The 72,089-nt window shown below is 38.8% G+C and overlaps 2 protein-coding genes and 1 pseudogene across 3 annotated transcripts; 2 read left to right on the top strand and 1 right to left on the bottom strand.

Annotated features, from left to right (window-relative positions):
* Positions 1-11,285: 11,285 nt before the first annotated feature.
* LOC307187822 (mitotic-spindle organizing protein 1-like) lies at positions 11,286-14,139 on the bottom strand (annotated as a pseudogene). Its single transcript has 2 exons — positions 14,068-14,139; positions 11,286-12,195 (listed from the first exon to the last, which is right to left on the bottom strand). The product of its transcript is annotated as a mitotic-spindle organizing protein 1-like (transcript).
* A 2,044-nt stretch (positions 14,140-16,183) lies between these two features.
* LOC307188099 (non-histone chromosomal protein HMG-14-like) lies at positions 16,184-17,086 on the top strand. Its single transcript, XM_079924824.1, has one exon. The coding sequence runs from the start codon at positions 16,254-16,256 to the stop codon at positions 16,557-16,559; it is 306 nt and encodes a 101-aa protein (XP_079780950.1). The 5' UTR covers positions 16,184-16,253; the 3' UTR covers positions 16,560-17,086.
* A 22,399-nt stretch (positions 17,087-39,485) lies between these two features.
* SLC40A1 (solute carrier family 40 member 1) lies at positions 39,486-67,846 on the top strand. The gene is made up of 10 exons (XM_079925359.1): positions 39,486-39,549; positions 40,564-40,982; positions 42,271-42,452; positions 42,943-43,010; positions 48,656-48,815; positions 51,049-51,164; positions 56,585-56,711; positions 62,957-63,199; positions 64,010-64,663; positions 65,809-67,846. The coding sequence occupies exons 3-10, from the start codon at positions 42,410-42,412 to the stop codon at positions 66,120-66,122; spliced, it is 1,725 nt and encodes a 574-aa protein (XP_079781485.1). The 5' UTR covers positions 39,486-39,549; positions 40,564-40,982; positions 42,271-42,409; the 3' UTR covers positions 66,123-67,846.
* The last annotated feature ends 4,243 nt before the right edge of the window (positions 67,847-72,089 follow it).

Raw genomic sequence — 72,089 nt, 5'->3', positions numbered from 1 at the left:
GGGGGAAACGAGGTCCAAAAGTAATGGCCTTATACAGCATGAGGGTGACTTTGATCTTCTGAGGCTGACTCATTTTGACAAAGCTTTGCAAAGTTGCAAGTATACATTGTAGAAATGTGTATGCAAATTAGAAATCAGGAATATGGATTTTTATGTCTAGTGGCCAACTGTAAGCTTAAAAATTAGTTCTAACGATCGAACATTCTACTTATTATGATATAGAGCACTGTCCAATCCTTTTATTGATACCTGAAATGAGAGTATGGTAGAAGAGTAATGTTTCTCAAGAATCTGTGGATACCTAGGGGTCTGAAGAAATTATTTTCAGGTCCTTGTATTTTGAAGCTTGTGTTTTCAGTTCAATGGTGATATTTTAAATTATTGTTTACTCCTACATGAGTAAAAGGTTTTTTCTTTTTTTGTTACAATTTATAACCAAAAGATCCTTTTAAAAACATATTTTGGATCAATACGTTTTAAACCAGGGACTTGGCATATTCTTGATGATTCTTATAAAAGGGGTCTATTCTTTACTCAAGCATGAGAAACACAGTAATCTCGGGTAGGTGAGTTAACCATGAACCCTAATTTCTTGATCTATAAAATAGGATTTATAAGGACTCCTTCAGAAGGTTGCTATGGATTAAATGAGGACAGTGTTTGTAAAGTACTTGGGACTTAGGTGCTCAGTAAATGTTACTGAGTAACATTTACTGACAGTAAATGTTAGTTCTCATCTCTCTCTGAGCTCCTTTCCCTCATTCCCTGAGGTTACACAGAGGTACAAAAGATGTAAGGACTCCAATTACAAATAGTTACCTTCTCTTCCTCAATTAAAGAAAGTAGACCGGTTTTAGCAAGTTGTTGCCACTTGTCAGGCTTTTAGAAAGTTATACTTAGTCATGATGTAACTCCAGAGTCGTTGAGAAGGAATCTAGTTGTGAGTAGAATGTTCTAGATAATCCAAGGGTAACTGGAGTGCCTTATATTTTCTGGCCTTCTGCGATTGTCCTTTCTATTAATATCCAAATAAAAATTATGCAAACGCCCGTTTGCTTGCTCACGTGAAACTCATTTCCCTTACGGGTATTTTTGAGAGTTCCCTGGAGTCTTGCCTGTTGTGTTGTCATTTGTCACTTTTTATTTAACTACTTTCTCAGTTCTTGATTGTCACTGGTCATCTGGTCACCATACTCCATGTCGAGCCTTCTCCCTCTTCTTCATAGGAGAGTACCACTCCCTTCATGTTCTAAGCAACTGTTAGGCAGATACTACGTAAAAAAAGAATGAAAATTTGCCATTTGCAACAACATGGTTGGACTTGGAGGGTATTATGCTGAGTGAAATAAGTCAGAGAAAGACAAATACAGTATGTTATCACTTATATGTGGAATCTACAAAATTTTAAAAAACCTAGTGAACTTAACAAAACAGAAACACACTCACAGATATAGAGAACAAACTGGTGGTTACCAGTGGTGTGAGGAAAGGGGGAGGGGCAAGATAGAGTAAGGGATTAAGAGGTAAAAACTACTGTATATAAAATAAATAAGCTACAAAGATATACTGTAGAGCACAGAGAATATAGCCAATATTTTATAACTATAAATGGAGTACAGTCTATAAAAATTTTGAATCCCTATGTTGTACACCTGAAACTAATATAATATTGTAAATCAACTATACTTCAGTTTAAAAAAGGGCAGATGTTAGATTACAGTTGTTAATAAGAAGAGTTAAAGGACTTGAAAGCTGTCTGTCAAAAATCCCTGCCCCTAGGTTCCCTGCCCATGTTCCATCAGGAGGTCTTCCAGTTGGCTCTCTCTTCTTGGGTCCCAGCTGCTGGGCTCAGCTTCCCTTCAAATTTGATACATTTTCCCCTGCTTTCTTTCCCCCAAGTCCCTGGGCCTCAATCCCCCACTACTTTACCCAAAAATCTCAAACAAAATAGTTAGATCTCTATAGAGTTGTAATAAAGCAAAACAAAAAATAAATAAACCCCCCAAAGAATGTTATAGTGTTCTTCTCACACCTTTAAAGCTGAAACATCCCCAAACTAAATATCAGTGACACAAATCTGGGTCCCAATTCTGTTAATGCCAATTAGTTGACAAATTTTAGTCACTGCTTATTTCTATACTGTAATTTCATTGAATTGGGGCTTGATTGGCAGGAATAGAGGTGAGGGTTGTAGGAGATGCAGGTATGTGTGGGGGAATATAAAATGATCTCCACTTATATAAGGAATCTAAAATAGTCAAAATCCTAGAAGCAGAGGGTAGAATGGTAGATGCCAGGGGCTGGGGGGAGGGGAAAACAGGGAGGTATTAGTCAAAAGGTACAAAGTTTCAGTTATAAAAGATCCACCTAGAGATTTACTGCACAACGCGTTGCCTGTAGTTAACAATACCGTACTGAATACTTAAATTTTTGCTGAAAGGGTAGAGTTGAGAGCCAGGAGGTAGTTAAGTGTTTTTTTTAATCATAATAAAGAAATAAATAGGGCAGTAGGAAACTTTTGGTAGTGCTGGATATGTTTATGGCATAGGTTATAATGATGGTTTCGTGGGTATACACTTAACTCCAAACTCATCGAATTGTATACATTAAATAGGTACAACGTTTTGCATGCTGACCATACCTCAGTAAAGTGGTTTTAAAAAATATACAAAATGATCTCCATGATTCCTGCAAATTCAGGTTCTATTTTATTCTAAAAGCACCTTTTTGGTATTAAAAATCACATACATTACAATGAAATTATCTTCATGTACTTTTTATGTAAGCTTAATAATGAAATTACTAAAAATTACAAAAATTTAAGTATAGCTACTGTAATTTCATCTCTAATTTTACATGGAAAGTTTGGCACATACCAATAAAATTAATTGTACTGTTTTCCCAGTGTAGGAGATATTTTACTTCTGAAAAAAATTATTTTGGAAGGGGCAAGGAAGGGAGGTATATATGTTACTATAGTAAGTATATAAATTTCAGTAGCATATTTGATGTAAAAATAACTGATTTTATTTCTAATACATTTGTAATGAGTTGATTTTAAATTAAATTTCCATGATATCCCCCCCATCAAAAAAAAAAAGAAAAAGATCAGGTTGTCTTTGTTTGGGTATGTGGATAATCATACTTTACCCAGAATTGATATTATGTAAGGTTTGAAGTTATAAGAAAGAATTTGAATAAAATACCTGGATCATAACCCAAGTCACCCTGTTGACACACCTGATGGGCCTTTTCACATTTAAGTTATAAAGGAGAATTTAGTGGAGCACCAGGTCTCACCTCACACTCCAGGTGGGTCAGGGAGGTGCCTCAAACACAGATATTTCCCTCTAGCTCCAAGCTGTAGCTTCTCCGAGCCAACAGGCACACTCTCTGGGTTTGGGGTGGTGGGGTACATCCCACCCCAGTACTGTGTAGAGTGCATAAAGTATTGGGGAGAACGGTGGGGCAGAGGAAAGGCTGCATTGCCCCAAATATAGTAATGAGTGATTTTACTCTGATTCATTTATAAGTTTGATTATTGATTATGCAGATTGTGTTTATATGAGCAATTTTATTTGAAAAACCTCAGTTATTACTGGTCATAGGTAATGACTAAAATATCAGTATTTTATATATGTGTTTATACACACACACACACACACACACACATTTTAAACATAACAGGCTTTAAAAACAAAGACACATCAAATCATCTCTTTAAATCCTGCATATTGTCCCCTCATCTTCCTCCAAGTATTGGTGATTCTCATCTCTTTTAAACCCCATCATTTAGAAAGAATTGTAAAGTTAATATTAATGTGTCCTATATATTTCTTGTTTACAGTGGTGGGGACAGCAATCATGTCAGCCACAGAGGAGGAACAAATACATATATTCAAGACAAACCCTGTAGTAACATCACTCTCACCCTCTCGCAAGCCTTTCTGTGTCCTTGAGTGGGAGGAGGGGTGGAGATGCTGCCTGCCACTCTGGGCACGTTCAGGGGACTGTGAGGTGCATGGCAATGCCATCTTTCTTGTGCTTTAAGGTGAAAAAGTGCTTAAGAACCACTGCTTTAAAATAGAGGATTTTGAACTTTTAAAGCAACAGAATCTTTTTTTCAAAAGAAATTTTACAGGGCCCTGAAATAGGTAAAATAGGTAAAGCACAGGTGCTCTGGGCGAAAGGGTGAGGGGTGGGAATGGGAAAGTTACAGAACCCCAATGACTGGGTTTCCTTACCCTGGAGAGCCCTGCAGCAGCAGGAAGAACACAGTCTGTATTGCTCTGTAGTTGTCTCTGTTGCAACATTATAATTGCATCACCAAAGAGGGTGCAAGTGCACATCAAATATTAGAGATTTCCTGGAGGAATAGCTGAGAGGTCACAATTATCCTCAAACTCTGTGATGGCAGAAGGACGAGGGGATCGGTGGAAGAGGTTCTGCTCCCTTTCACCCCAACATCCCTACACATATGCAGGTACTCCTGTATCAGTTTACCCAGATGGATTTCACACATAAGATTTTTTTTTTTTTGAAGAAAAGATTCAATTTCTGAAAAATAAAAAAGTTTTGTTTAATTTTCTTATTTTTTTTAAATTTTTTATTGTTTTTTATTTTTTTGCAGTACACAGGCCTCTCACTGTTGTGGCCTCTCCCGTTGCGGAGCACAGGCTCCGGACGCGCAGGCTCAGCAGCTATGGCTCACGGGCCCAGCCACTCTGCGGCATGTGGGATCTTCCCAGACCGGGGCACGAACCCGTGTCCCCTGCTTCGGCAGGCGGACTCTCAACCACTGCGCCACCAGGGAAGCCCTAATTTTCTTATTTTATAGGTGAGGAATCTGAGTACTGGAGAAGTTGTGATTCTTGTCTAGGTTGATTCAATTAGTAAATAGTAGAGTCAAGACCACAGCCAGGATCAACTGAGCAACTCACCCCACATTGGATGAGTGTGTGCTCTGTGGCCAGCACTGTCCCAGCCAGGAGTGACCTCATAAGTCCAGTCTTTCTTTAATACCAATGTTCTCCCTTTCCTATTTTGGCTCTACTTAGGTGACTACTAAGTTTCTTCCAGAATGACAATGGCAGGGAGATGATTCTCCCACTCAGTATAAACACAGTGAGGAATTTCCACTAGAAGCCCTTGATCCACATCCTTTTTTTTTTTTTTTTTTGGCTGTGTTGGGTCTTTGTTGCCGCGTGCAGGCTTTTTCTAGTTGTGGCGAGTGGGGGCTACTGTTCACTGTGATGCGCGGGCTTCTCATTGCGGTGGCTTCTCTTGTTGCGGAGCACAGGGTGTAGGCACGTGGGCTCAGTAGTTGTGGCTCACAGGCTCTAGAGCACAGGCTCAGTAGTTGTGGCGCACGGGCTTAGTTGCTCTGCGGCATGTGGGATCTTCCCGGACCAGGGCTCAAACCCGAGTCCCCTGCATTGGCAGGCGGATTCTTAACCACTACACCACAAGGGAAGTCCCCACATCCATTTTTGACCAACACTTTGGAGAATTAGACCAGTTCGGTGCCGGATAATGCATGGTGTGGTTTTCTGTATATTATGACATAGGGGAAATACATATGGTTGTAGTTTAATAGAATTTAGATATCTGGGTGTTTTTGAGAAGAGGTGGGCAGGGTAGTGTAGTGAGGAGAGAGACTGGAAGCCAGCATTTCTAACTGAATGTATGACAGGAGATCACGGGGGTGGAGCAGGGCCAGGGCAGACCCTGTGTCACATCAGCCTTGCTCAACCCTGCTGTTATAGGTAGGATCAGGACACCACCTTTCCACAGAACACTCAGAGGAATGGCAGTGGACACGAGGAAGGTAGTCTGTTTTTGCCTTGCTATGTACGTGAGCCTGAGCCACCATCTTGTCTCCCACTAGCTGCCTCCTCGGGGCTGTGTCAAAGGCTGGAAACACAGGCATGCCCCAGTGAGAGGCCCAGGAAGGCCTTGTGATCTGGGGTGACCTGCCGCTGCTCCTGTTGCACGGCTCCGTCAGTCACGTACTATTTGTGGATGTAGGAACTAAAGTGTTAAGTGTCAACAACTAAAATAGGGGGTGGATTTATGTGTGTCACATGGAGTTGTTTTATTTACTTGGGTACTTTCTGTACTATTTCTCTGATAACATTCCCCTGCATATTCAGGGATTCTTGTTGTTCTCTAGACACATCAGGGGAATATTTGCTTGTTCATGCAGTCATTCTTTCTTCTTCTGTCCCTCCATTCCTCTTTCTTTTTTTTTTTTTTTTTTGCTGTATGCGGGCCTCTTACTGTTGTGGCCTCTCCCGTTGCGGAGCACAGGTTCTGGACGCGCAGGCTCAGCGGCTATGGCTCACGGGCCCAGCTGCTCCGTGGCATGCGGGATTTTCCCGGACCGGGGCACGAACCCGCGTCCCCTGCATTGGCAGGAGGACTCTCAACCACTGCGCCACCAGGAAGCCCCATCCCTCTCTTTTCTTTCTCTTTTTCTTTCTCTCTCCCTCCCTCCCTTTCTTCCTTCTCTCCTGGGGAGTAAATATATAAATTTGTACACTATTACTTATTTCTTGATCTCTTATGGCCAGATACTTAATGATTTTTATATCTGTGTAATTTAATTTCTTATAGAAGTATCTTATATAATATAAATTTTATATAAATATATAATAAACACAGTAATATATAAATATAACAAATTTATATGATACAAATATAAAACTATATTTGTATAAATTATACATGAATTTAATCCTCAAACCCAGCTTTTACCCATATTTGTAAATAAACTAAGCCACAGAGACCTCTGCCCTCAAGGAGCTTATATAGATGTTGGAGTGTATGTCCCTGGTCTCTGTAGCCTATGACTAAAATAAGGTCACAATTCCCCCTTTATATCCAAATTATTATGACACAAACTTCCAGCCTATGTGACTGCCCCAAGTCCAACCTTCACCTGGTTTCTTTCTGCAAATACCACTGGGAGAGTCTCAAAGCCCCACATCAAATGTGCCTGAGAGCAAGAACTCAGGTTCTCCCACATCAGCCTTTTGGTATCACAGTCTGTTGCTGCCTTGCCACCAGTGGCTTTTGTGAAGGTCACTGCTCCAGCAGCCTCAGGTGTCCTTTGGAATCACTGCTCACACCATTGCTGTGGCCTTGGAAAGGAACACTACTGTCCCTTCCCTCAGCTCTTCTCTCAGAAACACAGTCAAGCTGCCAGGTCACTGGTGTAAGCATGAGCCCAAAGTTGATTAAATGACTGGATCTCAGGTATGCTTCACCCTTGCCCCTTGGCATCTCCATGCCTTGGAATCCAGGCCCCAGAGAAAGATGAAGGAAATTTCTTCAGCTGTGTGAGTAAAAGACTCTTGGGAGTGGTTCTTTTTGGCCAAAAACAATTGTAGGACTTCAATCTAGAAGGCAGAAATTGAGAGTTTTACAATAGCACGTTCTAGAGCTTTCAAAATAATCTTAACATCCAGACACTTTGGGGCACATGATCACAGTGAATTCCTACAGCCTTAAATTAACCACATCATCACAGTGGGGTTCCCCCACCTCCAGCATTAGCATTGTTGCCATAGCAACAGTGCTTGATGCCCTTATGAGAGAGTTGAGGCATTTTAATTTGATGAACACCTTTTAGAGTGTTCTAGAATCATTCCATGTGATGAATAAGCTGTGATTTGAAAATGATCCTCTGGAAGAGAACATCTGTCTTGCACTCTCAGTTACCAATCTGTGAACATGCAGGTAAAATGAACAAGAAGATGGAGGCTGTTATCTACTCACCTGATAGTGATTAAAGCACACACACACTTCACATCACTTCTCACTGCCAACACAGGTCTTTCTGACCTGGTCAGTTCACATTTATGCCTTCTCGCCACATCAGTCCCCTTCTCTTTCTTTCTCTGTTGTCTGAATTACATGGGAAAGTGTTATATTTGTAACTTTTCTTGCATTTTTCTCTCAGGCCTCATATACTTTGTTTTAGTTATTCATTAGCATGTGGATGGCAGACTGAAGCGGCCTGCAGGGAAGTGTGGTCTTCCCAACTTCAACATCAACTCTGCCTGGGTGGTCTGTACACATTTTGAAGCCTTTCAAAGTGAGGGCAAAGGCAGAGGAAGATGGTCATTGGAATGAATCAGAAACTCCAATGGCGCAGTCATGAAATATTTGAAGATTGTGAAATAAAATATTTGCCTTTTTGTTTCTTATTTTAGAATTGATTTCAAGGGCTTTTTAAAAAGCAAGTTTATTTTTCCAAGAAGCATTATTTTTGCATTGTCTGCCAGATTTTGTAAGTCTTTTTGTGTCAGTTGCTCCTGTGTGTTTTTCTCAGGTCCATTATTTATGTCAAACCACAGTGCTATCTAAAGTAGAAGGCCAAATTTGATAGTTTTATCTTTGAGGAACCTACCCTAGGCTGTCTTTATAACTGGTCTAACCTCAAGCAAATTAAGCATAATCAAATTGAACGTTAATTTCTTTAGGAGAGCATTTGTTTAATTCACATGGATACTACGCAACCCATAAAAACTAAAAAACGGGGCTTCCCTGGTGGCACAGTGGTTAACAATCTGCCTGCCAGTGCAGGGGACATGGCTCCGAGCCCTGGCCCGGGAAGATCCCACATGCCGTGGAGCAACTAAGCGCATGCACCACAACTACTGAGCCTGAGCTGTAGAGCCCACAAGCCACAACTACTGAAGCCTGCGCACCTAGAGCCCATGCTCCGCAACGAAGAGTAGCCCCAGCTCACCGCAACTAGAGAAAGCCCGTGCACAGCAACGAAAACCCAACACAGCCAAAAAAAAATAAAAGATGAATTTCCTCTTAAGTAACTTTAACCTTTTACTATTGCTTTTATTAGAGTATCATGCAATGTGTTAGTATGGACTGCAAATGAGCTTAAATAGTACAATTTTATGAAAGGAAAGACAAATGACATGGCATGTGGAATCACTTTGAAGTGTTATGTATATAGGCCACATATCATTACTAGAAAATTAAGATTCCCAAAGCTTTCTAGAAAGCCATGTCTACGTCATCCAACTAGTTTGTTGGCCCTCAAATTGGTAAATCTGTTTTCTGTCTTAATACATTATTTCTGTGGACTAGATAAAAGAAGGTTTTCCTCTGTGCTGCCAGAATTCCAAACTGGGTAGCTGGAGTATAAGGAGCTTTTAGAATATGATGTGGATAACTGAAGCAACTACTAGTCCTTTGGCTCAGGTGTTTATTGTTGAGATGGTAACATATGACTAGGCTGGAAGACGAGTGTCAGCAGCTATAACAGGACTGTTAATGGAAAGACAGTGTGACAAATTTCTGAGGAACAGGATGAACCATCTTTGCTGTTGCTGTTACTGTTGTCATTGTTGGTCATTTTTCTTCCTTTCTACAGGTGCTGTAATTAGTTGGTCAGACTTTTGCTCAGTAACTCAACTCAGCAGCTGCCCTTTTATAGAATCTTATAGATTGGTGGAACTCATAGATTTCAAAAAATATTTTAATATTCGAGAGGATCTTAGAAGTCATCTAGCTGAACTCTGTCTTTTTATAGATGAGGAATATGAGGCTCGGGGCAAATACGTGACATGCTAAATTGCTTTTTGTTGCTACAGAATCAGGTCTAGAATTCAGGTCTCCTGGCTCCTGGACCAGTGTTCTTTCCACCATAGCATCCTACCTCCTTTGCATATCAGTTGTTCACTAAAGATAGAAATGACTGATTTTAGGAGTTTCTCCTAAATGAGGAAGAGGTGTCTCTTCCTAATGCCTGGGTCATTGCCTCCTGTACGTCTTTTTTTTTTTTTACCACCAAAATGGTTTTATTTTTGACACTGCCAACATGCACAACAATGCATTACTTTGGTTTCCTTAAACATTACTTAAGTACGCATTAGAAATATATGTTTACATTTAAGAAATGTAACACATTAAAAAAGTCCTCTATAAACATAACTCCTTTTCAGTATTTTTTCCTGCTTTGTTTCACACATAAATAACATAATCCACAAAGTCATAAATAAAACTATTAACTCTTATGACCTAAAAGTATATACAAATTTTGGAACTTGACAAGAATGTCCTTTTTCTGATTTTATATAAATAACAACATGCAGTATTTGCAATGTTTTTTAATTAAACGAATGACTTACAATCAAAACTTTTATTGTCTCCCAACCAGTTCTCCCTATAATAGACCTTCAGTGCATTTGGTTAAGATGTCATGTATTTAAAAAGTCAAAGTGGTCAAAAGACTAGATATTTTAAATAGAACAGAAGGTTGCCATTAAATATTACTAAGCCTTATTAAAATCACTTTGGTTTGTCTGAAGAACAAAAAATGCTACCAAAGAGTATATGCTTGTGCTATCATTTTTTTTTTTTTTTAAATTTTTGGCTGCATCCCACGACACGTGGGATCTTAGTTCCTGACCAGGGATCAAACCCGCACCCCCTACATTGGAAGGTGGAGTCACTGGACTGGACTGGATTTCTGGGGAAGTCCCTATACTATCATTTAAATCCACTGGACTGGATTTCCGGGGAAGTCCCTATACTATCATTTAAATCCACTGGACTGGATTTCCGGGAAAGTCTCTATGCTGTCATTTAAATGGAAGCTAACAAAGTCTTAAAAAATCAGATTAAATTTGTATTAGTCTTGGGAAAAATATTCCACTGAGATTCTGTTATAGGAACAGAATCCATGCTAAGTTTTCTAAAATTTACTTTGACCCATCACTTCGATTTGTTAAAACTTTAAGGGTAAAAATAATGACACATAAAAATGATCTTAGAAAGGCACATTTAGAATCCCTGATACAGAACACTTGATTATTTAGTTTATGTTTAATTACTGGAAATCTTTATTCCTTCAGAAAATAATAACATTCTTCGTTGAGTGACACCATCTATTTAGTGATTTACTAGATAACCACTCAAGGTATATTAAGTTAGCACTCAAATTATTTTTATGTATCGAAAGTAAAAAAGACTTTTCATGTTGGAATTGTTTCATTATGCATTATTATTTTTAAGGCCGTTATTTACAGAGTATAAAAATTAGAAAGAAAAACATTCTCAATTAATATTCTCACTAAATTTAAATGATTCAAATGATAATGGTAAGCTAAGCACTGTTATTACTTTTAAAATCTAAGTTTCTAAGTTTCATTTTCCAATTAATACAAATATGATCTGCTTCACACTATTAACTGCCAGTCAAACTTTATGTTTAAAAAAACTAAATATTCTTTGTTAAAGTGCAGTTTACAAATGTTTTTCCATACTCTTATAAAAAACAAGATTCTGATATGCATACTGAATCTAAGTCAAAATCCACAACGGTAGCTGAAATTGTCAACTTTCAGCCTAATACAACATAAATCCAGTTATTTTGCATAAACAATTCAAAATTAAAGTTTATAATGGAAATGTCAACAAGTCATAACTACAACATTACTACGGATGGGTTTCACTATACTTCAACCAGGCACAGCTGATGTGCACATCTGATAGACTGCTTAGAAAATTAAAGCTATCAGAGCTATAAATAAGGAACACATGAATATGAACACAGCAGTGCCAAAGCATTAGAACTGCTAAAAGAAAGTAAGATGTGGTGTAAACACAACTGATAGTTTTCTCCGTAAGCCACTTTCCACTGATTTATAAAGCTATGGTTTTATCATTCTTTTAAAAAGGACAATGTTTCCACATTGCTACATGCAGTGATTTCATTGTACATTCTTAACTACAATGCAATCTTCAGTCCTCCTGCAGAGCTTGACATATCTCATCAGGATTTCTTCAGAAAGTCAGCTCGTCGTATTTTCAGCAGCCTTTAATGCTGCAGCGGCCTTGAGAAATTCCTTAATAACTGATGATAAAGCTTCTGGGTTAATTCCTTGTTCACAGAGCCGTACACATATAGACAAGAGTTTCCATATCTAATCCAGTATTCAAAATTCTTGAAATCTCAAGTAGAGATTTCTCCATGGTGTCCCTCACCGCATTCAGATTCGCCGCCGCCGCCCCGGCGCCGCTGTTACTCGCCCTGCCGGAGGCCAGAGGGCGAGGGAGGAGGGCGAAGGGCCTGACCCGGAACTGGAGCGCCTTCCTTTCTCCTGGGCGCTCACACCGCGCGTTCTCCGCGCTCGCCGGGCAGGCTCCGCCCCTCGCGCTCGCCTGCTGTACGTCTTGATTGAAAGCTTGTGAGTCCGTCACTCAAGATATCTATTTCCCAAGCACTCACCAGCTATTGAGACTCAGTACAGGGGCTTCCTCATGGAAACGATTGCTATGGAGTTGATAAAATAAGGTAATGGTCTTCAAAAAGCTGGGCAGAAATAGGTGGCAGTTACTGATAAACCTGTCATTGGTCCATGGCAAACTGAAAAAATTAAGGACAATATAGTAAACTTCCAGATAACCAATATTATTCAATTTTAAAAATTTGAGTTTGGTTTTTCTATGTTTTCTTCATTCAGTATTTGTGATACTGGGCACTGTTGGAGATACAGTGACTTGTCCTCATGGACATTACATTCTAAGTGGAGGACACAAATTTTGAACAATAAAACACATATTTCACATACCAGTAAGTTCTATGCAGAAAATAAATCAGAGTATCAGGACAGAGAATGCCTGGAATAGGGCAAGGGTTGGTTAACTCACATAGAGTGGTTAGGAAGGTCTGTGAGGAAGCGGCATTTGAGTGAGGAATGGATGAAGAGAAGGAACCACCAAGTAAAGATCTAAAGGAAGAATATTTCTGTCAGGAGAAAGCATGTGCAAAGGTCCTGAGGTGGGAATGGGCTTGGTGGTAGCAGATGTGGAGTGAGAAAAGGTGGAGAACAGAAGCAGATGAGGTCACAGAAGTGGTCAGGGGCCAGGTCATGCGAGTAAGGCATTTGGATTTTATTCCACATATAACAGGAAGTCCACTGGAAGGTTTTAAGCTAATAGGGCAAGAGAGAGGGAAACAATTTAAGAGATTTTAGCAGTAATGTTAATGACAGAAAATGATGACATAGACTAGGGAGGCTGGGTTGGAAATGGAGGCGATGAAAAGTGGCACATTTGGAGTATGTCTTGAATGTTGAACTGACAGGATCTGCTGAAGGACAGAGTGTGGGAAAAATACAGAAGTGTGGCTGACAGACTTTAAGGTGGTCCCCCTGACCACTGCGTTCTGGTGTTCATGTGCTTGCTTAATCCCCTCCCTTTGAGTGTGGCTGGGACCTGTGACTAACTTTTAACCAACAGAACATGCAAAGGTGATGGGATGTTACTTCTGTGATTACATCATATAAGACTCCATCTGGCTAGTAGGCTCTCTCTCTTTCTCCCTTGCTAGCTTTGAAAAAGCAAGCTGCCATGCTATCAGAGGGCCTCTGGAGAAAGCCCTTTGGCAAAGAACTGTAGCTGGCTTCTAGATACTGACAGTGGCCTCCAGCTGACATCCAGCTAGAAGTCAGGACCCTCAGTCCTACAACCACAGGAACTGAATGTTGCCAACAACCTCATGAGCTTGGAAGCAGATCACCAGCTGAGCTTCCATATGAGAACTAAGCTTCTAGATGAGAATTGAGCCCCAGTCCATACCTAAACTGCAGCCCTGTAGAGCCTTGCTGAGTCCTGACTCCTGACCCGTGGAAACTAGGAGATATTAAATGTATGTTGTGTTAAGCTGCTAAATTTGTGGTAATTTGTTACGCAGCAATAGAAATGTAATACACATAGGATGTTTAAATCAACTTTTCTAGTCTTAGTATCATAAAGTGTTTAAACAATAAAAAAGCCATGATCCCTGAACACAGCTCACTTGATTTGCAGTTGGCGAAACAGGGCCACAGAGTAAGCAACACATCTGAGGCTATACAGCTCACTAGCAATTAGAATCCCACCTCCTGTTTCCGCAGCAACTGCTTTTCCTGCGGCACTATGCTGCTTTCTATTAAACGTTGTTTTTGTTTGTTTCTGTTAGTCTGTGTGAAGGACATCCTACAACTTTATTCTGGTTTATTGAGGCTTGTCAGAAAAAAAGATGTCTTTCTTTACCTCATCCAGGAGGTCTGCCCATGTGTGGTTCATCTGAATTCTTAACCTGCAACCTGTGGTAGCCTCCGTCATGGAAATGAAGTGGCATTGGGTTAGGGAGAACCCTTCAGACTCTCCCAGACACAGCTTATTTTAAAACTTCCTACCCATTCAAGGCAATGCTCCTCTTTCCCCATAAATTCTTGGGAGCTCTTGCCCTGTTTATATGGCCTTTCCTGGAAAACAGAACCACAGTAGGGGTCACTGAACGGCCACTGGGTTGAAGTGATAGAAAACAAGAAAATAGAAAATATTTTTAAAATAGAAGGAAAGAAGGAAGGAAGGGAAGGAAGGGAGGGAGGAAGGGAGGGAGGGAGGAAGGAAACTACATGGGAGGAATGCAGCCTAAAATGCCAGTGATCCTTGGTGCTCACAATTGAACATATATGATTAAACATAGTGAACATCTCTCATTAGCTGTACAGCTGCTGTCAGACCTGGTGGATGCATCTTACACTGTTTTCTGGGTCCATTGCCAGAGACAAGAGACAGGAACTGGAATTTTGGCTAATGCTGCTCTGGAAGTTGCTCTTTCTTTATATAGTTCATGAAGCATTGGAAGGATTTAGCAAACAGCCTCATCATATCAGGAGACTTCAGTACTTTCTTGGCAATTCTCTTAATTCTCACATATTTTCCGGCCCTTTGTCTCTCGACCTGTTCCTTGCTTAGCCTAGTACAAAGTTACTATTTTCGTTCTTTTAATGCTAGGATGAGAAAATGGAATTCTTCTCTTTCGTGTATGAGCCAAGGCATCGGGTTGACAGGGTAAAATAGGCAACAGGGATAGAGTGAAAGATGACAGATGAACATCGACATGCAGTGGACAACCAAATATTTATCTCTAGATTGCCGTAATTTGGGGGGTGGTGTGACTCAGGATAAAATGAGGCTGGTAAATAATTATGGTTTAAGTTATCAAGCTGTAGGTCAGACTCTTGTTCAGCTATTTGATATAAGCAAATACCAGCAGTCACATTTTATGGGGAAATGTTTCACCTGACCTAAGTACATAGGAATATTTACTGCAATTCTGAAAATAATTTGAGATTACTAAGCTTCCCCTATCCTTTTCGCTGAGAAGACACCCACCCCTCGCCCGCCCTGTTCCCACACCATCCTGCAAAAATCCTTTTTTCACTTGCCAGGACCCTGAAATTTAAGAATTAAATATGCTTATTTGCTTATCTTTGCAAATATGCTCATTGCTTATTTGTTGTTTACCTAAAATTTATATAACTCAGGAATGATAACAAGTGAAGCTTTGTCAGCTATTTATACATGAAAGTGAGTCTATGCCATCATTTCCTGGAGCAGGTTTAGGTGAGGGGTGGGAGGCTGCTTTGATAGTGAGAGAAGTTGTATGGTGGGAGGCACTAGGGAGGCACATATGGGGAATACACCTAGGGAAGGTCAGGCAAAGGGAAGGGGGCTCTGAAAACCAACACAAGGTACTTGACCATCTGCCGGGACAAGCATCAGCCTAACATGATCTCCGTCTGGCTTCTTTCCTGATCCTTGTAAGAAATCGTATCTGAACAAGCTAAAAACCTAAATAACAATTGATGTGGCACTCAAGAGCCACGCATCGTTACACACTGTTTAGTAACATAAATATTATTCTGTATAGTTCCATGTATTCAAAGCTTTTAAAAGCGCACTGTATTGTCAGGTTACTTAAACGGCCCGCATGGCATTACCTTCTTGTCTGATGAGGGTATATTAATGATATGCAAATTTTGCTGTATACAGGTAATGCATATAATTACATTTTCCATATTTCGAGCTCGAAAATTTCCATATTTCGAGCAAGTTTAATTTTCAGTCAGGGCACTTTACACTGTATTTAATAACACTGTCATGATTAAAATTGGTCAATTAATTCAACCAAACAAATGATTAATTTAGTAGAATATTATTTCAATTCGGCTATTTTATTCTGTTGCTTAAAAAAATGTAAACAAAATAAGCCAAAACAAAACCAAAATCCCAAATAAATACTAAGCCTTCCAGTTAACTCTGTCAAAAAAATTTGAGGCATTAGAAAACATTATTGGGGCGGCAGCGGCCAAGCCCCCCAGCTTTGCGAAGGCTCTCGGCGCGCCGCGGCCCCCAGGCACCGGGCACGCGCCCGCCCCGCCGCCACGATGCCCCAGAGGAAGGTCAGCTGCGCCGAGGGGACGGCGAAGGAGGAGCCCAAGAGGAGGTCGGCGAGGTTGTCATTTACACCGGCTCCTGCAAAAGTGAAAACGAAGCCAAAAAAGGCGGCAGGAAAGGATAAATCTTCCGACAAAAAAGTGCAAACAAAAGGGAAAAGGGGAGCAAAGGGAAAACAGGCTGAAGTGGTTAACCAAGAGACTAAAAACGACTTACCTGCAGAAAATGGAGAGACTAAAAATGAGGAGAGCCCAGCTTCTGACGAAGCAGGAGAGAAAGAAGCCAAGTCTGATTAATATCACACACCTGGTCCTATCAGGGGCCCCTGTCTCCCTTCTTGTACAGTCCAGAGGAATATTTTTATCAACTCTTTTGTAAATGCAGGTTTTTTAGTAGCTCTAGAAACATTTTTTTAAAAGGAGGGAATCCCACCTCATTCCATTTTTTTAAGTGTAAATGCTTTTTTTTAAGAGGTGAAATCATTTGCTGGTTGTTTATTTTTTGGTACAACCAGAAAATAGTGGGATATTGAATATGGGAGGCTTTGATTGTCTTGGGTGTCAGCTTAACATTCCACAGATGGAGGGTAGCTTTTCTATCCTATAATACAAAGCATACTAAATGGCAGTTTGGAGTCAGTGGTGCACTTAATGTCTTAAACACTTTAAATTACTTCTCTTCCGATGTGGTTTTTGGTAGAATTGTTTCCTAAAGCAAACCACTCACCCCTTGATCTTGGCTCTGGGCAGAATTTTGTGCACTCTGTAACATCTTTGGTCGTAGTAGTCCTGTTCTTCTAGTAACTGTTAATGTGCTGTGAACGATTGACAATTTGAGTATGTAGTGTATATGATATTAAATGTGAATTAGTGGAACTTACGATGTAACAGCATATCAATATTTGAAGATATTGGTACTTGATATCCTGTGAAGGAAAATTTGCCCCTAAATTTTAAGCTGGAAAGTCACTGGAATAACTGTTCAGAAAAGAATCACAACTGCATGATTTTTTAGATTTTTGGTACGTATGTTGAGAATTGTGTACAAATTGAAATGTCTGTGTACTGATCCTCAAAACAACCAATAAAATCTCAATTATGAAAGAAAAAAAGAAAGAAAACAGGTTATTGGCAACAGCAATGTGAAGTTTTGTGAATCCACCAAGAGGTGAAGCAATTTGATGATGATAACTTGGCTTTAAGAATTAGTTCTTAAAAATATATATATATATTTATAAAAATTTCCCTCTGTAATGGAGAATAACTTGTACAGTTTCTGAGGATTAAAATGTCATTATACATTTGTCCAAATCCATAGAATGTACAACACCGAGAGTGAACCCTAATATAAACTATGGACTTTAGGTGATAATGTATTAATGTAGGTTCATCAGTTATAACAAATGTACCACTGTGGTGGGGAATGTAGATAATGGGGACCACTATGCATGTGTGAGGGCAGGAGGTATATGGGAAATCTTTATACCTTCTGCTTAATTTTGCTGTGAACCTAAAACTGCTCTAAAAAATAAAGTCTACTGAAAAGAAAGGAAAGAAGAAGGCTGGACTTCAGAGTGTGGACTTCTCGCCAAGGAGGCAGTGATAATGGAAATCTCCCTATCCCCGCCAAAAGTGATGGTATGTGAAAGATTAGCATCCTTAGGTTGAGAGAAATAAAACAGAAAAGTAATGTTTGCAGTTGATGAGGAAAGCTTAGAAATGTCTGGGTAAACTCTTTAGGTATCAAAATAGAATTCATTAATTTACTAGGTTTTCCCTCATGTATACTGAAATCAGTTTTACCTCATGGTCCAGATTACTAAAGATAGATGGCCACTTAGAAAAGAAAGAGTGGGAGAAAGGGAGAGAGAGAGAGAGAGAGAGAGATGGGCATGCATAGATTTTGGATCTGCTCTGTCTGGCTCTGCCTGGCCTTCCCCATACCTGTCAGCCTGGGGTGGACAGAAAACCCCCTGCTTCTTTCATGGGGACAGGATACTCTCTTGCTGCTGGCTGCCTTGTTGGGAGGTTTGCCAGCTTCTCTTCAGAACATGGACCATTTGTTTTTGTTGGTAAAGAAATTTTGAAAGACACAAACTATGATTCCTTGGTTTTGTTAAAAATAGGGTGCTTCTGGTGGTAGTTAAGTTTGGCAGTCAGGGAGGTTTGAGAACGATATGTATGTCCTGTATGTCTGGGCTAGAACCTTTTTCTCAGCTGTGCAGTGTTTGCTGAATAAGATTCAATATGTAACTGACACAAGCAAATACAGATAATCTTCAGAAGCTTAAACATGTTTTAAAAGTAAAATAAGTTAGTCTTTGACCCTAGGATACTATTGAGAGTCAGATCCCAAGACCAATGTGTTTTAGCTGCAAATAGATCAGGTCTCTGACGCTATGAATGGACACTAAAACCAATACATGCATACACACATACATATGTGCATACACACATATATACACATCTGTATATGTTCCAGGATTAAGGATTTTAAAATAAATATGAATTAAAATGACAAATACGTAGTTATTTTCTTGTTTAAATTATTTTATATTCCCATTAGTTAACATAGTAAAATTGAGCATCTTTCCAGCAGGTACCCTTTTAGTACTTCAGTATAAAAATAGTTTGATTTATTAAAAATAATTTCACATAACATTTTGCACCTTTACTCCGCACAAGGAGTTTATGTTAGCATGTTTAATGTCATCTCTGTTTTGAACTCTTCAGAATTTAAAAAATACATATCTTAGAGGCCATTATGCATCAGTTTGTCTTATATAACTCATCTTAATATTTAACTTGTACTAAAATAACTTATTAAGATTATTTAATTTGCTTGGGAAGACTGATACACAACAGACTTTTTGGTCTTGATGTCTTCTCACAAAGCATCCATAGTTATTACTATTGTATAATTAAGCAGACTTCCAGAAATATGACAATGTACAAATTGGAGTAATGCCAAAATTATGTATATAGAGATTGTTTCAGAGAATAAAAACCAATCTTTCCCTCTAACACCAATTATCTAGTGTTCTTACACACTGAACAAATAACCAAATCGATCATCCTCAACCTTGAACTAAATTTGGAGAGCTCTCATTTTTACAAGCTCATCGGGCTTTCATTTCCATCTTTTAATGAACTTGCCCATGCTGAGCAAAGACATTTGAATCTAATAAACAATTTGTCAAGTGCATTCCCTTGCACCGGGATAGGATTTTTGTTGTTATTTAATTTTTTCTTTTAATCAGCAGCTTTGTCCTGGGTTGGTTAGGATCAGAGCTTTGACCTACTGCTTTGACCTGAAACCTGCACAGTTTTATAATTATGAGGCCCATATCTATGCAGAGGCAAGGAGCTCATTATTGTATTTATTTTTAGAATGTATATGTAATAATCAGGTTTATGAAGAATGCAGTGATTCATTGGCTACTGATAGTTTCTTTTTGTAATAAATAATAATTTATCATGATTAAATGGGATTAGGATGTTGTTTCCCTAGTTTATAAAAACACAGTAAAGAAAGAAAAACAAAATAAATGTAAAATAAACTCTAATAAGTATAAGTTACTCAAAAAGCATTTAAAATAGTTCATGTGGAGTTTAAAATTGCAAAATGCTTCATTATTTATACTTTTGGGGACATTTTTTCACCAAATTGCCAAAATAAATCAGTTATTTTTGTGATATTGCAAGTATTATTGAGAATGTGTTAATATTTGGCAGCATTAAATATATAAATCAATCTTTAGCCTTAAATAAAACTAAGCAAAATGACCTTGTGAACGGATGGCTTAATAAAAGAAGAATAATTTTTACATTTTCCTCAAATCTTTTGCCCATAGCATAATTTTTACCTGAAATTCACCCTACTTTCATATCCCAGCCTCTTATGCTTTTAACAAATGCCAAGTCTTTTTCAAGGCCTTTCCTATATTTTTCTACTTTATGTAATTTCCTTCTTTGAACCTCTAGTCGTTATTTGTGTACTTAAAAAATACTTTTATTAATGCTTTATCAGTTACAAAGGCTTTCAATTTTAAGCAACAGAGACTCTGATAGTGGCTTAAAAAGATAGGGTTTTATCTCTCTCACATGACACAAAATCTGGGAGGAGGTGGCTGAGGGCAATATGTCAGCATCTCAGTGATGTCAGCACCAGCATCACTGTGATTCTCTTATTCTTTCCCATTTGATTCCAAGATGGCTGCCACAGCTCCAGCCATTACTTCAGCTTTCAGTGCAGGAAGGAGGGGAAGGGCAGCTGCTAGCCATATCTGGCTTTCCTTATATTAGAAAAGGAATAATTTCCTAAACACACCCTACAGACTCCTTACATTTCATTGGCCAGAACTGTGTCACATGGCTACATCTCCTTGTAAGGGACTTTGGGAAAGTGAGTCTTTAGCTTTTTTTGTCTTTGTGGTAAAGAATAAGGGGGTTGGGAACCAAGAATAACTGTCATGGATGGTAATCTGTGTTTAGTCACTCTTGTTATCTCTGTATTGCTGATATATATCCTACCTATAGACGTCACTCCACTGTTATTTATTGAGGTAAATTATTTTTGTATAAGAACCATGTACTTTTCAAAAACACTTTAAAGTTTATTAATTTATTTGGGGTAAGTTAATCGAAGTTTAGGAAAAATTCATATTATGTTGATTGAAGGTGTTTAATCAATATTAATTGAATATCTATAAAACAAAAAATAGTTCTGGCAATGTTCTAAGGAATCACAAGGAAGACATAGCTTCCTATGAACATTCACATAAATATTCATAAATGTGGTATTCATAAGCGATTTTGATGAAGTACAGGCTATTTTTGCATTTGATCTTGTTAAGTTTCATCCTTTATGTTTCCCTCCTTTGGAAGGCAAAGAAAGAAGAAGCAATAATTAGAGGAGGTAAAGCATTCATCTCTTTTTTCCCTAAATTAATGTATGTGTAACAAAATAAAATTTTAATCCAGCAAAGTGCATTTTAATCAATAAACAATGAACAACATAACAAAACATGTATTCAGTATTTTATTTGTAAATACAAATTTACAAATAGTCTGTATTTTGAAATAATTTATACTTTGGGGGGAATTTATTAATTTTGATGTATGAGACAGAGAGAAGGCAAAGAGAGGTTGATTTTTGTTTTTGTCAGTCATACAATTTTAAATATTTTTACAACAGTTATGAAGATCTATATTTAGTCCTTTTCAAATTTCCAACAAAAGTTCCTGTCAACTTTTTTCTTTTCCAGCTAATGTCCTCATGTTATATCCTTTAAATATAGGTGTTTCATTTTCAAAATGATCATTGTTTTATGTTAAATACAGAGCTGGGAAGACAATACTAATATATTTACATGTAAAGGGCCTGTTAGACATAACCATTTTTTGAATCTGTTGTTGGTTCCTGCTTTCTGCTTTTTTTGATTTTCTCTTAACATTTTTCCTCTTTTCAGCACTGAAGACAGGTAGATTTGCACCAGTTGTGAAACTGGACCTCAGTGTGCTATCGTAACAAATGACCCTCAGCGGGATGCCTGGAAATGGCTGAAGTACCAGTAGCCAAGACTGGCCTGTATTTGAGCAGCAGAAGTACAAGGGGTCCTTGAGTGTGTCCTGTTGATGGACCCCCCCTGACTTCTCAGGTGCTAGAAGAACTGAATGAGTTCAGTGATTCCCGAGGACTCAGGTTTCTTTCATTGAGTGTGGATGTCCCCTGGTGATTCTGAGCCACCTAAGTACTAGAATTGACCTATGTCCCCAGGGCTAGTAATGGTCCAGAGATTGAGAATCTCTGGATAATGGCAAAAGGTTTCTTCAGATTTATCTGAATCTGGATACAATGAACAGAGTTAAAGTCTTATTGACCTTGAACTTAATAGTGAGTGTAAGGGCCTCTACATTATTCCTTTTTATCTAGAAGTCCTTTTGATGAAAATATTTTATTAATTCTGAAAAAGGTAAGAGACCAGAGAAAGGCTTTAAAAATTATTACAGTGAAGCCATCTGGAACTGGGTAAAGTAATAATTCCAAATGAGAGCTACAGATATATTTTTAGTCCTTAAAATGTGTCAAGGTTTTAGAAAAATATTAGGAGTAATTTGCCATTACTGGAAGTGCTTTCAAGATTAAAAGCACTTTGGTAAATACAAAGAATGAGTTCTTTAGTTAATAAAGAGTAATTTGGTACTTTTATATGAAGACTTCAATGCATATTCGATACATTAAACATTCCAACAGGCAGCCTCTTTCCTAGATAACTGAATGGAGAGAAGCTGACTCATGAAAGTTCACAGAACAAGTTGCCAACATAATTTGAATTTCAGTCGGTGACTTATTCCCAATCCAGGTATCTGCCTATGATTGTTCACCTATAAGGTATGCATTTATTAATTAATCAGCCAACATTGATCCAGTAGTGACTGTGTATCAAGCACTGTAGTAGGCGCTGAGTTTCTAAAGATGAGTAGTATCTAGTTCTGCCTACAGGAAGTTCATAGACGTTCTGTGTTCACCTGATCATCTTGCAGCCACTCACATGATTATCATGGAAGGGGCAGTGGCCTCCTCAGTTTCACCCTGGCCTTCAGCCTGGGAATTTGTCATGAAATATACCTGAGAAATATGTTTTAGAGCTAGACTTGCTTAGACTATTTGTGTATTGTACATAAAAATACAATTGTGCATGGATATTTGGGTGAGACCATGACTTTTTTTGATGTGAATATATAGAAATGCCCTTTTGGAAGTTTTCAAATATTAAATTATTGGCAGATCAAATATACTATCACCTTTCTTTTAAACTTTCTTTTCTTCTTTTCATTGAAATACAAATGTTCCTCTGCTCTTGAGCCAGTTAGTTCTAAGCCAGTTTGTACTTGCCACTGGTGTGCTCCCCCGGTTGGCTTCCTCTCATAAATTTATTTTATGTTTGCTTCTGACTTTGAAGATCAAAGGTTCTTAGAAAACTTCTTTTCGCTTTTCTGTGTAATAAGTAATCCAGTGATCACCTGTTAACTTCTTTGTCTTCCAGACACAGATTCCTAAATGTTGAGAGTGAAAGAGACCCTAGAAATGGAAACTTCTCAACTTTCATATTCCCTCAGACCCAAATTTATTCCTAAGGATGCATTATGTCCCTTTAGTTTCCATTCACACTGGGCATAAACTTCTCAAAAGAATGAGAGAAACAGCAACAAGGAACAATCCCAAGGTAGTAATTCTTATTGCTCATCAACTTTTCATATTATATGTTGATACTATACTATATTCATAGCCCAATTAATATGGCTTTTAAAGAGATATTTGGAATAGATTGGTAGCTGCTACAGGCAGGGGTGAAGGGAATCAAAATATACAAACTTCCAGTTATAAAATAAGTAAGTCATAATATACAGCATGGTGGCTGTAGTTAATAATACTCTACTGCATATTTAAAAGTTCTGAAGAGAGTAGATCTTAAAAGTTATCACCTCAAGAAAAAAATTCTGTAAGTATATATGGTGATGGATGTTAAATAGATTTATTGTGGTGGTCATTTCACAATATATACAAATATCAAATCATTATGTTGTACACCTGAAACTAGTAAAATGTATGTCAGTTATACCTCAAACCCCATTAAATCCACAGAAAAGTAGTGTTCAAACAAAGATATTTGGGGTGATCTTTACCACTTTGTTTCCTATGAGCAGGGATAATTAAGAGAGATGATTATATAGTTACACATGTCTCTGGAATGTGTTTTGAACTTATATTTTATTGTGAATATTTCTTGCTGAAAATCTGCAACAATTCAGATAAAATAATAAAGCTTTACCATGAAGCTATGACTCCTAACATACAGAAATTGCCCACTTTTCATGACATGGGCTTTTGCTTATTTCCTTGCTTTCTACCTCATGTTCAGGATGACCAGCATCTTCACTTGGTCTAAAGAAACATCAGCCTAAGCAGAGATGATTTCCTCCGCTCCCATCCAGATGACTTGCTGTTGGTTCCCCCTTCCATGTTTGTTAGGAAGGTTAATTAAAATTTTTACTTTAAATAGTGGTAATTAAAATTTTTTCCCTTAGTTTTTGGTAGGCTGTAAAGAAGACTACTGAGGAAGCAATTAAGCAGCAATATAGTATCATGAAGCTGTGGAAAGAAAAAGTGTGTACTACTATCAAAAATAGGAACAGTTAACATTTATTCATATTCTTTAATCACAAATTTATGCTATATTTGAGTATTCTTCATGTTTGAACAGAGGATTTTGCAACTATATTTCTTTTCCTCAGTATTTATTTATTTTTTTTGCGGTACGCAGACGTCTCACTGTTGTGCCCTCTCCCGTTGTGGAGCACAGGCTCCGGACGCACAGGCTGAGCGGCCATGGCTCACGGGCCCAGACGCTCCGCAGCATGTGGGATCCTCCCAGATCGGGGCACGAACCCGTGTCCCCTGCATCGGCAGGCGGACTCCCAACAACTGAGCCACCAGGGAAGCCCTTTTCCTCAGTATTAAATTTCTTCCATTGAAATTATCTAACCAGTCAACAAACTTTTCTCTATACTGTGCCTGTCTAGACATGGCTCACTTATTCCCGTGAGAAGGCAAATAAATACACTGGACAATTTCATTTGTTTTCACTAAGCAAATGAAATTCTTCCCCTTTATGTCTCTTCAAAGTGTATATCCTTTGAGTTCAGAAAGGAGAACAATCCCCATTGTTTATTTCTTAGATTCTCAACATCATTCGTTTTGAAGATAAGGGGCAGCTAGCCACCCCTGGAATCTATGCTGTGATAACTGATGCTGCTCAGGTGAAGGACCTCTTGTGACTTCATGTTGTTTGTTTATAAGGAATTCTCATGAATGTAAGAAACTGAAGTGTTTGCTTAAAATAGCCCCTTGGACTACTTTAAATTCTCTAAGTGTTTTCTTTATTTAGGCAATATCTAGGTATTGTTCCCTTTAAGAGGGAAAGACAAACAGTGTCTTTTATACAGTTTCAGATCACTTCATGTCATACAATAAATATCAATAGTAATAACGAAGCTGAGTATTTGACAGTTTTAAAAATTATGATTAATCATGCATTCATTCTAAAAGTATTTATTGAGGGCTTCCCTGGTGGCGCAGTGGTTGAGAGTCTGCCTGCCAATGCAGGGGACGCGGGTTCGTGCCCTGGTCTGGGAGGATCCCACATGCCGCGGAGCGGCTGGGCCTGCGAGCCATGGCCGCTGGGCCTGTGCGTCCGGAGCCTGTGCTCCGCAACGGGAGAGGCCACAACAGTGAGAGGCCCGCGTACCGCAAAAAAAAAAAAAAAAAAAAAAGTATTGAATGTCTTCCATGTGCCCAGACTGCCTCAGTTTGAAGATTCTAAGTATTTCTATGATTGTTAATTAAATAGACTACTGATTATAGTCCATAGTGTAGTCTTTTCTATTTAGGATCCAAAGTAGGCAGGAGATCGGGATTTTTCTGACTGAGTGTACAGTCCAGAGCCTCATACGTAGTGTGCTCAGTAGATGTTAGTTCTCTATCTGTATCCACCCCTCCACACTTTTCTTCTCCGGAAGTATAAGGGATCAACATCCCAAACCCTGAGTTTGTCATAGTGGATGTAAGCTTCATGGGGGTATAGAGCTTGTCTACTCTATTCACTTCTGTATTTCAGAACCTGGAGAATGCCTGCCATCAAGTAGGAGCTGCCTGAGTGTCCACAGGCAGCAAGGACGGCCCTCCGCAGCGCTGCTCAGGACCTGTGGAAGCAGCTCTCCGCTCCCCTCCGCCCCACCTCAGTGTGAGCACCAGGTCCTCTTCTTTCTTCTCCTAGGTTCTTTGGTTGCCTCAAGGTTTACGGGGTAAAAACTACTCTTTATAGTGAGATTGGCAAGCCATGCCTCACGTTTTTCCTCAGTTTACCTCTTGTTTCATTGCTCTCTGTTTTGATTAATTTATGTTTATTTCTTTAACATTGGTAATATAATGGAATACTCGAGGCCCCATTCCATAGTCTTAGCTCCTAAAAAATCTTCTTCTGACTGGAGTAACAAAATTTAAATGTCTTGTTGGTCAAAGATAAAAGTTAACTATAGGGAATTGTTCTGTGCTTACACTTTGTTGGTGTTTATTTTCAGTTCATCTATTAAAGATCAGGAGGATTATAAAAGAGAAGCAGGCACCTCTAATTTAACTTTCAGTCATACATTCTGTGGAATTACAGTGGTTCCAAGGGATGCATGAAAACTCTTATTACACTGTGTGGTGACTTTTAATTACTTGCAATCCAAATATGTAGTACTTGCAAAAGAAATTCACCCTTACAAAGCTGATATCTTGGGTATACAACACTGCTTCTAACCCAGTAATATAATAGTGTGAGCACAAAATCTGTGCACCCTGAATAGTTAAGCTATTTCATACTATCTGTACTCTGTGGATGCTAGGTAGATGACAGCTTGGAGAATCACTCACCCATAGGTGATCTGAGAAGATATAATAGATTCTGTTTGCATTTCTTTTTTTTTTTTTTTTGCGGTACACGGGCCTCTCACTGTTGTGGCCTCTCCCATTGCAGAGCACGGGCTCCGGACGCGCAGGCTCAGCGGCCATGGCTCGCGGGCCCAGCTGCTCTGCGGCATGTGGGATTCTCCCGGACCGGGGCACAAACCCGTGTCCCCTGCATCGGCAGGCGGACTCTCAACCACTGCGCCACCAGGGAAGCCCTGCATTTCTTTTTTGCTATCTTAATTCTCAAGAGAGAACTGAACTGTGTACAGAGTTGCTGAGATTGTGCAGGTACTACCTGTGTGGTGATATGATTGGTGAGAATGTCTATTTCAAGCCAGGTATAAGAAGGTAGAGCATATTAGGGGATCATTACTGGTCAAGCATTTAGTTTCTTAGCGCTCAGGTCTAGAAATTTAGTAAAATGCTCCCCAAGAGATCTAAACCTCAATTTCCTAGTCTGTAAGATGGGTATAATAATCATGCTTACTTCACGGTTTACTGTGAGAATTAAATGAATTAGTATATGTAAAGTGTTTAGAGGAGTGTCAGGTACATAGCAAGTGCTCAGTGTTACCTATTATTATTGTTTATTATTATAAGTAGGTTATATTTGCTAAACTCAAGAGATGCTGGTTTCTACCACTGCTTTAATTTGCAGAGAGGCATATCGTTTCTAGGGAAAAGAATACTCCCTATTACTCCCTCTGTCCAGCACTATGTGATCTGTGATATTAAATTAGTAAATTCTAGATTATGTGGTGAGAATTAAGTGAAAGGAAAGTGAATTGGATGGCTTTAAAGGATTTTTTGAGTAAATGTGGCAAAGGCAAATGATTCTCATATCTACTATTGTGATCTTTCTTGGGCTACCAGTCAGGTAGTTCTCTTTTCCTTAGATGGTGCTGACAATCAATCTCTCTTTTCCTTCCTTCCTTCCTTCCTTCCTTCCTTCCCTCCCTCCCTCCTTCCTTCCTTCCTTCCTTCCTTCCCTCCTTCCCGCCTTCCTTCCCTTCTTCCCTCCCTCCCTCCCTCCCTTCCTCCCTTCCTTCCTTCCTTCCTCCCCTGAGCAGGGGCAACTCCTTTCCAAGGAGGGTGTAATCTCCCTCAACAGCCTTTCCACCCCTAAGACAGCCTCAGATGTTTCTAATTAATTATGATTACGTATTGTATTCGCTTGCTAGGATTGCTGCAGCAAAATACCACAAACTGGGTAGCTTAGAACAGCAGAAATTTGTTTGTCTCAGAGTTCTGGAGGTTAGAAGTCTGAAATCAAAATGTCAACAGGGTTGCGGCCTTCTGAAGGCTGTGAAGGAGACTCTGTTCCATGCCTCTGTCCCAGCTTCTGGTGGTTTGCTAGCAATCTTTGGTGTTCCTTGGTTTGTAGATCTCTGCCTTCATCTTCAGGTGGCATTCTTCTTCTTGTGTGTCTATGTCCAAATTTACCCTTTTTATAAGGATACCAGTTATATTGGATTAAGGGCCTACTCTACTCCAGTATGACCTCATCTTAATTACATTTGCAATAACCCTATTCCAAAAAAGGTCACATTTTGAGGTACTGGGGATTAGCACTTCAACATAGGAATTTTGCAGGGGGGGGGGTGGTGCGGGGCAGGACGACAGTTCAACCCATAGCAATCATGATCCTCAGATCCCATTTATAAATGCTCACATGCAATGGGACCTGTTCCTTGGGTTTGTGCCTTACTTAAAAACTATATAAAGAAAAATTCACCAACCAAAAATAAACAAATGAACCCACCCGCTGCCAGCCAGGGATTTTAAAGCTCAGTTGACAAGTTGATTGAGATAGATGTCATTTTATAAGCACAGGTTCAGAAATGACATTCTCTTACGTTCTTACAAGGATCTAACACCCAGTACGTTGTAGTGTGAAAAATAAGTTCTAAAAAAAGAATGAGTAAACAGATAAAAGAGAAAAGAACCAAATTTGAAATTTTTCAGATTTTATATAATCTACTTGCTAGGAAACTATAGGAGTGCCACCCATCCTGTATTCTGTGGAATTGTTCCAGTCTTACCATGAAAATCTTTTTTTTTTTTTTTTTTTTTTGTGGTACGCGGGCCTCTCACTGCTGTGGCCTCTCCCGTTGCGGAGCACAGGCTCCGGACACGCAGGCTCAGCGGCCATGGCTCACGGGCCTAGCCGCTCTGCGGCATGTGGGATCCTCCCGGACCGGGGCACGAACCCGTGTCCCCTGCATCGGCAGGCAGACTCCCAACCACTGCGCCACCAGGGAAGCCCATCCACGAAAATCTTATATTTTGTAAACTTAACTTTCATATCTGAAAAGTTTCTGATAACTTTCATATCTTAACGTTCATATCTAGTGCATGCTTAGTATGTACTGGAGTGGTAAAACAAGTCAATGGTTGATGATGACTTATATTACTACCTCCTTTTTGCCTGGCACATAGTGTAAAAAGTGTGGAAGGTCTACTGATGAATAACTGAAGATATTTTTAGTAGTTGCCTTTTACAGCATATAACATTTAAAAGTAAATAACCTTGAATTGGCTATTTTTTTTAAAAGGTAGAGATGAGATGAGTGTTTTGGTTCGATAGCCAGGCTTACTCTGATATATGTCTGTTTTTAAATAAAATTTAAATACAGATACATTTGGAAGCACAGTTATAATGGGAAATTAACAAATTAAGTTTTTTTATCCTTTTATCCAATTTATAATCTTTAACACTCATTAAAAATTACTGGAAACAGGTGGGTTTTTTTTTTTTTCCTGAGGAGACATCTTACTCTGAGACATCTTACTATAACACAGGCAATTTTTAGTATTTTTGATGTTTGATACCTATCACCTAAAACAGTATATCTGAAAACTATGCAACATTTTTCTCACTAGTAATAATAGTCTGGAGAATCTCACAAAGCAGTAAAACCCTATTAAGTCATAGCTACCACATGGACTACTAATTTCTAAAACTCTGTACTTTTTGGTTTAAACTGAAAACAATATTTTGAGACCAAGCTTGTATTTTCATAAACAGTTTAACTAAATTAAATTTCAAAAGGTTGGATTCCACTTTTTTGAGGGCTTCTATGATACTGTATACTAGATATAGTATCTAAAGCTTCTACGATACTAGAAAACTGTTTGAAATTTTCACCTTTTGATTCATGATTTTATTCTCGTGGTCACTGATTAGTAGGGCAAACACAAACTCAAGATATTCTTATGCTCACAATAAAAGACAAGTTTTCAGAATCAGTTCAGATCTTAATTTATTTCTATTTGTTGGAATAGATTTCATTCCCTTTATGAAGGCAAAAAGCCATTGAAATAACACTTCTTCAGAAATGCTAGCAATATCACAGGTACTGATGAAAAATCTGAAGGATTATTAGTTCCTTTTCTTTGAATTATACACAGCATTTTAATTAAATTATGTAATTAACATTAACAAATTAATTAAAATTGCCTTAATTTTCCATTCAGCTCTATCAGTGGTAACTAAAAGCACCAATTTTATGTCTACTTATAGCCAAGGAATAGCAACAAAACACTGAGTTTTAACAAGCCCTGAAAATGGTTCTGATACTACAGTAATTTTGAGGATAGCAAAAGCCATTTTCATCCTATTTCTTTTTCCTTGCTCACAGAATCCCTATTTAGATATTAGTTGGAGATCCAATGATCTCAGGGAAAGTGGTTCTAGTTTCTGGCCTAGGAGTGAGCAGGAAACCCAGTTCTGACCAATGGAGTATAAGGGGCAATTCCCTAGGGGTCTCCTGTGGAATATTTTCCTCTCTGATAGGCGACAGGGTACTCAGAGAAGCTCTCTGCCCTGTACCATTGGCTACATCTGTTCTTGAACATGGTCATGCGAGGACATGATGCTTGGGACTCCTCCAACAATCTTGCCAGCCAGAAAAGTCCAAGAGACTCTCAGAGACTCTAAACCTGACATCATAGGGCCGCTGAGCCAACATACCTGCAACAACTTTTCTCCAAACTGTAGGGGGGAAAATGCCTCATTTATTTAAGCCAATATTGGGTAGTATTCTGAGTATTTTGACTTGGCAGCTGAAAGCATTACTAACTGATATAACCAGGCATTTGTAACATATAGTACATTACCAAAGCATACACATGGGATTCTTAATGGCATCCATTTGCCCATTCATTCATTCATTCCATCAACAAACATTTCTTAAGCAGCTGCCATGTGATAATCACTGTGCTAGACACCAGAAACACAATGTTAAGCAAGACAGACACGTCTTCCTGCAGTTTGGGTGAAATGGCATGAGTTATTCAACTCAGTGGCTAACGTATAAACCGCCCTTCTCACCCCTGCTTTTAGGACAGGTTGTGTGTATGTGTTTTACACCCCAGTTCCTGTTTGTGAAGTTATCCAGGAAGTTTGGCCAGTCAGCACTACCCAGTTCCTTAAAAGATCAGGAGGAAGCTTGGTCCAAAATTTTTCAACAATTTCTAACCCCTAAATTAGGACTTTAATATGTAAACATGAAGATTTAAAGGAGGAATGATTGAAGACAATGAAATTATAGAGGATGGAGATCAAGTGAGCATGAACTTAAGAACTTTTGGGGACTCTAATCAGGGTTCTTTTCTGAAAGTTTGAAAATGAACTTTTAAAGCAAATAAAATACTGAGTGTAAACAAATGGAGTATTTTTTCAGATAGGGAGTGATGATAAATTCATGTTACAAAATCAAAACACAGATTGAGGAAATGTGGAGACCAGTGAAGAGATGGATCTAACAGGTTTCTAAGGTGTCTGTCTCTAAGTTCTGATGAAGTAATTGAGGCTCACCATGTACCAGGCAGTATGTCTGTTGCATCTCATTTATGCCCTACGTTGACTATGGAAAGAGACATTACTGTCTCCATTTTACCAAAAAGGAAGCTGAGGGTCCAGAGAGTTAGGTAACCTCATCACATAGTTAATAAGAAGTAGAGTTGACTGAACTCAGGTTTGTCTAGTGTGGAACAGCGTGTCCTCCTGCTATGCCTTACTACTTCCTTAAAGACAAAGAGGCAAGCCACTATCATCTTCTACAAATTATCCTTTTGTCCCAAAGTTGGAGACTGAATCTTGGATCCATGGACCATTAGGTTAATTCCATCTGGCATTTAGAGTCTTGTTCTTGGGAATAGTTTAAAAAACAGTGTCTAACTTCTTAACAGCAGAGCCAGCATAAAATTTAAGTTCAAAGATCTGGACTAAATATCAGAAGGATCTTCTTTCCTCTTTTAATTTCAAAATAAATGGATTTCAGTAGAGATGTTTCCTTTCCCTTGAGGAGGTGATAGTTATACAGGGATAAGTTGAACAGTATTTATACCCAGAGTTGACCTGGACATATATAGACAAAGGGAAATTTATCAGAGAAATGTTTTGACCGGTAATCCTTATAAACACCCCAGAAATGGTTACCCACTCTTTTGTTTGTTGAGCCATCAGTTTATATATAAGGCTAGACTTTCAGGTTTAGTTGTGTAAGCCTAACTGTCTTTTTACAGACATGAAAGTATTTTGAACTGGAAGTATCAAAACAACTATTATGATCTTTTTCTACATGAAGATAATAGCTACTTAATTTGACCAAAAGGCATAGTTAGGGAACTTCTGGGACTTTTGTCCCATGGGGTCTTTATATACTATTATGGTTTGCAAAGCAGTTTGGAACAAATGGCATTGATGAGCCAAGCAGTCTCTGAAATAGTGAACAGGAGAAATCAGGAGAGTTGTCATATATTGGGTTGGCCAAAAAGTGTCTTCGGTTTTTTTAAGTAAAAATAAAAGACACATTTTTCATTTTCACCAAGAACTTTATTTAACAACGTATTCACCCTTTTGTTCCACTACCTTCTGCCATTTTTCAGGCAACTTCATTATTCCATCTTCCCGAAACTTTTTATCGTTTTGAGCAAAGAACTGTTCCAGGTGCCTTTTGCAGTCTTCCAGAGAATTGAAATTTTTTTCATTAAAAGAATTTTGTAAAGACCGAAATAAATGGAAATGCAAAGGTGCAATGTCTGGTGAATGCGGCGGATGAATCAGAACTTCCCACCCAAGCAGTGACGGTTTTTGCCTGGTCATCAAAGAAACATGCGGTGTTGTGTTATCCTGATAGAAGATTATGTGTTTTCTGTTGAGTAATTCTGGTTGCTTTTCATCGAGTGCCACTTTCAGTTGGTCTAATTGGGAGCAGTACTTGTTGGAATTAAACGTTTCATTTTCCGGAAGGAGCTCATAATAAAGGACTCCCGTCCACTCCCACCATATACACAACATCACCTTCTTTGGATGAAAACCGGCCTTTGGTGTGGTTGGTGGTGGTTCATTTTGCTTGCCCCATGATCTCTTCCGTTCCACATTATTGTACAGTATCCACTTTTCATCTCCCATCACAATTTGTTTTTAAAATGGAATGTTTTTATTACGTTTAAGTAGAGAATCACATGCGGAAATACGGTCAAGAAGTTTTCTCTTGCTTAACTTATGTGGAACCCAAACATCAAAGCGATTCACATAACCAGGCTGGGGCAAATGACTTTCAAAGCTTGATTTGGATGTTCTGAGTATGTCAGCTATCTCCCGTTGGTATAACGTTGATTGTTCTCAATTAATGTCTCGATTTGATCGCTATCAACTTCAGCTTGTCTACCCGACTGTGGAGCATTGTCCAGCGAGAAATCTCTAGCACGAAACTTCACAGACCACTTTTGACACATTCCGTCAGTCACAGCACCTTCTCCATACACTGCACAAATCTTTTTTTGCATTTCAGTTGTGTTTTTATCTTTCTTGAAACAATAAAGCATAATATGCCGAAAACGTTGCTTTTTTCTTCCATCTTCAGTATTAAAATGGCTACACAAAAATTCACCAATTTTGATAAGTCTTTTTTTAAAATGCACACTGATATGACAGCTGTCACATACAATCTAACAAAATTGTTTCGAATGAAGTTAACGACAATTAAGTGCTACTTTATCCATCTTACAGAAAAAAAACAAATGAACCTTTTGGCCCACCCAATACTTTTACTTTAAAAAGTGTCAACAGTTTGAAAGAGAAAATATGCCAGATTTTCCCTGGGGCCATATAGCACAATCAAATAAAGATAAATACCAATGTAATATAATTCATGAGATTTCAGTGAGGAATTATTTCCTAAGTATTTATTCATCAGCTTAGTATAAGCTCACAATAGGTAAATGAATACACTTAATTTGCTATGATTACAGTCTTGTTTGAGCTGGTCAACTACTTAATGAGACTTTTTTTTTCAGTAGACTGAAGAGATTCCTATGACACAAATTTGAACCTTTCCTAAACCATTTTATCCTTATTGTTCGACTTTAGTGTAGATGGTCCACCCTATGAAGAGGTGACACAATTAATCATTCTACATCAGTCCACTTTACCTTAAAGGGCAATCGATTGCTCATACAAAGAAAAACAAATTAGGCATGTCTAAGTAATCGATACTAAGAAGAAACAACTAAACTCATTTAATGATACCTAGATTCTCATAAACTGATAATTGTGGCCTAGGTGTTTTTCATTTGCAGTTTCAAATTAGTCAAAACATTAATGTCTTCTAATGTGACTTCTTAGGGATGCATCTTAATGCTAAGAACACAAAGTAAATTACTAAAAGTACATACCTTGTGACCACAAGAAATGGGATGCTGAGCTTGCCACAGCACAGTAATTGGCCATTAATGTCTATCAGAAGGAAAGGGTGGGGATGGAAAAGGGAAGATTCACAGTCAGTGTTGACGGAGGGTCAGGTGAAACTAAGAAAACAATCCTTGAAGAAGCTGAAGTCAGCCTAAGCCGGACTTCCAAAATCAAATGAAAACTAAAAGTTCAAGGACCCGTTCTTTGAGAGTGATAGCCTTGAAAATATTTTTGTCCACCAGTTCTAGCAGCATATTTTATATATTTTTGAAAACCAATCTTCACATGTAAATGCAATGTTCCTCAGGAAGCAAAACTTCAAATACCCATTGTTACATTTCAGATAGCTGATGGACTAAACAATTCAAAAAAAAAATTAATTAAGTGAAGAGCACCAAAAGAGTTACCAAACTAAGGTCTCTTACTTGGTGATATTATTTCTAGCTTATGAATATTTGGACCTAGTAGATAAATAAAGTAGTCTACAAATAAACATGGATCATATGTTCCTTTAATGAATACCTCAAAATTCCCCAGAGGTATGATAATGAAATCAATTCAAGTGAAATATCAAAGATAGAAAACTAGGGCTTCCCTGGTGGCGCAGTGGTTGAGAGTCCGCCTGCCGATGCAGGGGACGCGGATTCGTGCCGGGTCCGGGAAGACCCCACGTGCCGCGGAGCGGCTGGGCCCGTGAGCCATGGCCGCTGAGCCTGCGCGTCCGGAGCCTGTGCTCCACAACGGGAGAGGCCACAACAGTGAAAGGCCCGCGTACCGCAAAAAAAAAAAAAAAAGAAAACTATCATCCATTTTCCTCTTAAAAAATAATACCATATATGTGGCAGAAAAATTTATTGAGATTTATTTTAAACGCACTATTGCAACTCAAGAGTTTTTAAAAGCTTTATTAATTAGTATTTTATGGATCATTGTCCTTGAAGGTAATTTACAGTTAGTCCTGTTCAAAGGTTGAAGAGGCATAAACTGATAAAAGGAAACGTTCCTGTGGTTGAAGGAATTAAACCACAGAAAGTTTAATCTTTTTGTTTCTGAATATATAGGAAATACATGCTCATTATAAAAGTATGTAAGTAATTACATGCTCATTATATGGAAAATTATTGAGAGGAAAATAAAAATCACTAAAGCTAACTGCTGTTATTGAATCACAGACAATTTTGATGAATTTGATCTCAGAGATCAATTAAAGCACTCATTTACAAATAAGAAAACAGACCTTAGATAGAGGTAAAGTAAGTTGCCCGAGGACACAAAGCTGCTATTAGCAACTTTGTCTTCTGATGTCTAATCGGAACCTTGTTTCTGACGTACCATGCTGCCTACTCTCTTCCTCCCTTTGTTCACTTTTATCTTCAGCCCCTTAAGTTCTCCTTAACCCAGTCCCCTTTCCAAACCCATGATATCCTTCATTACAAGCCCCCATCACTCAAAACTTTTCCTACTTCCAGAGGGACATGTACAGTGTGTGTGTGTGTGTGTGTGTGTGTGTGTGTGTACATAGGCAATGGACTTCTGGGATTGACTTGATGTATGACGTCCATGATCACTGGGATCAAAAACCTTCTGCAGTTATTAGAGGATTAAGTAAGAAAACATCAAAGCACATTGTAGACTAAAGAGACCTATGCAAATATTATTATTCCCCTAGGTAGAACATTTTCTAAATATGAAAAATTATTCTCAAAAATGCATTTCTTCTGACACTATAGAAAAACCCCAATCTCCTATACCTGATACTGAATCTGTATCTATGTTGCTTTCCAAGTAGCTTAAAAATAACCTCTTTAATCATGTAAAATCTATACTGATTAAGCCCCCTTTTAAAATTCTATTTCCCTTCACAGTTCCAAGAAACTCCTTTAGACTATTTTTGAAATAACAAAACATTTTTATAAAGCCCTGACTTTCAATACTGATTACAAAATTCAGCAGTACGCAGTCTAAAAATAAAAACGGAACCCCCCCAAATATTTTATTTTTATTTTAGTCTCCCCTTTTCATGCCTAAAAGTATAAAACTGAGCTTTTCACCACCTATTTAATGTTATTTTATTCATCTTATAGCCACACAGTGCTCTGAAAGGGGGGCTGTGCTATCAGCTGGACTTGGGCAGTGGGCACCATGCGAAAGGAATCCAACAGCTCCTGGTATTAGGCGGTTCACACCCCACCAAAGAGATGGAATTACCCCCAATTCACACCCCCCCCCCACACACACACAGTTTTACAGTGGCCTCCACCATCAATGCTTAGTTCTAAGTCTCTACTGGTGCCTGAGTCCCCATCATCTCTAAGGGAGCCAAAAAGAAGAAAAAGGCCTATTTATGCTTATTGGCATCACCTGTGTTGTCCCAAGCTTATTAGGGGGTGACAGGAAGAATAACAAAGTGGAAAGAGCAAGGGCTGTGCAATCAGTCAAGTCTAGGCTTGAACCCTAGCTCTACCCCTCTCTAACTGAGTGACCTTAGGTGAGTTATTTAACCTCTCCGAGTCTCCAGTTTCTTTATGTGTACGATGGGAATAACAATAGTATTACTTCATAGGGGTGTTGTGAAGATGAGACAAGATAATATCTCATAAGCCCCTTGTTTAATATCTGCCACAGTGCTCCACATACATGGCGCCTTTTGTTATACATGCAGCTCAATGCAGATAACAACGCAGTGAAACTTTTCTGGCAGACATCCTTGGGAGGACCTTCTTATTGTATTTTATTTTATTTTTATTTATTTATTTTTAAAAATAAATTTATTTTATTTATTTTTGGCTGTGTTGGGTCTTTGCGGCTGTGCGTGGGCTTTCTCTAGTTGTGGCAAGCAGAGGCTACTCTTTGTTGCGGTGCGCGGGCTTCTCATTGCGGTGGCTTCTCTTGTTGCGGAGCACGGGCTCTAGGCACACGGGCTTCAGTAGTTGTGGCACGTGGGCTCAGTAGTTGTGGCTCGCGGGCTCTAGAGCGCAGGCTCAGTAGTTGTGGCACATGGGCTTAGTTGCTCCACGGCATGTGGGATCTTCCCGGACCAGGGCTCGAACCTGTGTCCCCTGCATCGGCAGGCGGACTCTCAACCACTGCGCCACCGGGGAAGCCCCTGTATTTTAAATTATCCTTAAATGATGAAATAATAACTCTAGTCAGTATTTTCTAATTGCATCAAAGAAGAGGGCTGTGTCCAGGGCGCATGATAAAGGTCTTCTTTATCATATTAGGGTCTTCCTTATTACGGGGTCTGTGTGTGCACAAATTCAAGGGACCCAAGATGAGGGATACCATTAGTCAGGATTTTATGGCTGTGAGACACCATTATCTTTTACTATGCTGCACTCATAATTGACATGTTCTAACAATTGGGCATCTTACGAAACTCTTAAGGAACAAATTAACAGTATGGAAGTAGTATTTGCTGAAACAAAAAACAAACAAACAAAATAGAAGAGCAGGACAACGATCACATCAATAAAGATTGGAGTGAGAAGGGGGCTGGAAAACAGGGACTCTTGCGCTGGACACATGGACTGTGTCACAAAGGGAACATTAAGGAACTCTGAAATTTTTGCTAAGAGTCCAGAATGCAAGCGTCATGCATAAGTGTATGGCCAGCTTAGTGGGAATCATCTTCAAGGTGCTGCTTAGAAACAGGGATGCAGTGTGGAGTGTCTGAGACAGATGATTAAGGATATGAGCGTGTGTGACCCGGGAACTCTGCTCAGATGGGTGAGGCCCTCTGTGCTGTGAGGGGCTTGCAAGCAAATGGTGCAATTGAAACGGGCTCCAAGAAGATCAATTAAAATCTTGAGAAATCAGAGAAATCCATCCCTGTTTTTTTAGCCTGAGGAAGGCAAGGCTGGGTAAGGCCAATCAAGGTTTGGAGAATGTGAAAGCAATATTGTGGTGATGCTAAGTGTCTGCCTTCTGTTTCTAAAGACAGCATACAAGAGAATGGGCCTTACATTGTAACATGAGAGAATTAGATTAGACAGCAAAAGAAACTACATATGGCAAAAGTTGAGAGACTGAAACATTTATTAAATGAAATTTGTAGGTATTTTCTGGCTGCACGTGGAGAAACTAATAAATTTTGTACCATGATTTTTGAGTTTTCAGTGAGTGTGATGGACCAGATATCTCTTTTCCTCTTTCCAAATCCTTTCTTTTTTTTAAGATTTTCTATCTACATTTATCCCAATGAATACTACTACTGAAAAATGGCGAACTTTCCATATATGAATACATTTATTTTTTTAAGAAATTGAGGTAAACTTCACATAACATAAAATTCACCATTTGAAAGTATACATTTCAGTAATTTTTAGTACATGCACAATGTTGTACAACCATCACCACTACCTAGTTCCAGAACATTTTCATCACACCAGAAGGAAACCCCACACCCATTAAGCAGTCGCTACCCATTCTCCTCTTCTCCAAACCCCAGCGCCTGACAACCACTCATGCTTTCTGTCTCTATGGATTTGCCTTAGGAATATATTTCTTTTGGAATCTTCTGAACTCTGCATTTAATTTTACAACTAGAGGCTGCAGACTACTGAGTGTATCTCTGTGTGTGTATGAGAGAGACAGAGAGAGAGAGGGAAATGGAGAGAAAGGGAGAGAGACGGAGAGGGAGATGAGAGGTCAGCATTCATGAGAACCTTTGCAAGGTCAAATCTATTTGAAATATTCAAACAAAATGCAAACGTAGAAGGATACTTATTTTTCAATTAGATGTCCATAACTTAAATTAGATGTCTGAAGGTAAATTTCTCAAGGATCCAGTAAATTACAGGTTGGAGAATCATCAAACAGTTCTTGAGATATGCCTGCAGCATTGAGAAAGGCTTTTGAATGGCAACGTGGCTTTATCACTCCTATGTTAGGCTAAAAAGTTTCAGACCCAACAGAAGCTCTGTCCTGGATCTGAGCTCTTCCTGTAATAGCTGATGATAACCCTATTATTTTTCTTTAGAGCAGTGTAGTGGTGTCCATTGCTTAATCCGCATTTATTTGTCCTGGTGAGCACATCAGATACAGCAGAGGAAACTTAGGATGCCTGATGGGTAAGTGAAAAAGCAACTTAAAAATGAAATAATAAACCTCTTTTATTTTGCAACCATAAATACTTATTAATTTTAAATTAAAATGCACATTTTATTCTGGCTGTAATTTTTTAAAAATTAGTTAACCTATTTAACTTAAAAACTTGGAGAATGAACTAGAAAATGGTTTTTAGGGCATCTGTTTTTTTTTGTAAACTGATTTAAAACTTGCATGGCTTCCTTAGTTATGATTACATTGACGGGAAGGTTGTGTTGTCTGAGTTCTGGAAAAAATACATATGACTTTCGAAAGTAATCTTAATTTTCAGCCAGCCAAGTCATTCCTCAGAAGGAGGAATAGCCAGTTGGGTCTTGTGATTTAAGTGGTGCTTTGTAATCTAGACTGTCAAGGCCAGGAGATTACTGTCATTTTGCATTTTGCGTGTAATTTGAGGATTTTTTATTCCATTTTCATTTTCAATTCCTTTCCATTTTATAAGCCGCAACTAATATATCTTGACTTTTCCCATTAATAAGGACTTAGGATTCCCCTGCCAAAGCGCAAACACATTACTAGGTTTGGTGTTATGGATCTTGCTTGTTTTCTTTCCAAATTTTCTTTTCCACAGCTTCACTATAGTCTCCCACCTGTTCTTTTTGCCGCCATTCTCTCAGTTTTGGCTTCTGAGGACTCCTTGGTGACAATGGAAAACAGAGTCTCCGCAGTACATTTCGAGATATACATGACTTAGCTACTATTCCCACAAACATTTCTCAGACAGTGTGGACCGGAAGAAATTTTTTTTTAACGAACTGAATCTCCTTTAAGCTACCTGGAAGTTGGGGGCAGCACAGCGCTCCCCTTATGGCAAGTAAAAATTAATGTAAAGTGCTTGGAGGTCCTTGTTGCTGAGATATTCTGTGGCAAATATTATCTTTTGTGCCTTGCTTGAGGACCTGTCCACAAAATTCATCTCCAGTAAGAGGTTGCCATAATGTGGAGGGGTTTGATTCCTCTGTTCCCTCCTTCTGCAGGTGCCTTATGTGAGTGTGCCTTGGTTTACTTCTCAAGGACGTGTGGCTACATGACCCTGTTCTCCAACTTCAGACAGCAAACCAAACTTCTCCAGGAGAGAAGAGAAAGGACTTGAAAGTGTTTTGAAAGAAAGGAAAAAAAAAAAAGAAGGCTTGAAAAGGACAAAGGCAGTTAACAGCAGTACCTAAACTGTAAATCCCCTATCTCTGACCTCCAGACCACATCCCAACTGAATCCAGCTGCACCCCGCCCCTCGAACTCTGCGGCTCCTAATTGCCAGTCTAGATAACAGGGCATATATTCCCGTGTGTCTCCTTTCACTACTGGGTGTCAGTCCGGCCTGTGCTCAGGGTGTGGAATCTCGTTGGAGTTTCAATGTGTAGGATCCAGTCCCCCGGTTTTGAGGAGATTGAGAAGGGTAAGGTAACCAGGGGGCTATAGGGACTCCAGGGGTTCTGGCACAGAGGTGGTAGGGGTGGAGGTGGAAGAGTCAAGGAAGGTTCAAGTCTGGTGTTCTTCAGAGTCATTCACTGGCCCCTCCAGGAGGCCACCGAATGGCTTTATCTGGACAGGGACACAACTGGGATAACCGGTATTCCTGGTAACTGCCTGTGCTATACTAAGCCACTTGGAGGAGAGGTGGGGAAGGGAAGCGTGGGTGCGGGCGAGGGCCACAGGGCGCTGAGAGAGAAGGAAGGTTGGTAAAGGAAACGCTTGGGCTGCTTCCTCCTGGTTGCATCTTCAGGAAGGATTTGGAGACCCTAGCTCTGGGCTAGAGCTGGGTGCCTGAGTCGCTGCGGGACTTAACCTTTCCAAGGCTCCGTTTACTCCTCTGAAGAGGGCTGTACTCTGATCTTTGCGCCCCTTCCTGCCCTTTGATTCTAGCTCTTTGAGGGAAGCCCCGCTATGCAGTCCTGGGAAGAAAATACATTCTCTGCCGCAGGCGGGCCGGAATGGGAAGGCCAGGAAAGCGGCCACTGTGACACGGATTATATTTATTTAGATACCTATATTAAAAATGATTTTCGTTAACAAAACAAAAAAAAGGATGTTCCCCCACCCCCAAGCCTGGGCTGGTGCTTTGCACGACGACCGTTGGCGGCCGCCCTCTCCCCGACTGGCCAGGCAGCTGGTGCAAGGAAGCGCGGCTCGGCCCCGGCCTTGCCGCTCGCCTCTCCCCGCCGCCCCGCCGGCTGGGCGCGCGGTCCTGCCCTTCCCGGCCGCCCGACCTCCCCGATCTGTTCTCGCGGCCTCCCGGAGGGCGGAAAACCCGGCGAGCAGAGTTCGTCCGGCGACGGTCCCCGCAGGCTCGCGGGTTGCTCGCGGCCAGTCGGACCCTTGCGCCGCGGGCGGGCGGCGACTCCTGGCAAGGGCGTGGAGGGCGGCAGGGCCCCTGGCCTCGCGCTGCGAGGACGCCCAGATGGCCCTGAGAGGGAGGGGCGGCCCGAGCGGCGGCGGCCGGAGCTCCGCCCCAGGCCTCGTATAAGGGCCGGCCTGAGCCGGGCCCGCGGCGGCGGCGGCGGCGGTGGCGGCAGCACAAACAGGGCACCGGACGCAGCTCGGCCGGCCTGTTGAGCCTTCCCACCCGCTTCCATAAGGCTTTGCCTTTCCAACTTCAGCTACAGTGTTGGCTAAGTTTGGAAGGAAGACCCAAAGAAGACCCCCGGGCCGTTTTCCTTTTGTTTTTTTGTGTTTTTTTGGTATAGTTGTCGTCGGAGGCTTTTTGCACAGAGCTGTTGTGTTTTCAACGGTGCTCTCTTCAGTTCCTTGCACTCCTCTTAACAAGCACCTCAGCAGGAGCGGCAGCCGTAGCAGCAGAAGAGCAAGCGGGGGGCGCCTGGTGTCATGACCAGGGCAAGAGAGCAAAACCGCCTGGGAAGATGCTGTGGTGAGTGGACCGAACGCATGTGGTAGAAACAGGTTGCGCAGTGGAGACCGGCACCTCCACGCAGGTTTTGGAGGAATGTGGCTCAGCTGTTAACCAGTGTGATTAGTAGCTCGTTCGACTCATATTTTGTTGGGGGTTAAGGAAGAAAGGCATTTCAAGGTATGGGGAAAGGGGCGTGCACACAGGCAAGGATGGAGAAGTAGACTGGGTAGTTTGGATTATCTTGTCAAAAATAAAATGGAGTTAAAGAATGTTGAAACAAGAGCTTTTTTCACTGTATGTGAAGTTATGCAGTTATTGACCAAGAGGTCGTGCTGAATTTTTCATCGACCCATCAATTTCTAGGTGACTTGATGAAATGTATATGGTTTGCCCCACAAAGTAGTTTTTAATAATTATGTTTAATAAGGACAAATGAGTAAGCATTCCAATCTCAGCTCACTCAAGTGACTAAATACGCTTTTTATCTGCCTACTGTGTGTCTTTGCAGGATCCTTAGCAAACTACCTGACCTCTGCAAAATTCCTTCTCTACCTTGGTCATTCTCTATCTACATGGGTAAGTGAAAATCTACAGTAATTCTTACAACATGCTTGCACAATTTCTTGTTGCCTCTCATTTGGGCCAGTTGTATTAAGCCATCTTGCAGTTTTGTCATGCAGCTAAAGAAATAAATCAACCAAACATACATGCTCTAACAAAAAAGTTATTTTCACCAAAGATATTTTCCCATAGGTGTTAGTAAATGCTATTAATTATTGAGCTGTCATACTTTATGTAGACTGGCAGCTATCCAAAAACAGGATTAACAAGAATAGGACTATTTGCATTGTTTGTAAATTGTATTTTGCATTACAAGGGTTAATAAATGGTAATATCTGCTACTAAGAATGGATGGATGTCTCACGGACCTTCTATTTTTTCACATTTTAAGATATTTCTCTGTTTTCTTCTTTTGTTAAAATTATAAGCTCCAGCCTACTGCGCTATGAAAATACAGTAGAATAGTGGAGTGACTGAGTTAGGCTAAAAATAGCATTCTAAGGTTAATTTAAATATAATTGACCCCAAGAACAAATATCTGAGTGGTGTAAATTCTGGTCTTTTAAAATGTTATCTGTAGCTAGATATGTGTGGAGCATCTCAGTCTATCTTAAAAACCATCATCCAACGAAAATCAGCAACTGACTCATAAGTCTCCCTCTGACTTCTTCCATGGTCTTGGAAGAGTCCCAGTGTTTCTGTGGGCCTGAATTCCTCCATCAACACTCCTCAACCCAAAAGAATAATCCCCAAGGGATGCTAGATGTGTATTTAATTAATGATGATTAGAATCTTTTAAATTAAACAATTGGTCTTACTGTTTAAAAGCAATAAACCTGTGTAAATTCTATTCATGCCTCATGTATGATATTTAATTTGAAAGAACCGTAAGTAAGGGGAAAGAATTTTGAGAGTAAATTTTGTGAATGCTATTTTCTTTTTAAACTGGAAACTTCTTTTGGATCGTTCTTAAGACATGAATGCAAACTATTGTATGAGGAAGTCTGTACCCATGCCCTTGGGAAATTATTAAGCTAAGTTATCAGCTCTTTAAGAAATAGCAGTTCAAAGATGGCTTTTTTAGAAAGGCCAGCTTCTTTCTCCCCAGAGGCTTAGACAGGGATGACTCTGAAAATACATGTAAACAAGGTGGACGTGGCGTGAGTTTCATTTCCAATAACTGATGATTCTGAATAGAAATTGAGTGAAACTACCCTTAATTAATTTAAATCCAATTAAATTGTTCTTCCAATTTAATTCAGTAAGTATTAAGTATTTTAAAAACCCCAGTAAGTGATGGAGATAGTATCTGAAATTCTCACCTTGTGGTCTGGACCTATCTCTTAGGGGAAGAAGGTGCCTAACTTCCAAACACTGATTAAGTTTAAGGTTTACGCGACCTTTCGTTATTAGATTGGCAGGTCAGATTTGCCAAAGGAGTGGAACTGTGGTTGTTCCCGGAGGATCTTTTTTGTCATGAATGGAAAACACAAGAAAAGTGACAGATGCTTACTCCAGTCTTACAGTAAATTGAGCAAAAGGAGTTCTTATGGGAAACTTGGATTAAAACAAAACAAAACAAAACACAGCAATTGTAGTCGTGTAAGTTGTGGATTTTCACTTATTGTAGAGGAGTGTAAAAGAGGAATGCTCTCTAATTCAATTTTTGAGTTTTGTCTCCTGTTTGACACTTTGCCTGATTTTATTACAACAAAAGATGTCTGCTTATTTATTATATATGTATATACATTCATATGCATGCCTCTCTATGCATTACCCTACTGACTCTGCCGAGTCATGGTTTCCTATACACTTGAGTATAGAGGTGTTAGGGTAGAAGGTTATATTGCATTAGGTTTGTGTGAGGTTGAATACTTTTTATTTCTGACCTCATTTCTTTCTGCCAGTGGATCAATATATTTTACTCTATACTACTGGAATACAAAGTATGGTAAGAAGTGGATCCTGTCATCAAGGAGCTTATCATATAATTCAGGTTGGGCTTTAAAAAAATATATCTAATTACAAAAGAATAACTAACAGTGTAAGGCAGTGAAAAAGGGTGGCCAGTGCTGATATCTTCTGCATTATGCTACGGACTGTCTCCATTTATATGCCGTATGTCTGCATGGTGCCCGATCTTACTTCCTTGGGTTTCTCTCATAGGTCTTTAACTACTTCATGCAAAATGCCACCTTCCTGCCCCACCCTACTGCATTTTTCCTCATAGCATTTATACCACCTGACCTATTCTAGATTCGTTTTTGGTCTCTGTTCACTGGGATGCAAGCAGCATGAAAGCATGAATCTTGATTTTTGCGCACTGCTGAATCTCTAGTGCCTGCAGTATTGCTGAGTACATAGTAGCCTCTCAAAAAGTATTCAGTGCATTAATGACTGTGATCATTCATTCCCAGACATTCATTTGGCCTTTGGCTCTCAGTGCACTGGAGGTAGATGAACATGTAAACAAATCTTCAAAGTATGATGAGAGCTTGTGGGTGGGCAGGAAATGGATGTTAGGAAGGAACGGCTGGGTGGGCCTGAGATTGCACTTAGTCAACCTTTACAGAGAGTTTACCTGATTCTTGGGCTTTGTGAGTGTAGAGTCTGTTACTTCCTAAAGCCTAAACCCTTTGGAAATTGGGGCAAGTGGAGCAGTTTTTGTTTGTTTGTTTTTTAATTAATTTATTTTATTTTTGGCTGCACTGGGTCTTTGTTGCTGTGCACGGGCTTTCTCTAGTTGCGGCGAGGGGGGGCTACTCTTTGTAGCGATGCTCAGGCTTCTCATTGCAGTGGCTTCTCTTGTTGCAGAACACAGGCTGTAGGTGCGCAGGCTTCAGTAGTTGTGGCACGTGGACTCAGTAGTAGTGGCTTGTGGGAACACAGGCTTAGTTGCTCTGTGGCATGTGGGATCTTCCCGGACCAGGGCTCAAACCTCTGTCCCCTGCATTGGCAGTTGGATTCTTAACCACTGAGCCACCAGGGAAGTCCCAAGTGGAGCAGTTTTATTCCTGTCCATCAAGGAGGAGGCATGCCATACAGGCATAAGCAAGAGAGAAAACTTTCATTTCGTAGCACTTATTTCAAGTCCTGCTTTAAAGCGAAAAAATAAAACAACAAAGAAAGAAAGAAGCACCTACTGTATAGCACAGGGAACTATATTCAATATCCTGTGATAAACCATAATGGAAAAGAATATGGAAAAGAGCACATAACTGAATCACTTTGCTGTAAACCAGAAACTAACACAACATTGTAAATCAACTATACTTCAATAAAAATGAATTTTTTTCAAAAAGGAAGAAGCAATAGTAGTGGGATAATATTTCTTATTCTTTATGTTAAGAAAGAGGAAATTCGCTCATGGAGGCAACCTATCATTTGAGGCATTCATATGTTTTTGTCTTTTCAGAGGAATAGAGATTAGGATAAAGTACCTCCCCTCACCTCATGCCATTTTATTCTAATCAAATCTAAATTTGTTTCTCATGTTAAAGATTAAGAAAATAGCTTAATTTGTTATTCTTACTGACTTTTTTTTTTTTTTTTTTGCGGTACGCGGGCCTCTCACTGTTGTGGCCTCTTCCGTTGCGGAGCACAGGCTCCGGACGCGCAGGCTCAGCGGCCATGGCTCACGGGCCCAGCCGCTCCGCGGCATGTGGCATCTTCCCGGACCGGGGCGCGAACCCTTGTCCCCTGCATCGGCAGGCGGACTGTCAACCACTGCGCCACCAGGGAAGCCCCAATTCTTATTGACATTTTTATCTTAATGTGTAAACTTGTCTTTTTATTGGTTACAAATTGTATGTGTATATATATTTTTAGTCATTTAGTACAAGGGTATTTGAAATGGAATTCCAATGTAAATGGAAAAGATTTCTATTTTCAAAGCAAACTTTAAAAAGCTGTCCCAGAAATATGAAGTATGGTACTGATTAAGCGTCAGACTTCTTGAACATTCATGGAGCAAATCTAATGTAGCAGAACAATATAGTTCATAAATAAGTCTCATTCTGTACTCATTTACAGCCGGGATCCACTGCATATCCACTCCTTTGTTGATTCCACAGTTATTTGTTGTGTTTCTACTCTGGGCTGTGCACCGTGCTGAGGGTTGAGAGTGCAGAAGGTTCTAGAGCTCACATTCCAGACCATCGAGTGAGAATCAGTCTTTCAAGTATGGTATTTCCACTGGCTTCCAGTGTCTGTTTTAACGTTTACTTGGCCATGTTCACCCTCTCCCTCAAGGCCCTAATCTTATGTTAATTTTAAATTGTGGTTCTAAACAATGTTCATAATCCTCTACACCAAAGTTTCTGTACCTTGGCACTATTGACATCTTGGGTTGGATAATTTTTTGTTGTGGGGGACTGTAGATACCAGTAGCAAATCTATCCTCGCAGATGGGACAACCCAAAATAGCGCCAGACATTGCTTAGTGATCCCTAGAGGGTAAAATCACCCCCCACTTGAGAAATACTGGTGTACATGAAGTTTATTGTAAATGATTGCTACAGAATATGCACATCAGTTTAACTTTGGATGCATAAGATTGTTGTCTTGCCTTTATTAAATGCTTAAAAGCATTTGCCATACTAGGATAATACTTTGCTCCTTACGCATTAAATTTGTCAGGAGGATGTTAAGAGACGTTGGAAGGAACTAGGAGTGTAGTACTTCTTCCAATCCATAAGGAGCCTAGCCTGGGAATTCAGTTTCCTGTAGTGATTTCTTAGGGATAGGTTATGATAGAACATTGTTGTCCTGTTTTAGGTTAACCTAACAAGTCAGGAATGGAGCCTAAAAGCTCATAACAAGGTCCATTATAGATTTCTTACACATTAATTTGCCTGACTCATTTAAAAGCTTCTGTTATTCCACATTTTGCAGCAATGAATTCCAAAATTCCCTGTATACTCTGGAGTGAAGAAATAGTTTTTTTCCCCTTTCAAAACTCGTCTGTGTTGAAAATAACTACTGCGTCGAAAATAACTAAATAACTACTTATGTATTGATTTCTAACATCTTCATTCATATGGTGCCAGAATTTGCGCATATTAACTTCATCTTTCTGATTGTTCTGCTGTTTTATGACTTTGAAATTTATTTATGAAAATAGAACATAGATTTTAGAATGTTAGAGATAAAAGAAACTTGAGAGGTCATATAGTCCATTCTTACCATTTTACAAATTGGGAAACTGGCTCTTTCTTGACATTCAAGGCATAACTGATATTTGTAAACTATACTTGTTTCATTCTGGTTCAATAGCAAACTCCTTTATGCCTTTCAAATCAGGATAGGTAAATCCCAGGCCTGGCTAGAAACCTGATACAAAAAGGAACAGGTTTTATCTCAAAAAAACCTCCTTGGGCTTGGAAACTGTATTTTTTTCTAGAATGATAGGGAGTACGTTTGTTTCATTAACATCATGCTTTTTTCGGGTTTACTTAGTATCTGGGCAAGAATATTTTCCATTGTGCCAGGACAAACAGTTTTAACACCTGACTATGTTCAATCCATAGAGGAATTGTTGACTTTGAGAATCTCATAATGTAGCCGGAAAGTGCCCTTTTGTTAAGGAAGCAACTTCTTGAGTATAATTGACTAGCAATGTACAACGTTTTATCAGAACCTTTTATCTTCTCTTATTCAAGGGGGATCGGATGTGGCACTTTGCAGTGTCTGTGTTTCTGGTAGAGCTCTATGGAAACAGCCTTCTCTTGACTGCAGTCTACGGGCTGGTGGTGGCAGGGTCTGTTCTGGTCCTAGGAGCCATCATTGGTGATTGGGTGGATAAGAATGCCAGACTTAAAGGTGAGTGGTGTTATAAAAGCCTTTGTGTTTGTGGGACTAGTGCCTGAGCTAGAGAGAAACCTCTGTGACTAACCCACTTTGCGTCTGCAGCCGCCACCTGAGTGATGGGGTGCTCAGTGGCAGCACCTCTGCATGGAGGGTCCTGGGGCTCCTGCCCAAAGTTGGGATGCCAGGATACTGAGTTTATAGATTTTGTGGGGTATCTTTTTTGGCTGTTCGTAAATTACAAATGTTAATGATTAACACTGTGGCACTTTTCTGCGAACCATGTTAAACATTAAGAGTTTACCTAACTCTGGCATCCTTTAACCATGACTTGCACTGGAGTTCGTTTAATGTGACGTTCCTGGGAGAGCTTTAACATCTATCCTCTGGGTTACTGTGTTTTATATAGGCAGGTATGTAGGGGAAGTGAAAACAATGGATTCAGAAAAGAATACCTGAGTCTGGATCACAGAGAGCTGAAGTATACATTTTTGAAGAAAAAAGAAGAAGTGATTATATATTAACATTTATTCTAGAGCATTAATACTGAAATCATTAAGTATTGTATAGGAAAGAGAGAAAGTGAATGAACAGTTTAATTATTCAGAATATAAGGGCAATTTGGATAATAATTCAGGGCAGAATTTTCCTTAGTTCCTCAGTTGATAATGCTAAGACCTGGCCATGTCTATCCTAGACACTGGGGAAAGACTGAGGTGTCTGTTTCTTTCAGTGCAGGATAACTGCCCCCGGATAGAGAGCAACTGGATTATCAAATTCCAGGACTTGATGCTATTAGTAAAATGGCCAAGATGGACATTTTTCTATTTTGAGAATCGATAGACCAAAACACATATAGAAAAAGGTTTTGTATCCTGGAAAAACAATTTCTACTTCTTTACATCATTATACATAGGAACGTGGGAATGTTATACATAGAGACTTTTAACCTTATGACTGTTGAGCACTGAAATTGTAGTTTAGGATAGAACGTTGAGTTGGATGAAGAAGAGTGTGGTGGGATAGCAATCTTGCACTTATCCTATGTAATCAACTCATCTGACAACCTCCATGAAAATCTTCTTTGATGTCTCTAGGCTGAGTTAACCACAGACACTTTTTTTTCCTGCACTCCCATGAAGCTTTGTTAATACCTCTGCTATTGCACTTATGCTCTTATAATTATCCTTTCACATGTCTACCTTTCCTCTGGTCTGTGGGGTCCTGAAAGCCAAGAACCTCACTCAGTTGATATTTAATAGCCTTGTGCAATGAATGAATGAGTTATATGTTGGGATTTTATTTCAAATTAATTTCAGAAAGCAGTTTGTTTTGTCTCAAGGCTTTGATATAATGTTCCAAGCCAGAATGAGCTTTACTGTCCTTAAAGGCAAGAGCTGTAATTATACCTTACATATACAACCCTCTGTATTTTTCAAAGTGCTTTCAAAGTATTTTATTTGAGCATCAAAATGACCCCGTAAAGTAAGGAAGGCAGGTATGTATTATATCCTCGCCTTATAGACACAGGCATAAGAGATATTAAGTATTCTTCCCTAGATCATCTTCCCTCGTGAGTGGCAGAGAAAAGACTACAAGGTGTCCTTACCTGGTATCCTAACCTGTCCTTACGCCAGCCCTTTATCTACATGGGTGCCTCAGTCTCAGGAAGTTGGCATTTTCTGTGAGAAAAGGTGTAGTTTAGAATTTCATAACAATGCAAATAACTTTAGTAAAAGGAACACACTGCTGCTTTATTCTTGGCAATTTTTTTATATGTCCTTCCTATTTATCCATACGATCTTACCAAGTTCAGCCTGCCTTCTAGGAGATTATGGATTCCATGACCTCTTACTTAACCTCCTCCATAACCTCCTACATGTTCTTATTTTTGCCTAAGCTACAAAGCCCTGAAAGGTGGATCTTGTTTATGTAGTTAATATAGTTCTGTTTATGACAGTAAACTTTAAAGTGAATAAACTGTGAAAATGAAAATGTGGTCATTATGAATGGCTTCAACTAACAGGAAAAATGAGGGGTAGTTCTTTATTCTGTCTGCAAGTTTTACTGGTCTGATGTGGTATGCTGGGCCCTACTGGAAATAGTTGAGGCAGAATTTACTTCAGGAATATTTTTATTTCTTATAGTAATTTGCATATGTATTAATACAGTAGAACAGTGATGTATGGATAAAAACATCTCCTTTGAGATGTTTTGGTGTATGAACTTTGTTTCTCTCTCTGTATAGTGGCCCAGACTTCACTGGTGATCCAGAATGTTTCGGTCATCCTGTGTGGAATCATCCTGATGATGGTTTTCTTACATAAAAAAGACCTTCTGACCATGTACCATGGATGGGTTCTTGTAAGTTCTCAACAAGATTCTTGATAGTAGAAAATTGAATGTCTGTTAGTGGTAAAAGATGAAAACTCTTTGAGGGAGTGTCTTTTCACAAATAGGGCCTGTTAATTTTTTTTTTTAGTAACTGTATATTTACAAATTTAAAGATACCAGAAATAAATGGAAGTCAGAGAAAAAAACAGCATGGAAATTAGAACATGTTCAGAATGGAAAGATAATTTTTAAAATTTAAACATAGCGTGTCAAAACCAGTAGGATACTTTTTTTTTGTAATATTTGAAGATAATTTTATTAGTAGTATTACTAAAGAACAGTGATATTTTCAGTCTGTAGTCAAAGTATTTCCTTCCGCTTTGTTGAATGATTATTGTGTGTAAGTTGTATTAGATGCATTTGAATGATAGAAAAATGATTCAAGTGTGGATCCTGTAGGGAGATTAGATGTGACACATAATAACTATGATACATGGTAGCATGATTAAGTGCCTTCGAGAAAAATGGAGTTCTGGGTTGGCCATTTAGGTGGGCCTTGAAAATAGGATGTTATTCTCCCAAGATTTCATTATGAAATATTTCAAACATTCAGCAAAGTTAGAAGAATTCTCCACTGAACACCCATATACGTACCACTTAGTTTCTACTTCTGCCATTTTATTATACTTGCTTTATCATATATTTATCCATTGGCACATCCATCTTCCCATCAATCCCTCTTCGTTTTTAAAATTTATTTTTGGAATGATGGACTGGCATTCATAAAGGCATGAAAATAGGGGAAGCACAGTTTCTCTGAGTGATGGATGTATGCAACACACAGAGAAGGTTTGAAAAGTGTAGGAAGGAGAGTTTCTATTGTCAGACTGAACTTGGACTTTATATACATTATGAAAATAATATTGTGCTATAGACCAAGTTTTTCTATGAGAGTGTATGTTTGTTTTTGTAATATAAGAAATTATAAAAATAGTATTACATTTTTCATTTTTTAAATGCAATTTCTCAGAAACATGTTCATGTGTAAAATAGAGTATGGAATGCAGTGTAAAGACAATGTGCTGCATTTGATTGAAAACTGATATACAGAATTTGGTAATGCAGGGAACAGATTACATAATTGACTTAATGCAACTAGTAGACATTTATAAGATGTTTAGATTTTTGCTTGGTTTGTTCTTTTTTTTTTTTTCTAACAGCAGGTTCTTATTAGTTATCCATTTTATACATATTAGTGTATACATGTCAATCCCAATCTCCCAATTCATCACACCACAACCACCAACCCCTGACGCCACCGCTTTCCCTCCTTGGTGTCCACGTTTGTTCTCTACATCTGTGTCTCAATTTCCGCCCTGCAAACCGGTTCATCTGTACCATTTTCTAGGTTCCACATATCTGTATTAATATATGATATTTGTTTTTCTCTTTCTGACTTACTTCACTCTGTATGACAGTCTCTAGATTCATCCATGTCTCTACAAATGACCCAATTTCATTCCTTTTTATGGCTAATATTCCATTGTATATATGTACCACATCTTCTTTATCCATTTATTTGTTGATGGGCATTTAAGTTGCTTCCATGACGTGGCTATTGTAAATAGTGCTGCAATGCACTATTTGATTTATGGTTTTCTCTGGGTATATGCCCAGTAGCGGGATTGCTGGGTCATATGGCAATTCTGTTTTTAGTTTTCTAAGGAACCTCCATACTGCTCTCCAAAGTGGCTGTATCAATTTACATTCCCACCAACAGTGCAAGAGGGTTCCCTTTTCTCCACACCCTCTCCAGCATTTGTTGTTTGTAGATTTTCTAATGATGCCCATTCTAACTGGTGTGAGGTGATACCTCATTGTATTTTTTTTTCTGTACGCGGAGCTCTCACTGTTGTGGCCTCTCCCATTGCGGAGCACAGGCTCCGGACGCACAGGCTCAGTGACCATGGCTCACAGGCCCAGCTGCTCCGCAGCAGTAGGATCTTCCTGGACCGGGGCACGACCCCGTGTCCCCTGCGTTGGCAGGCGGACTCTCAACCACTGCGCCACCGGGGAAGCCCCTCATTGTAGTTTTGATTTGCATTTCTCTAATAATTAGTGATGTTGAGCAGCTTTTCATGTGTTTCTTGGCCATCTGTATGTCTTCTTTGGAGAAATGTCTATTTAGGTGTTCTGCCCATTTTTGGATTGGGTTGTTTGTTTCTTTAATATTAAGCTGCATGAGCTGTTTATATATTTTGGAGATTAATCCTTTGTCCATTTGCAAATATTTTCTCCCACTCTGAGGGTTGTCTTTTTGTGTTGTTTGCAGTTTCCTTTGCTTTGCAAAAGCTTGTAAGTTTCATTAGGTCCCATTTGTTTATTTTTGTTTTTATTTCCATTACTCTGGGAGGTGGATCAAAAAAGATGTTGCTGTGATTTATGTAAAAGAGTGTTCTTCCTAAGTTTTCCTCTAAGAGTTTTATAGTGTCTGGTCTTACATTTAGGTCTCTAATGCATTTTGAGTTTATTTTTGTGTATGGTGTTAAGGAGTGTTCTAATTTCATTCTTTTACATGTAGCTGTCCAGTTTTCCCAGCACCACTTATTGAAGAGACTGTCTTTTCTTCATTGTATATCCTTGCCTCCTAGTCATAGATTAGTTGACCATAGGTACATGGGTTTATCTCTGGGCTTTCTATCTTGTTCCATTGATCTATATTTCTGTTTTTGTGCCAGTACCATATTGTCTTGATTACTGTAGCTTTGTAGTATAGTCTGAAGTCAGGGAATCCGATTCCTCCAGCTCCATTTTTTTCCCTCAAGACCACTTTGGCTATTTGGGGTCTTTTGTGTCTCCATACAAATTTTAAGATTTTTTTGTTCTAGTTCTGTAAAAAATGCCACTGGTAATTTGATAGGGATTGCATTGAATCTGTAGATTGCTTTGGGTAGTGTAGTCATTTTCACAGTATTGATTCTTCCAATCCAAGAACATGGACTATCTCTCCATCTGTTGGTATCATCTTTAATTTCTTTCATCAGTGTCTTATAGGTTTCTGCATACAGGTCTTTTGTGTCCCTAGGTAGGTTTATTCCTAGGTATTTTATTCTTTTTATTGCAATGGTAAATGGGAGTGTTTCCTTAATTTTCCTCTCAGATTTTTCATCATTAGTGTATAGGAATGCAAGAGATTTCTGCACATTAATTTTGTATCCTGCAACTTTACCAAATTCATTGATTAGCTCTAGAAGTTTTCTGTTAGCATCTTTAGGATTCTCTATGTATAGTATCATGTCATCTGCAAACAGTGACAGTTTTACTTCTTTTCCAATTTGTATTCCTTTTATTTCTTTTTCTTCTCTTATTGCCGTGACTAGGACTTTCAAAACTATGTTGAATAATAGTGGTGAGGGTGGACATCCTTGTCTTGTTCCTGTTCTTAGAGGAAATGCTTTCAGTTTTTCACCATTGAGATTCATGTTTGCTGTGGGTTTGTCGTATATGGCCTTTGTTATGTTGAGGTAGGTTCCCTCTATGCCCACTTTCTGGAGAGTTTTTATCATAAATGGGTGTTGAATTTTGTCAAAAGCTTTTTCTGCATCTATTGAGATGTTCATATGGTTTTTCTTCTTCAATTTGTTAATATGGTGTATCACATTGATTGATTTGCATATATTGAAGAATCCTTGCATCCCTGGGATAAATCCTACTTGATCATGGTGTATGATCCTTTTATTGTGTTGTTGGATTCTGTTTGTTAGTATTTTGTTGAGGAGTTTTGAATCTATATTCATCAGTGATATTGGTCTGTAATTTTCTTTTTTTGTAGTATCTTTGTCTGGTTTTGGTATCAGGGTGATGGTGGCCTCAGAGAATGAGTTTGGGAGTGTTCCTTCCTCGGCAATGTTTTGGAAGAGTTTGAGAAGGATAGGTGTTAGCTCGTCTCTAAATGTTTGATAGAATTCACCTGTGAAGCCATCTGGTCCTGGATTTTGTTTGTTAGAAGATTTTTATTCACAGTTTCAATTTCATTACTTGTGATTGGTCTGTTCATATTTTCTATTTCTTCCTGGTTCAGTCTTGGAAGTTTATACCTTTCTAAGAATTAGGGCCTGTTAATTTTTATCTCTGTGTCTATTTTAATATCCCCTACCATTTTTGTCTTGTTTTGTCTTTTGGCCCTTAACAGGCTTTCATTAAGTATTGTTTGAATTTAAATTTCATTCTATTGGTTGTTTTCGTGTTTGTTTTGTTTTATTTTTTTATTTATTTTTGGCTGCATTGGGTCTTCGTTGCTGTGTGCGGGCTTTCTCTAGTTGCGGAGAGCGGGGCCTACTCTTTGTTGTGGTGCGTGGGCTTCTCATTGCGGTGGCTTCTCTTGTTGTGGAGTACAGGCTCTAGAGCGCAGGCTCAGTAGTTGTGGCGCATGGGCTTAGTTGCTCTGCGGCATGTGGGATCTTTCCGGACTAGAGCTTGAACCCATGTCCCCTGCATTGGCAGGCAGTTTCTTAACCACTGAACCACCAGGGAAGCCCCTTCCTGTTTGTTTTTTAATGGCAGTTCTAAGAGTTTATTACATAAATCAGTTGCTAGTTTTAAGCTCAGTAGTATTGGGAAGCCCCTTCCTGTTTGTTTTTTAATGGCAGTTCTAAGAGTTTATTACATAAATCAGTTGCTAGTTTTAAGCTCAGTAGTATTAACCTGTAATTTTTTCACACCATTTAAGAAATGGTATATATATATGTATATAAATCAGTCATGATTGTGTTCTCCTAATAATAAGTGGTATTTCTGTTTGAGGACGTGGACTAGATAACTTCCCACACTCTGATTTCATGATAGCTTGATGGAAAAGAGGAGAGAGATGGGTGTAGTGGAAAGCAGTGAATTTGATGTTCCTATTTAATCTGCTTAGGTATATTTGGATTGATATTGTAGAGTTTCAAAGCCAGGTAGGACAAGAAATATTCTAGTCTATTGCCTTCATTTTGTTGATGAAAAAAGTAAGACAAAGTGATGATAGCTGATTGCCCATTGTCATGCAACTGGAAAGTGTCAGCACTCTGATTTAAATTCAAGTCTTCTCACTTCCCCGTCACTGTTTTTTCCAAAGGACATATTTGTGGGGAAAATTAAAAACCACCCCTATGTTAACACTTTATGATAACTATGTGACATAAATGTGCATATGACTATTAAAATTTTTTGTATTATGCGTACCACAGATGATACAGATTAGAAAGACATTATGCCCTTTAACTTGACAACTGGTGTTTATTGTTTCATGTGTACAAAGTAGAATGATTTCTTACGATTTTATGAAATGAAATTAAAATAAAAATTTTATTATTATGTTACCAAAGACCATTTTAAACTATATTGTATAGTGAGGTAGGTACAGTATGGTAAAACTGACATTTTAATAATTTTTTCCTGTAATTCCTTAGACTTCATGCTATATCCTGATCATCACTATTGCAAATATTGCAAACCTGGCCAGTACTGCTACTGCAATCACAATCCAAAGGGATTGGATTGTTGTTGTTGCAGGAAACGACAGAAGCAAACTAGCAGGTAATTTGCTTTTCTCTTTCTACCAAATGGGTTTTATCAGGATTCACTTTAAATCAGTGGTAGTAAATGAAGCTTAAGCCTTTTTCCCCGAGTACTTTTTAAGAATAATAAATTGAAGTCATAGTCTTTTTCTTACAACATTATCTGTCTCAGTGCAAAGATTTACCTCACTGTTATGAAGCTAATTTATAGGATAGTGACCTTCTCTTTTATTCTATGCAAACCTGAAATAGAAGAACATTTCTTTTGAGCTCTTTCTTTGAAATTCTGTTAACTGTTTCTAAATGTTTTCTTAATACTTAGAACAGTGAAAATCTGACTTGTGATTTTAACAGTCATACTGTGGATATTATTACCCGTACTTACTGGTTATACTATGGATATTGTGTTTATCCAAACAAATGGAAACAACTTAATTCTAGGAGAGACTCCAGAAGTGAATTCCTTCAACTTTAAAGCCATAATTGGTAACTTTTATTACATTATGTGTGGTGTTATGTAACTGCTATTATGAATACTAAAGAAATACAGGATGGAACATGGGTTTTTAAAAAGCTTGCAACTTAGTTGTCCATTGGAAACATATACAAGAGGAGCAAAGAAAGTCTGAAGAGTGCTTACAAAGCAACACGTCAATTACCTCAAGATTACTTGGGCTCAGAATGACCTACCTCACTCGATATTCCCCACCTGCCCCCCAGTACAGCACCCAGACACAACTTGGATTGAAATTACACAGAGTAAAGGAGGAAGGCTACACCTATCTACCGATCAGGTCAGCTGAGTCAACTCTGCTGGTCATTGAGATAATGGGTATCACAAACACATTTCCCAACCATCCTGACTGACAAGGAAACCATTCCTGATGACTTCAGTGGCTTATCAGGACACAGAGGCAAGATTGAGTACGGGGGTCAGCAAGCAACTTTGTTTGACTAGACACGTGGTTTCAAAAAAAAAAAAAAATGGTAGAAAGGAGGTTGAGAGAAAGGGTACAAAATCTGAGGAAGGTCTAAATGAAGAAAATGAAGGATTTGCTTAAAAGTCATCACTTTGTGGTAGCAGTAATAATACTGCTCCAGATAGAAATACCACAGTGATTTTAGAGGATGGTGAGTGTGGAAGATGAATTTATTAACACATGTGAGTCTGGATTGCAGGAAATTCTCTCTGGAGCTAAAGTAGTGATTCTCACTGATTTTTCTTCCTGTGATCATTTACTAATAGGAAATAATTCCATCTCTCTTTTTTGTCACGTGGAATTAAAAGATAAGACTTTGTCCTTTTTTTTTTTTTTTTTGGTGTTTTTTCCCTGTTATTTACTTTCTCTTTTAGTGTGCAATTTTACAGATGTAATACATGTCCATGTTTTAAAATTCAAAGGGCACAAAAAAGGTATATTTTGAAAACAGATCATATATATATCTGTTGAAATGTATTTGGGGAAAAAAGTGGCTTTTAAGATGATTTTCTTTCTCACATAACTTTCTGGGATCTTTCTGACTACAAAGTGATATTCCAGAAAAATAACAAAAATATGACTGGCCATTTCTCAGCTGTCCTTTATTTGAGGAATTATTGCAGAGTGGAAAAATCCAGGCTAACCAGTCTATTTTCTAACCTTCTGGAGTTTCTCAAATTTAAGAAAGGAAGTAAGCTGCCTGTTGAACTCTTGTCCACTACGAATTAGCTTAGGAAGCGGTGCTGTTTCAAATCCAACCCCTAGAACGGGTCAGTAGCCTAATGAAGGAAAACTTCCATGTTGTTTTTCCTCAGGTTTTGACCTCCATGTTTGTTTTAAAATTAATTAAAAACCATGCTTCAAAACAGGAAACAGAAACTTCTTCCATCCCGAGGGTCAGCAAGGCTCTAACCATGGGTTTTTGGTACCATTCCTGTTAGAATGCAGAGTTACAGAACAGAAAAAAAGGAGGAGGGTAAAGGAAAAGTAGAAGAGAAATTGTTGAGGTTGCCAGCAAAGACTGTTAGAAACCAAGCAGGAGACGGGGCAGGGTGTGCGTTGTGAGGTGTGTGGGGGGGGGGGGCGGGGGGGGGGTGCCCATAAAGAGGGAAGGTTGTGAGCTGGATGCTAATTGCTCCCATTTCCTCATCCCAATGTTTCTTGATTTCAGAGTAGTTTTTAAAATTGGAAGTTGTATCACCGAGGGTAAAGAACAAGAGAAATTTTCCCTGGAAGGTTGAAAAGTTTTATAACTCCAGTGGCATCAGGTCAAAATATAGCTGTTACCATCTAATTTAGACAGCTCGAGGAAAGATGCTCGTTTCCCACATGAATACTGTTAATTAATCTGTTAACTAATTTGTCTAGGTACTTGATTTAGTGTTTTATTAAAACATTCTTTGGAGCCATGACCCTTAACCTGTCAAACCTTTCTGAAACTCATTTCCTTTGCCTGAGTTTTTATTCCATCTGTTGTTTTATTTTCTTCTTCATTTCCTTTGTTAATCACTTTTTATTAATAGCTTCTGAGGTTTTTCTTGTCCACCATTCTAATGAAACATCTACTGGTTGGCTTGATCAAGTACGACAGATAACTTTCTTGTTTGAACTCTATTGACTGAAAATTGATTTCATATTTGAGGTAGACAAACCTGCTAGCTACTATTTGCTCAGCAAATCTGTTTTTTATTATTATTCTATGAGATGTAATATACCTTTTATAATAGTAAGTAGTTACTGAATGTCATGCTCTGTGCCACAGCTGTAGCTGAAAACAGTTAAATTGGAATTAAATGAGCACAGATTTGTGTGTTTGTGTAAGAATAAATACAAACCTGCAAAAAGAATATGTTTACACATTCAGAGGACCATTTCTTCTCTAGGCTGTTAACAGTAAAATGATTGGGTCTTTTTCAAAATTATTATTTCATTCATTCTGCTTCAGAAAAATAAAATCTGTTTTCTGACACTACATTACATCTAAACATTATTAGCTTCCTGAGATAGAAATTTCTAAATTCTAAATAAAAGATAGAAATTTGTGGCATTAGGAAGCTTCATGAGCACTTGAAAATGGAGGTAGTGAAAGATTAACAAATCATTTTAACTAAATTTTGTTTTTGTTCTGGGGCCTTCGATCCAAGAGTATATTTTCATTAGTACTTGATTTTTGGATTCAGATTATTGAGTTATTTGGATCAATTCTACACTTCCCTGTTAGGAACTTATTAGTAGGGGCAGATGGAAGTTAATGAGGCCATGGCAAAAAATGGCTGTGTGTAAGATCAATGAAAACCGCCTTTGCCTCTCAAGCGAAAGGTGAAATATGTCAAAGTTCTCCTGTTATCATATAAGCATTCTGCACACATAGGACTAATTGGAAGGCAGTTGAGGACCAGGAAGAACTAGAGAAAGAATAATGGCAGTTTTCTATTAATGTACTTATTAGTCACATACTGCTTTTCCCTTAAAGCGCCCCACATGATTGATGAGCACTTGTCTCAATAATTTTCACTCTACTCCGTGAGATAGAGAACGAGAAAGTAGGTTATTTTCTTGACTTCCTCTCCTTTATTCATCTTGTCCTCTACTCTGACTCAGCTACATTCCCATGGTCATACCCTAGACCTTGGTATCACCACTAAACCCTCCCTTTTCATAATCTCAATCTCCAGCATCCAAGACTTGAACTATACCTCCTGTCTTTCCAGCTCACTCCTCCTGGTACCCCAGCCATGCTCCAACCTGGTTGGCACCTACAAGCCATTAATTCCACGACCTTTTTACTGCTCATGACCTTTCTTGTCTCTCCTCCTTACCCAGCTTAAATTCCAAGGTCAGTTGTTCCACCCATTTGAATGCCTCCTAGTGTATACCCTCAGCTCACTTGGCCTCCTCTCCTTTTGTCACTTTCCCTTCATAAGACCCTGCTTAAATCCAGCTCTCCACAGTAGCACATGGCTGGTAAAAAACGTACAACTTTGCTGTCTCTTAAAGCTCATGACCATTGGGTTCAAGTTGGCCCTCTCATGCTGCCAGATGATCATACTATTTTCTTTGGTCCCTTCCTTCTCCCACTTTCCTAAAGCACTATTTCTCACTTTCTCCTTTCTCCTCATACATTCAGTACCTCCTCTCCCATCCTCACTTTCACTGATGACGTTGCTTTGTATTCTACTGAGAAAATGGAAAAATGAGGAGAGAACTTTCGTGTGCTCCCACCTTCACATCACTCTTCCTACTTGTACCTGAGACCGTTTACGTGACCTGCACTGTTGAATTGCTTGCGTTCCTAAGAACAGCTCTGCCACTTGTGCAGTAGATTCAGATTCCATCCCTTCTCATCTACTGTATCATTTGCATCAGCATATAAACATGCTATAACTTTTCTCATCTTAAAAATCCCTGTCTTTACCCCTCTGTCACCCCATTTCTTTGTCCTTCTTTTGAACAAAACTTAACAAAAAGAAATATCTTTGCTCACTCTTTCCAATTTCTTTCCTTGGTCAGGGCCTTGCTTTCCATAATGCCAGGGGGGCAACATTCACATTGTGAATCCAGGGGGTGCCACTCACTTAAAATATAATAGAAATGGTGTCCCCTGGAGTTGGCACCAATCTCTTAAACCAACTTCAATCAGGCATTTGCCCTTACTGCTCCACCAGAACTATTCTTTTTGAGGTCCTCAGTACCTTCCATGTGACCTATCTAGAGCTGATTGTCAGTGCTCCTCTTCGTTGACTTACCAGCGTCACTTACCAGTTGATTATTCCCCTCTCTTTGAAACACTCTTACCTCTTGGCTCCTAGGACACCCTGCTCTCCTGTTTTTTCTCCTCTTTTGCTGATTCCTCCTCATCTTCGTGACCTCTGAACATTGGCATGCCCAGGACTCAGTCCTCAGACCTTGTCTCTTCTCATCTACCCTCACTCCCCTGGTGATCTCATCCGGTGTCATTGCTTCAAAACTCAAGCTGCCGATGACTCCCAAATCTGGCACATGCTTCTTCCCTAGACCCCAGACCTGTATGACTAACTGTCTGCTTGACGGGGCCTCTAGAGATGTATCAGTATCTCTAGAACCAGATGCTTATTCTTTTGTCCAAAACCTGATTCTTCTGAAGTCTTGTCTTTCTCAGTAAGTGGAAACTCTGTCCTTCCAATAGTTGCTCAGGGTAAAAACTTTAATACTTCTCTTTCTGTCACATAGCATACCTAATCTGTTTTCAAGCTTCTTGATTCTGCTTTAAAGTACATCCAGTATCTACTTCTCCACTTCCATTGCTACTGTCCTGCTCCATGCCACGTCATCTCCTGCCTGTCTCCCTGCCTCTGTGCTTGTCTACACCCCCCCACACACACTTACTTTACACTGTTTTCTCATCACAGCAGCCAAAATAAACCTTTAAAAATATGTCCCGTGATACCACCTCTCTTAACTTCCAAAGGCTTCCTGAGTCATTCAGTGTAAAAACTGAAGTTTGAGTAACAGACTAAGACCTTACATGATTGGGCCAATCTTCTCTCCTCTCTGACCGCATCTCTTCCTATCCTCTCCCTTCCTCACTCTGCTCCAGCCCTACTGGCCTCCTCGCTGTTCCTCTGGGCAAACTCCTCCTGCCCCAGGACTTTTGCACTTCCCTTGGTCTGGAATCGTCTTTTCCCTGATATCCGGATGACTCACTCTTTTGCCTCCTGCTGCTTCACGCCTCTGCTGTGATGCTCTCTTTTTTTCAGTGAGTTCTTCCCTGACCTTGCCATATATAAAACTGAAATTTCCCCCTTCCCCTGAGCACTCTCTATGCCCTTTTTTTCTGCTTTATTTTTCACTACAATATTTCATGAACATCTGACATGCTCTGTATTTACATGCTTGTTGATTTATTATTTTTGTTTTCCCTTGGGAGTGTAAACTTCATGAAGACAGGGAAGGATATTCTTCATTTTTTGCTATGGTGCCGGAATGGTGCCTAGCTCATAATAGGCATTTAATAAATGCTTGTTGAAATAAATGAATGTAGAGTTACTATCGAATTCATTTCTTAAAAGCTGATGTCAGGCTCATTTATATAATCCCAAGGGAATCACAATTTTTGAGGCAAATTTAATATGACTTGATCCAAACAACAAATGATTTTCTAACAAAATGGTTTGCTTGCAGAATGCTTTTAGAAGTTTACATCTTAGGAGTCTATACTCTTAGTTTATGAGTTGTATTATGTAAGTGGGCAGTCTCTCTTTGATAGATTTGCACACTTATCTGCCTCTTTCGCCTGCCTTTGTAGATATGAATGCTACAATACGAAGGATTGACCAGTTAACCAACATCTTGGCCCCCATGGCTGTAGGCCAGATTATGACATTTGGCTCCCCAGTCATTGGCTGTGGTTTCATTTCGGGATGGAATTTGGTATCCATGTGTGTGGAGTACTTTCTGCTCTGGAAAGTTTATCAGAAAACCCCTGCTCTAGCTGTGAAAGCTGCTCCTAAAGAGGAAACTGAGTTGAAACAGCTGAATGTATACAAAGGTAAACTCAACAAAATGTTTAATCCCTTTATTCTTATTTTCAGACCTTAAACATTGGTTAAGGCCGAAATCATTTTGAATTTATATCACGTTTAGTTGCCACTGAAGGCCTGCATGAGGTTAAATATATCAATGTGGTAGTAAGTCAGAACCCAGGCTCTTGACGGTCCGAGGAGCAACTCTGGGTTGAACCTCAAGGAGTTGGAATGGGACCCCTGACCCTTTTCCTTAACAGGAACAGCAGACACAGAGGGGCAATTCATTGAGGGAGGGCTGGGCAAAATTGAGCCATAGGAATGGGAAGAACAGTGGGAGAAAGAGAACAAGAGAATTCCTAGGCGTCTATAAAGAAGGGAGTTAACACGCCATTTGTAAGACAGTGGAAGGGAGTGAGGACATGAGGTGGGCATTTTTCAAGAAGAGAAGAGGAAGTTGGTCTTCTGAACAAATGTAATCTTAAAATGGTCCCAGAAAATAAGATTCTGTGTTTCCCCAGACAATTATTATATGTTATCTGATCTGTTTTCCTGCTGTTTACTTTGGTGGGATTATAATTTCTGAGAGAGAGGGGAAGAGAGGAGGGGAGAAGTATCAATAGTATTTTATTTCTTTAACACAAATACTTGGAGATTGTTCCTCGGCTGGAATTCTTAGATGAGTAAAAGAAAATACATTTTATATTGTAGTAGCCAAGGGTATCCAAGGGTGATACCCTCCACGGGTGAGGGAGAGGGGAGAAGAAAAAATACTAAGATAGTTGGCTTTTTCCCCCATGTCCCCTCCCTCAAAGAATAATGTCTTTTATTAACAGAAACTGAGCCAAAATCCCTGGAGGGAACTCATCTAATGGGTGAGAAAGACCCTGACATCCATGAACTTGAACATGAGCAAGAGCTAAGTTGTGCCTCCCAGATGGCTGAGCCCTTCCGCACCTTCCGAGATGGATGGGTCTCCTATTACAACCAGCCGGTGTTCCTGGCAGGCATGGGTCTTGCTTTCCTCTATATGACTGTCCTGGGCTTTGATTGCATCACTACAGGGTACGCCTACACTCAGGGGCTGAGCGGGTCCATCCTCAGTATTTTGATGGGAGCGTCAGCCGTAACTGGAATAATGGGAACTGTGGCTTTTACATGGCTACGTCACAGATATGGCCTGGTTCGGACTGGTCTGATCTCAGGATTTGCACAGCTTTCCTGTTTGATCTTGTGTGTGATCTCCGTGTTCATGCCTGGAAGCCCCTTGGACTTGTCTGTTTCTCCTTTTGAAGATATCCGTTCTAGGTTCATTCAAACAGAACCACTTTCAATTACACCTACAAAAATATCTGAAATCATCTCTACAACTGATATGCACATGTCAAACGGATCTGATCCTGCTAACATTGTCCCAGAGATGAGTCCTAAATCTGTGCCTATAATCTCTGTCAGTCTGCTGTTCGCAGGCGTCATTGCTGCTAGAATCGGTAAGAAATCTCTTTTTGTATATTAATGAACTAAAGTGTCTTTTTGCAGTGTGGTTTCAGATAATTCAACAGTAAGTGGTCTAAAATATTCCCTGAATGTTAATTTAAGCAAGATCCACTATTTATCCTTATGTATAATCCAGTCACTTATTATGAAATTTTTATTTTATAGTTAAAAAAATCTATATTTGTGTGTGTGTATACCTTCTTAAAACATGGTTAGGCCTTGAAAATTTTTACTAAATGGATATCTTACTCTTTTAATGTAGTTTACTTAATTTTTCAAAAGATATTATCAATAATAATTATACTTTTAGTAATTTAGAGTCTTTATGTTGCTATAACTTTACCAAAAGGACTGTAATTTAACAAATATGTCAATGGGACAAGGTAAAAAAAAAGGGGTTGGGGTTTAAATTAAAAAAAAAATAAGACAGTAGTTAGGGGAAAAAAAAATCCTTCAAAGGTCTTCTCTAGCTGACATTTGTTTATTGTGTACTTTGCCGAACAAATGGATTTTATAGCTCTGGAAGGAAACATAATGTAAAGACCTCTTACAAAGTAAAATTTAAGGAATCATTAATAGAGTACTGATGAATTATCTCTGCCTGAAATCGTTCTTGAAATGAAACCATATTTATCCTGTGATACAAAGCAGTTCATTAATTTATCAAAGACATTAATATTTAAGCAAGACAGCTTTATTGTAGGGGCTTTAGAACCCAAACAGTAAATGTATTAATGGTTTAAAGTTTCCTTACACTTCAACGATAACAATATATTAGGTCTACTCATTTTAAACTTTAAAAATACTAGTAATTTTAATAGGATTTATTATGTCTCTGATTTCAGAGTTTTGCTTTCACAGTATGAATAATCACAGAAAAACAGAATTAAGAAGTTTGTATTTTAGACGTATTTTTGTCTTGTGGCTGTAAAAACAATTTCTTGAAACAATTTAACTCAGTGTTTATTAATGAAAAATAATTCTCTAAGGCTAGGCTATGATAAATATACATATGGTGACTTGAAGGTAATAGGGTTAAGTATGTATTTTGCACATGTCAACAGATTTTTAATCTGTAAATCTGAAATGTACAGCTATAAGTTAAAATTAAGTCTCTAAAAACTATCTTTTATTATAGGTCTTTGGTCCTTTGATTTAACTGTGACACAGTTGCTGCAAGAAAATGTAGTCGAATCTGAGAGAGGCATTATAAATGGTGTACAGAACTCCATGAACTATCTTCTTGATCTTCTGCATTTCATCATGGTCATCCTGGCTCCAAATCCTGAAGCTTTTGGCTTGCTCGTATTGATTTCAGTCTCTTTTGTGGCAATGGGCCACATCATGTATTTCCGATTTGCCCAGAAATCTCTGGGCTCCCAACTTTTTGTCTGTGGTCATAGTGATAAAGAAGTTACAGATGCAAATCAAACTAATACATCGGATGTGTAAGACAGTTTAACTGTTGCTATCCCTGTTACTAGGTTATGTAGAGCACATGTGCCTATTTTGTACTTCAGAATTCCAATAAATGGCTCGGTGTCTCTCTCTGGTTTTACCACAGCTATACCTTGAGGGCTAAAAGCTAGTTAGGAAACTTGAGCCAGCAGAAATGAGCTGGTTAATTTCCCTTATATTTAAGGGTGGAAAAAAAATAGAGAAAGGAAAACTCAGTTTAAATATGGAGACTAAAATAGTAACACTGATTTTCCCTATTTCTCATGAGTAAGTAAAATTTTATATAAAAGAGTGATTAGTCATGTGAATTAAGTTATTCTTTGGCAGATTTTTATTATCTGTACTAGAATTCAGGTATGTCAGTTTTCCCTAACACTCTTGTTCAAGTCTAGCTAATTTACTTTTTAAAAAAATCTTATTCTCAGTTATATTATAAAAACAAATTCTCTTCCAAGTTTGAAGATTAAAATTTGATAACCAGTATTATCCTTATTGATCCAATTGATGTTAAGGGATTTACCTCTATGTGGAAAAATGAAATACTTAACTAGAATTCTCTAATAGGGTTTATGGTTTAACTTTAGAGACCACCTTTGTATTTTTCTTATCAGCTAGGGCAAAATATTGTATTAAGCATATGTAACACTTCATAAAATGGCTATTGTGTAAGCTGAAGATAGAAGCAAAGCTTTAGAGTAGATTTATAACACAGTGAATGCATGAGGACTTCAAACATGCCAGTGGTTCGGCCATAGAAACTAGAAGTTAAAAGTCACACGAAGGGCAAGTTCTGGATTTAACTCACGTTGCTATCCTTAATGATCTCTGTCGTGGAATATGAGGGAATTAGCCTTCAGCCTGGCAAGTTAAATGTAGAAAGCAAGCCCAAACTTGGAAAGGTTTTGTTTTATAAATCATTTGATGTACTTTTAACATGCTTGGTAGAGCATTTTTACTTTTACTCTTTTGTACCCAGGAGTTATTTTTACCTAGTTGTAGAGCAAGACTGTTCATAAATGTATCCCTTTCAAACATCTTTGAGAAAAATGGAGGGAAAAAAAACCCTTTTGTATATATATTTTACAAGTAAAAACTGTTTTACAAGTCATTTTGCAACATGCCAGTACCAGTGGGGTACTTTGCCTTAACTGTTCATGCACTTTCATGGAGACTGCAATATGTTGCTCTGAGCACTTTCTTTATCCTTGAGGTTTAATCTTTTTCTCCTTTCTATAGTATGACATAATGATTTGCTATGTTGTAAAATCTTTGTAAAATATTTCTGTATAAAAACATTTTAAAAAATCTTGATTTCTTTTTCCTTAATTGCATTCCCCATTTGTTTAATATGGCTTTTGTTACAGAACATCTGTTTTGGGTAACATCTGTTTCTCTCTAAAGGCCTACAGTTTCATAATAATTCACAGTTTTAGATTTGTCTCCCTGCTTATGTCTAGTTTATGGTGGCTTGGATAAAAGTATAGTAAACACGAGGCCCAGGACTCATTCTTTGACTTTGAAGAGGTCACTTTAAGCTCTCTTGAGTTGTTTTCTCTTCTGTAAATTGGAGATGATATTATAAAACCAACCCTACCTACCTCCCAACTTCCCTGATTGAGTCAAGTGAGATAATTCTTGTAGAAGCACTTTGTGGGCTATAAGACAAAGTTGTAGTATTACTAGAAGTTGGATCTAACTAATGACAGGGAGTTAAAGATAGGTTCCTCATGATCGGCCAGAAAGAGTAGAGCCACATTCTGTGTTCAGCAAATGTTTCCTGAACACTTGATCTGTGTCCCAAACTGATTGGTCTTGGGGATGCAGATTTGACTCAAACACGGTTGATCAGAGGCTCCTTTTCTTTCCCCCCAAATGTGGGAGCTTGAGAACTTCTGGCATCACCCTATAGCTACTTACCTGCTGCTGACTTTTGAGCAGACAGTAGGTGCCTCTGTTAGGTCTGGCTGCTGTCCTGAACAGGTCATCCGCTTCCTCCCACAGGGGTCGAGCTAGGGTTGGAGATCTGCCCTGAGTGTTTGCAGCTATAATTGAAGGCCTGTGACCTTGTAAAATGAGTAGAACCATCTTAGCAAAGGAGGGGCTCAGCTCTTAATGTGGATGTTTTGCCAAACTGGGGGGCTACTGAGAGAGGCCCTGTGTGGAAGGAAGGAAAATGGAGTTAGTTAATAGAAATTTTTACAGGCGCTCCCTTATCTTTGCAAAGTGCAGTTCAGAGCAGGAGGAGGAGGGGGATGGGGGGAAAATCACTGCTGGACTGGACAGCCTTTGCTGTGTACTGCCCCAGGGCATCGTAGGGCTGGGTAGATGATGTGCGTCTGTCTGGGTGTGTTTCTAAATGGGGAAACAAACTCAAATACCTACAGGGTCAATAGGTAAAACAAATGAGTGAAGTGAATAGATGTAGGAAAACAGTCTTTCATTTAATGTGTAATTGCATTTCACAAAAGTATCACTTATTTTTTCCCACTTAAAAACAAATTATTACATTTTTTCGTGTTCTTCTCTATTCCTGTGCAGGTTTCTTGTGGTTATTAAAGTTGATTCTTTCCACATAGACATCCTTTGTCTGCACAGGAAAAGCTGTATTCATTTTTTTTAAAAAATAATTAATTAATTAATTTTTTGGCTGTGTTGGGTCTTCGTTGCTGCATGTGAGCTTTCTTTTTAGTTGCAGTGAGCGGGGGCTACTCTTCGTTGTGGTGCACAGCCCTCTCATTAAGGTGGCTTCTCTTGTTGCGGAGCACGGGCTCTAGCCACATGGGCTTCAGTAATTGTGGCACGCAGGCTCAGCAGTTGTGGCTCGCGGGCTCTAGAGTGCAGGCTCAGTGGTTGTGGCTCACGGGCTTAGTTGCTCCGCGGCATGTGGGATCTTCCCGGACCAGGGATCGAACCCGTGTCCCCTGCATTGGCAGGTGGATTCTTAACCACTGTGCCACCAGGGAAGCCCTAAAGCTGTATTCATTTCCATAAAGAAATATGCCTTCTCCCATTTTATTTTCCCTTGAAACATCTGGCTTCCTTGATGTTTCTTTCATTGCCCACCCCCCAACTTAAAAAAATAAAAGAAAAAGAAGGGTATAAGTAAGAAATAATTTTCCTGTTCACCATAAGACATAAAAACAATGCAAGAGGTGAGCCAAATCCCTGGACGTGCTGTTGGGGAGGTCACAGGGTATGCGAGCTGAAGAGCACACACCCAGGCCAAAGGAACAGCTAAGCAACTCGGAATGTGGGTCTATCTTGTCATATCTTTTATCTTTCAAGAGAAGCTGGGAATCTGGAATTTTGTGTGACAAAATTGGCGTCACACAAAACTGGCAACTAATTTAAAAATGCTGAAAACATTTTTCTAGCCAAACCAAATACATCTGTGGTCTACCTATAAGCCACCCATGGGCTGCCATTTTTAAAAGTTTTTCTCTAAGAGAATAGTTTGTGAGGAAGAAAATGGTATTTGAAAAAGTGTAGATAAAAGGAGGTGTATATACAAAAGTGACGGAGTACAGAGAACAAGAGAGAACTCAGCAAACATTTATGGTGAAAAACATTAGGCGATTAGACATCTTTTATTGGAGATCATTTAAGATCAAATAACCTATGCATTTATTACCTGCCATATTGATGTCAGTGAGAATTCTGCCCCATAGTTCCTTATTCCATGTGTTGTTTATACAGTTGGGTTAAAGGATAATGACAATTTAATTAAAAACCACTCTTAAAGTTTGTCTGAAGTATAAACATAATGTGCTCCTATTTTAAAAAAAGAAAAAGCACAGAATTTTAAATTGTTTAACTCCCCTCTTCCTACCCCACTCCCCAAATCCTCAGTGCCCACCGTGAACAGTTTAGTGTATACTTCCATATAATTTTTTAATGAAATTTTCAAAAATAACTTCTTATATCATCATTTGGTATGTTCACCAAGATTATATCATTTTCTGTCTATATCTGTTGATTGATCAATCAATGTATATTTTTCCCCCAAGTTCAGAGCGTTATATTAAAGTCATGTTTGCATTAAGGCTGTTGACATAGTAATTAAAAACTTTAGAAACAGTGACATAGGTATACAAATTACAGAGTCTAATTTTATTGTGATTGAGAAGTAAATTTATCTGATATTTCTTTCAGCCAAGACAAAAGACCACGGAGTTTTACCTTTTCTCCCCAAATGACACTTACTTGAAACTCTTTATTAGTTCATTTAAACATTGCTTCTCCTTTTATAATGTCTCCTTTTTCTTCTCTTGATCCACCATTCAGAGTAATCTTTGCTACCAGAACATTTTTGTTTTACAAGATAGCAATTCAAGAATGGAGTTGAAACGTTAGAAGAACCTTGTGACAACACATATACTTTTATCAAAAACAAGTCTGAACTGGCTGCATTTAGGCACACTTTGAAAGTTAAACGACTTTTAACCCTTATATGGATACTTGTTTACATTTTCCAAGTCCAAAAGGGAGCAAGTATTTTATCTAAACAATGGGCAAATGAGAGATCAAAGTTCAAGTACTTTTTTCCAGGTTCTTCACCCTGAGCTCTATGTAAGTTATTACATATTCTCCTATTTGAACATTTTCCTTATTGCATTTTACTGGGATAAAAGTGCACTGCAAAGTTCCTGAAGTAGTTATTTTCAAAATTGTCTTAGAGAGTGGTTATCCTTAATATGTATGCAGTTGTAGTGATGATAATACAAAAGTAATCTAATTAAACAGATTGAAGTTGCAAGAGGATAAATATGTTTCATAGTGACTAAAACACTTCAGGAGAAATATATGTTTTGAAGAACTATAGACCTTATGATAAACGATCCCTAATAAACAGGACATAGTCACATAGTAAATCATACATAAAGGAATATTTGAGCTTAATGTACATATGTATTCTAGAAAGAAGGGTTGTCCTATGATAGATTTACTTTTTATTTAGTACTATGTATTGACCAAATATATACATATCTTCTTATTTATTAATTCTAAGGTATTTAAGTGAAAGACACTATGATGAAAAGAAATAATATTTAAACATCTGTTATTTGTAGCATTTTATTCATTTAATCCTCACCATAACTCAGTGAAGAAGATATTATTATCTGTTTTATAGATGAGGAAACTGAGTCTTAGGATGTGTCATGCACCTACATAGCTAGTAAGTGTCAGAATAGAATCTAGAACCATTTCTGTCTGTCTCCAAAGGCTGTCTTCTTTCCTCCATACCACACAACCCTAGCACAAGCTTTTTTTTTTTTTTTTTTTTTCCTAATGGGGAAGGTCAGAAAATCCTTAATATCCTTAAGGGGGTCTATTTGTTTATGGCAAACAGATTTTAACTTACATAGTGAAGTGGGTATAACTCTGTTAATTGACTGACTAAACATGAAAATTTCTGATTGTGTTTACAGACAGCTAAAGTTTTTCCAATATTCACAGCTGCCACACCTGTTTTAAATGTCTTGGTTGGTCCTTTGGCAGTGCTTACGATACTTTGGGGCTTTCCTAATACCTATATGAGGTGAAACAGGGTGATGGGTAGGAATTGCAATGAGACCTGGGTTCAAATTTTCGCCTTGCTAATTACTAGCTTCTGTGCTCTGGGCAAATTTTTAAACTTCCCTGAACTTCTGTTCTTCATTTGCATAATGGGAATATTAATACCTATCTTATAGGGGATTAGCACTCTTAGCCCAGTACCTAATATATAGTCCCAAACAAAGTGTTTCTTAAATTCATATGAGGAATAATTAAGGATATTTTCTGTTTTGACATAATTTATTGTTACATGAATTATTCTTATACAAATGTGTCATGTTGGATGAACTATTTAGTTAAATATACCAATTAATTTTACCTGTTAATTTTTTTCTTCAAATGTGACATATTCTCTTTGATAGTAGGAGTGTACAGAGAGACCTGTTTAGGAGAGAAAAAAAAAAC

Source organism: Stenella coeruleoalba (assembly GCF_951394435.1).
Source record: "Stenella coeruleoalba genome assembly, chromosome: 6".
NCBI lineage: Eukaryota > Metazoa > Chordata > Mammalia > Artiodactyla > Delphinidae > Stenella > Stenella coeruleoalba.
The sequence above is the reverse complement of the archived record's forward strand: the minus strand, read 5'-3'. Positions and strand labels throughout refer to the sequence as shown.

Bases quoted from the DNA above. Each gene is read 5' to 3' on its own strand.
- SLC40A1 (XM_079925359.1), top strand. From the start codon at position 42,410: ATGACCAGGGCAAGAGAGCAAAACCGCCTGGGAAGATGCTGTG. The intron at 48,816-51,048 runs GTGAGTGGTGTT...CTCTCTGTATAG, and splicing joins TAAGAATGCCAGACTTAAAG to TGGCCCAGACTTCACTGGTG. The intron at 64,664-65,808 runs GTAAGAAATCTC...CTTTTATTATAG, and splicing joins CGTCATTGCTGCTAGAATCG to GTCTTTGGTCCTTTGATTTA.
- LOC307188099 (XM_079924824.1), top strand. From the start codon at position 16,254: ATGCCCCAGAGGAAGGTCAGCTGCGCCGAGGGGACGGCGAAGGAGGAG.